This window comes from Arachis stenosperma, chromosome 10 (genome assembly GCF_014773155.1).
Source record: "Arachis stenosperma cultivar V10309 chromosome 10, arast.V10309.gnm1.PFL2, whole genome shotgun sequence".
Lineage (NCBI taxonomy): Eukaryota > Viridiplantae > Streptophyta > Magnoliopsida > Fabales > Fabaceae > Arachis > Arachis stenosperma.
This window is the reverse complement of record NC_080386.1, coordinates 105,758,481-105,830,569: the sequence shown is the minus strand read 5'-3', so window position 1 is coordinate 105,830,569 and position 72,089 is coordinate 105,758,481. Positions and strand designations below refer to the sequence as shown.

General features: G+C 38.6%; 1 protein-coding gene and 2 non-coding genes across 3 annotated transcripts in view; 2 read left to right on the top strand and 1 right to left on the bottom strand.

Moving 5' to 3' along the window:
• The window catches only part of LOC130955768 (nicotinate N-methyltransferase 1-like), a 6,389-nt gene extending 1,968 nt beyond the window's left edge, over positions 1 to 4,421 (top strand). Inside the window, exons 3-4 of the mRNA XM_057882724.1 lie at positions 2,707 to 2,771; positions 3,961 to 4,421. Of these exons, the coding sequence (XP_057738707.1) occupies positions 2,707 to 2,771; positions 3,961 to 4,260 (365 nt within the window). The 3' untranslated portion in view covers positions 4,261 to 4,421. The remainder of the gene's footprint in view (positions 1 to 2,706; positions 2,772 to 3,960) is intronic.
• Positions 4,422 to 14,241: 9,820 nt separating this feature from the next.
• On the bottom strand, positions 14,242 to 14,349 carry LOC130958674 (small nucleolar RNA R71). The gene has a single exon (XR_009077784.1). It is a non-coding gene; the product is annotated as a small nucleolar RNA R71 (small nucleolar RNA).
• Positions 14,350 to 45,905: 31,556 nt separating this feature from the next.
• LOC130959772 (small nucleolar RNA R71) lies at positions 45,906 to 46,013 on the top strand. Its single transcript, XR_009078839.1, has one exon. It is a non-coding gene; the product is annotated as a small nucleolar RNA R71 (small nucleolar RNA).
• The last annotated feature ends 26,076 nt before the right edge of the window (positions 46,014 to 72,089 follow it).

Sequence of the window (72,089 nt, the reverse complement as noted above, 5' to 3'; positions counted from 1 at the left end):
TTTGTCATTACTTAATCAATACAAATATTAAATTATTATTTTACTAATTTATGTGTACAAATTTAAAAAAATATAGATATAAATTATATTGATTTATGAGTACAAAATATATTAATTTATATATGTAAAACTCTAATAAATATAATTATAAATTATATATTTATTGTGTGCATAATATTTATAAATATAAGTGCAAATTGTTATTAATTAAATACTAACAAAAAATAATAATATTTGTTGGTCATGTAATATTATTCTTAATTTAATTACTATTATATATAAAATTAAAGTCATTCTTTTCTATGTTCTTTAGAATTTTTGAAAGTTTGTCTCTCGCATAAGATCAAGATTGTCATCGAAACATTTAAATTACTGATATACTGATATATTGGTCTAACTCATTCAATCGTTGGTTTAATCAAACAAATTGTTTCATAATAAAATAACAAAATAAAATATAAATAAACAAAAATTTGCTATCATCATAACCCAAAATATTCTAAAATTAAGTGAAAAGCTTACCAGCTTGCGAATAATAATATTTTGAACATTTTTGTGTTAACATTATTGCTAGATGACAAGAACATATTTGCTATCAGAACCCAAAAAAAATCCTCATAACCAAAATTCGAAATAAAAAAAAAGGCAATTTAAAATAATAAATTCTAAACAAAAAGCATAACAAAAAAATGAAATAATCATAACAAAAAAATTAGAATAAGGAATCCATTCAAAAACAAAATTTAAAATAGAACCCAAATCTAAAACAAAAAATTAGAATCGACAACAAATAATCATAACGAAAAATCATAATAAAAAATAATAACAAGACTAAAAACAAATAATCAAATAAAAAAAATTAGAACAAATAATTATGTTTAAAAAATAAAAAATAAAAATTCAACAGCTAACTGCAAATAAAAAAAAAATAAAACCAAATAATTTATCTGAGACATCTACATTCTAGAAGTAGAGTTTCAGAGAGTTGGGTGAAAGATGTGGAGAAATACAAGTATTTACTACGCTAATTGCATCACGGAGGACGACAGCGACTACGAGTTTTGCGGAAGACGATGGATGATGGCTTCGAAGTGCGACTACGAGCGATGGGAGAGTTTCGTAGAGGACGACGGGTGACGGCTTTGAAGTGCGATGACAGATGACGGACAATGAATAACGGCCGCTATGACTGCAAGGGAGGGAAAGGGTGAGCTAGAAACGACGACGGTGGAAGGGCTGAGTAGCACTGAGAAGGAGAGTGGAAAAAAGCTGAGTCTGAGTGAGGGTTAAGGGAGAGACTGAACTCTGAACTGGAGTGGAGAGAGCTAGGAGAAGTGGAGAGTGTACTTAATTATTAGGGTCAGGTTTAAATAAGGGATTAAGGTCAGGCTTTAACAATGACGTTTTATAATCGATTGAGTTCTGGTTCGGTTCGTCTGTCCAAAAATTGACTAATTCAGTAGTTTGCAAGCGATTTTAAGATTGACAATTTTTTACAATAAATCAAATTGTATTAGTGTTCGATTTGCAGTTAGAATGGTCTGATCAGTCAATTAAGTCCAATTAAGTTGTGAATAACAAATTAAATATGAAAAATTTTAGGTGCGGACATTTTAGTATAAAAAATACTACAACAATATAGATTATTTTTTAGGGTTATATGTGTCAAAAAAGAATTAAAATTCATCAAAAAATAAATTTTGACACTATTTTAACTATGAAAATATGTTAATAAAAATTTTATCAAAAATAGTATTTTTAACATTTAAGTAATTGTGAAAAAAGTTTAAATCTTATTTTTGATAAATATTGGCTGTCAAAAATAATTTGTTAGAAAAATTTGAGAATATATTTTCTGTGATATTTATTAACCGTCAAAAATACTATTTATTTTGACACTTATTGATCATAAAAAATTTTCAACAAAAATTTTTAACAAAGAATGAGATGAAATCTTGAAACTGAAGAATAAATTGAGATTTTGAAGATAAAAAATGAGTAGTATGATCTTAAACTGAGAGCAGTGTGATGCTAAAATTGACGGAGCTCAAAGAAGAAGAGGAATAGTAGAGTAAATTAAAAACAAATGAGTGTCAAAATTGAGGAGTAATTTTCTACGGTCAAATTATTTATCAAGAAAATATAGAAAATTTGACATTTGTGATATTTGTCAAAAGACAAATGCTATTTGTACACCAAAATCAACCACTAAAATCAGTCACCAATGTATTTATGTATAAATATATGTGTGGTTTAATTTATTTTCATAGTGTATTTGTATTCCAGAATGTATTTTATACTGATGGCTGATTTTAGTGCATACGTAGCATAATTCTTGTCAAAAATATATATTAATTTTTATATTTAATTATGACTGTTAAAAAAATAGTATTAAAATAGCCCTTTTTTGTAGTTGTAGTAAAATAAAAGTTGGTTAGTATTTAGTATTAATTTAAAAATAAGGTAAAAATAAAAAAAAAGTTGTTGGTCATTTATAATTTTTCTTTAAATATATTTTTTAGTTAATTAATTTTACCTATACATGCATTATGCACGTTTAAAGTGGAACATAAACTCTAAAGTGGTGGTAGAAAGTTTTAGTTTCACTTAATTATTACGTACCTGCTAATTATATTGGTTTATGTCACTTTGCTTTACTTTTTGGGATATTAATTTACTCTTAAAAATTTTCATACTATATTGTAGGTGTAACTCATGTGGGTGGCGACGCGTTTGAATCTGTTCCTAGTGGAGATGCCATCTTCATTAAGGTATCCCTCTTAATTTAGAAAATAGAAAATGAAATTTCCCGTTTATAATTAATACATATTACTTTTTGAAAGGTTAAAATAATTTATTTGACCAATATATATATACTTTAATAATTATTATAATTATATAAATAAATTATTGATAATTATTTGGTTGATTTAAATAATAGTTATAATAATATAGAATATATATTTATTGTTAATTTAAACAATTTTATATATTTTTAATATTATATCATTAATTATGAAATATATAAAAATTTAAATGTTTTGATAATGATGTTAAAATATTTTATATCATGTGATAAAATATTAAAAATAAATAAAATTTATTATAATCATAAGAAATATTTATTATTATTAGTATTATCATTTGAAAAAATAAAATAATCATTACTAATTTATATATATATATATATAATTATTATAATCATTATTGTAAAATATTTTGATCAAATGGACTAAAAATAGATGATTTTATTCTCATAAAAAAATATATTTTATAAATAGAAAAAAATATCATTAAGAGAAGAGGAGTATAATTTCCTTTTTAGATAATAAAGTATACGTAAGATCGAAACATTTTAATAATCAGCTTAAATAAAATTTGAAATTTGACAATTAGTTTTCATTTAAATATAGGGAAGAGATTATAAACGCACTTTTTTTTTTCAACCGACAATAAGCCACCAACGTTATTCTTTTCTTTTAAATTTTTATCTTTTTCTCCTTTTTAATATTTGCTTATTCATTATCTTGTTGGCTGTTTATTGATTAGAAAAGGTTAGTTTTCTAGCAAAATCATTTTTATAAAATGATTGGTTTCAAGTGCTAAACAATTATATTTTTTCCAGAAAATTCAAACTATTACTGTGTAAATGATTGATAATTTAAATTATACTTTATCTAGTTCATAAATATAGTTTTAGGTTAATTTATATTTAAATATACGAATATGTATAAAAAAAATAAATTTGTTATAAGAACTTATAGCAAATGATGAATACAGAGGCCAGTCACTAAACAAATAGTACTAAAGAATTAAGGGAGAAATTTTGTAACTAACTTCCATATCTATATAGTAAGGGGATCAAAGACCAAAATTTGCAATCTCTCTAATAAGTTTAACATAAGAAATTTATTTGAATACATCAACTGATGAATAAGTAATGCACGTATGAGCATGCAGTGGGTCCTGTTAGCATGGACAGATGAGGAATGCAAGAAAGTTTTCCAGAATTGCTATAAGGCGCTTCCGGCGAACGGAAAAGTGATCGCTTGCGAGCCGGTGGCGCCGGAGATAACGGATGAGAGCCAGAGAACAAGAGCATTGCTTGCTGGTGACATATTCATAATGACAATGTATAGAACCAAGGGGAAGCACAGGACGGAACAACAATTCAAAGAGCTTGCTACTTCTGCTGGATTTTCTCATTTTCGTGCTTTCTATATTGATCCTTACATGGCTGTGCTTGAATTTCACAAATGATCCAATCAAGTACCATATGTGATGCATGTTGTTAAGTCCCTACTTATGATGAATCATCAAAAATAATGGGCACAAATAATTATTATTAGGAACAGTAACTATGAGTAGTACACTTCTTGAGATTGTTCCTAATAAATTTTAGGATAAAGTATTTTAATTTAGTTCGTAACGTTTTAAATATTTTATTTTAAATGTTCTATTTCAATCTAAAAAAAGTTTTAAGCGAGTTCAATATTGTCTTACCATTAAATTTAACGCAAACAATTCGCATATTGAAAAATTAATAACATTTGATTTTAGTATATAAGTAAAATCAATTCATGAACGATCACTAATATAAAAGTTTTTTCTTTGATTTTAAAACAATAATTGATTGTTAGAATATGAAATTTTGTAAAAAAAAATTAAGGAGAAGAAGTGTTACAAAAAAATTTTAATTATATTTTTTTAACACATTATAGAAGAATATATGATTTAACTAGTGACTTTATTAATGTCCACGTTATTCATTTAGTTAATTATTAGTGTCAAATTTAATAATAAAACTACATTAAATCTGTTTAAATTTTTTTTAGAACAAAATAAAATATTAGAAACTAAATTAAAATTTAACCCAAATATTTATACAAAAATAATACTACTTTACCTTAAATTTTAAATTCTTCTCTTTAATCTCAATTTTTTTTGGCAGGGTCCTTTTTCTTGTTATATGAAAAATGCTTCAATTACGACACAACTTGTTATAATATTTTGTTTTATTTTTTAATTTCAACTTGTTATAAAGTATCTTAAGAATTTTTTTGAAATAAATAAAATAAATATTTTATTTACTGAAATAAGTAATTTGTAATATTTTTATTGATTTATATTATTTTAGTTATTTTATTTATAGATAAATAAAATAAGGTTGTATAAATTTTATTCACATTATAAATGAAATAAATATAAAATACATTTATTATTGCACGTATCACTATCATGTTTGTAAATGTATTATGTAAACGAGATAAACGGTTTGTTTGTTAGTGGCCAAGGGAACTTGATTACTTGAAGTGGGAAGAAGAAAACAACACTATTGGTGGTATTAATTTTAGAGCAATGCTAGGGGGCAGTAATATTTGTGATTGGTAGCCATCAGTTAGCCATCAATGATAATTTGATGGTGTGAGATTGGTGTGAGATTTCATCCAATGACTCACATTTCTCTGCTGGTTACATGCTGGCCAAAATACAATAAAATTGCTGGCCCCTAGACTTTTCCTTAATTTTATAATCTTTGGTGGGTTGAAGGAATGGAAGATGACACGGACACAATAATTGAGAAAAATTCGGTTCAATAAAATAACGAGTAAGTTAATTATTTTGCTGATTGAATATTGAAATAAATATGATTTTATATAAAAATGATAATTAACAATGGTTAAATAATTTATATATATTTTTTATCAAATAGATTAGACAGCCCCTAATCCCAAGTATTATTTATATATTACATATTTACATAATATATTCACACACTACATGAATTCATTTAAGAGGTTATTTTTTTTCTTATAAGACTTGAATCCGAATGCAACTTTTTGTGAGGTAGCAAAAATTGTCACTAACTCCAAGCCTCGGCTGCAACTATATCCAGCTTTTTTTTTTTTTCTGATCAGATAAATTGAATAACTCCCAATCTTAAGTTACACATTCACACACCCACTCACATACACTAACTTAGTCACTGCTAAAATTCGAACTTGTGTGACTTTAGATTGAGGCAAATACTTTTGTCACTAAACCACATGCCTCAGCCACTATCCAGCTTAAGTTGGGACTTAAATCCAACATTAAAGAGGCATAAAGACATGCCATATATGTTAGGCCTCTGCTGTAATGATTATTTTTTTCACTTTGCTGCATGGTCCTTTGGTTTGGGCTTTAACCATTGTTTCAAAAACAAAATTACTAAAAAAATTAATATATAATGGGCTTTAACCATTTAGTATTTAATGCAAGAAATTCTATTGACGAAAATGGTAAGTCTTATTTTAATGTTAACCATTTATTGATTTCAATGATTTTGGTTTGGTAAAGAAATCATAATCAGATACTATTTATTATTTGAAAATATATTTAGCATGAGTTTATTTTACATATATATTAATGTTAAATACATATAACGTTAGTTCATTTTTTATTGAAAATGAAACATTAATTTAATCATCAAAATTATTCCCTAAAACAAATACATGAATAACTTAATATTAGAAAAGAAAAAAAATTTAAACAAATATCATATATATTTTATTTTATTATAGTTAATATTCTAAAATATTTTATAATTTTTGCTTCTATATCTAACAAACAAATTAAACCTATATATCTTTTTATTAAAAATTATATTAATATAAAAAGATTAATCGATGATATGCATTGAAAAAAGATTTGGATTCTCTAAAGTTTGAATTTCACTTTATAGAGTAAAGTGTGATCTTCTACCCTTGAATAGTTTCTCTTTCATATTTATTCTTGGTCCCACCTATGAAATTAATGGTGAGAGCTCACATTTTACTTTCTAAAGTGAATTTCAAACTTTAGAAGATTCAAATTCTAAAAAAAGTGATTGGTTTGGGCATTTCATATTCATTTTTAATAAAAATAAAAATAAAACATAAAAATACTTTTTTAAAATATAGAATAAAATTGAAAACGTATTTTTCTTGTATTCAGAATTTTTAATTATCACTTTTAAAGATATTTTTAATCCAAAACACAGGATTTTGGATTTTGAGTTTAACATTAGAATCTCTCTAAGTCTTGGATTTTTTTTTTTCTCCTCTCCCTTCTACTATCAGTTTCTAACTTTTTATGCATGCTTTTTTTTTCTTCTACCATTAGTTATTTAATGTGCCAATTCGTCCGTTTTCTGCCACCAAATGTTACTGCGAGGTCTTCTATTTTCTAACAAGTTTATATAGACATTTTTTTAAAAAAGATAGAGATAAAATTTTTAATATAGTCAATTTTTTTAAAGATAAAATTTTATTAATTAATTTCAAAAAGAAATGACATAATTTCTTGATATAGATATTATTCAGCTAAATAAATCAAGTACAGTAAATAATGTTAGAAACAATGCAATGAGAGAAAAAAAACCATAAAAATATAGTCTGTTGTGATAAGATAGTTTTGGTAGATGTCCATTTTTTTACAAGGCTTAGAATTTTAAGGAAAATCTCATTTAATGTAATTTGAAAAACTACTTTTTTATACGCTTATAAATAGAGGCTTTTGTCTCTGAGTAAAACACACAACAATAAACACACAATAATAATTCTCTCTTTCTTTGAACAATATCTCTCTCTTATTATATATATATATATATATATATATATATATGAATTATTATTGAGCTAATTATATTAATATTAGAGTCTTCTATTTATACATATTTATTTTATATCTAGTATGTCTTTTATTTTACAACACGTTATCAGCATGGGACTCTGATCAAATTTTTAAGAAGACTCAGGTAACAAATTTTTATTATGTCGAAACTCTCTCATTTTAAATTCAATGCTCTTAATATATCTGAAAATAATTATTTATCATGGATACTAGATGCTGAAATTCATCTTGATTCAATGGATCTTGGAGATACCATTAATGCTGAAAATAATGTATCACATAAGGATAAAGGCAAAGCCATGATTTTTCTTCGTCGTCATCTTGACGAGAGATTGAAAAATGAATATCTCACATTAAAAGATCCTGCAGATCTTTGGAAAGACCTTGAAGAAAGGTACAATCATAAAAAAACGGTGATACTTCTTCAAGCTCGATATGAATAGACGCACTTACGTCTACAAGATTTTAAATCTATAAATGAATATAATTCTGCAATGTTTCGAATCACCTCACGAATGAAATTATGTGGGAAAAAAGATAACTGATCATGATATGTTGGAGAAAACTTTTTCAACCTTCCATGCCTCAAATGTGCTCCTGCAGCAGCAGTATCGAGAAAAAGGGTTTAAAAAATATTCTGAGTTAATTTCTTGCCTTCTTGTTGCTGAACGCAACAATGAGTTGCTCTTGAAAAATCATGAAGTGCGTCCAGCTGGCGCCGCCCCATTTCCTGAAGTAAATCCGACAAATCATTACCCCAGAAGAGGTAAATGGCAAGGTTTTAATAGCAAGAAAAATTATGGAAGGAAAATGAATTATATTCAAAAGAGAGGATCTCACTAGAAGTGGGATAAAGAAAGAAATATCGGGCAGAATAAATCAACAGAGGATAAGAGTTTCCGTTGTGGTGGAAAGGGCCATTGGTCACGTACCTGTCGTACCCCAAGGCACCTTGTCGATCTTTACCAGGCATATTTGAAAAAGGACGACAAGGAAAAAGAGTCGAATTTCGTTTCAAATGATGCTGAAAATTCCACCACTCATTATGATGTATTTGATTTCTTTGAGGATCCTAAAGAAAATATTGGTCATTTGATCAATGATGGAATATTTTAATGTGTGAGATTGTTAAGTATTCATGTAAATAAATAATGTAGAGAACTTATTGTTAAGTTTTATTTTCTATGTATTTAAGTTTCAAATATAATGTATATAAATAATGAAATATTAATGTTTATGAATTTTGAAATCATTAAATGTGTCATGTTTCAAAATAAAATTTTAGTATATGACATTATTTTTATGTACAGTATTTCTTAGAAAATTAATTCCAATCAAGTATTCAATTTAACTGTGCATACTACTCATTTTATTATTATTTGTCTTTGAAGAGAATGGCAAGGATATATAATGAAGATGTATGCCTTGCGGATAGTGCAAGTTCGCAAATTATTCTTAAAAGTGATATATATTTTACCCATCTTGTGCCAAAAGAAGAATGTGTTAATACTATAATTGGCTTAGGCAATGTGATTGAAGGCTCCGGAAGAGGTATAATTTTGTTTTCCAGAGGAACAAAATGCATAATAAATAATGCACTGTTGTCTACCAAGTCTCGAAGAAACTTGTTGAGCTTTAAAGATATTGCCGAAATGGATATCATATTGATACTATGAATGAGGGAAGCCATGAGTACTTATGTATCACAACTTATGATTCAAATAAAAAGGTTATGTTAGAAAAGTTGCACTCACTTTCATCCGGGTTATATTATACCAAAATTAGTGCAATTGAATCACATGCCACTGTAAACCAGAAGTTTACTAGTCCAAATGAATTCATAACTTGGCACGACCGATTGGGTCATCCGGGAACAACCATGATAAGGAGAATTATTGAAAACTCTCATGGACATTCACTAAAGAACCAGAAGATTCTTAAAACTAGTGAATTTTGTTGTGCTGCATGTTCTCAGGGAAAGTTAATTTTAAGGCCATCACCAGTAAATGTTGGATTTGAGTCCCCTGAATTCCTAAAAAGGATTCAAGGTGATATATGTGAACCTATTCATCCACCATGTAGATCTTTTAGATATTTTATGGTCCTAATAGACGCATCTTCGAGATGGTCACATGTGTGCTTATTATCTTCTCGCAACCTGGCGTTTGTGAGATTACTAGCTCAAATTATTCGATTAAAAGCACAAATTCTAGAAAATCCAATCAAAGCAATTCGTCTTGATAATGTTGGTGAATTTACTTTTCAAGCTTTTGATTCTTATTTTATGGCTAATGGAATAAGTGTTGAACATCCAGTAACTTATGTTCACACACAAAATGGGTTAGCAGAATCACTTATTAAACGCCTCCAATTAATTGCTAGACCTGATGATTGGATTTTTGACGGTTTAGAATTTCACTAATGAAATCTCGTTGTAAAGTATAGTTTCTATACCAACAATAATCCTTTCATACAAAAAGTTGTTTGTCACTAGTACAAACCCCTAAAATTTATAAACCGAAGTATTGGACCTCGGGTCGTTCTCCCTAGGATTTACAATAAAGTGTCTTGTTATTGGTTGTGAGTTATTTTGGGGTTTTTGGAATTATAGACAAGAATTATAAATGGCAAAGGAAATAAACTAACAACTAACAAAGCTCTTGGCAAGGTATGAAAACTAGAAGTCCTATCCTAGTTATCCTCTTCAATTGTGATAACAAATTGTCCATTGCTCCCACTTAGTTAACCTCTAACCATGGAGGAAAGTCAAGTGGATGAATCAATTTGATTCCTCAAGTCCTAATCAACTCCTAAATGAAAGACTAGCTTTAGAGATATTCAAATTAATTAGCAACTTCTAATTATCAATCAACAAGGAATTAGATAACTCAAGAGTCACTAATTACTCTACCTAGGCCAAGAGGAACAAAACCTACACCAAAATCTAACCAAGCATTTCATCAAACACTTGGAGTGTGATGAGCGGATAATTTGTACGCTTTTTGGCATTGTTTTTAGTATGTTTTTAGTATATTTGGTTTAGTTTTTAGTATATTTTTATTAGTTTTTAGTTAAAATTCACTTTTCTGGACTTTACTATGAGTTTGTGTGTTTTTCTGTGATTTCAGGTATTTTCTGGCTGAAATTGAGGGACCTGAGCAAAAATCTGATTCAGAGACTGAAAAGGACTGCAGATGCTGTTGGATTCTGACCTCCATGCATTCGAAGTGGATTTTCTGGAGCTACAGAAGCCCAATTGGCACGCTCTCAACGGCGTTGGAAAGTAGACATCCTGGGCTTTCCAGCAATATATGATAGTCCATACTTTGCCCAAGATTTGATGGCCCAAACCGGCGTTCAAAGTCACCTTCAGAAATTCCAGCGTTAAACGCCGGAACTGGTACCAAAATGGGAGTTAAACGCCCAAACTGGCACAAAAGCTGGCGTTTAACTCCAAGAAGAGTCTCTACACGAAAATGCTTCATTGCTCAGCCCAAGCACACACCAAGTGGGCCCGAAAGTGGATTTTTATGTCATTTACTCATTTCTGTAAACCTTAGGCTACTAGTTCTCTATAAGTAGGACCTTTTACTATTGTATTGAGATATCGGGGTATCTATCTTTGTTCTTATGCTATCTTAGATCATTGGGAGGCTGGCCTCACGGCTATGCCTAGACCTTGTTCTTATGTATTTTCAACGGTGGAGTTTCTACACACCATAGATTAAGGTGTGGAGCTCTGCTGTACCTCGAGTATTAATGCAATTACTATTGTTCTTCTATTCAATTCCGCTTGTTCTTGTTCTAAGATATCACTTGTTCTTCAACTTGATGAATGTGATGATCCGTGACACTCATCATCATTCTCACCTATGAACGTGTGCCTAACAACCACCTCCGTTCTACCTTAGATTGGGTGAATATCTCTTGGATTCCTGATACACGATGCATGGTTGATCGCCTGACAATCGAGCGCTCGCCTGACAACCGAGCCAGCCATTCTGTGAGATCAGAGTCTTCGTGGTATAGGCTAGAACTGATGGCGGCATTCAAGAGAATCCGGAAGGTCTAACCTTGTCTGTGGTATTCTGAGTAGGATTCAATGATTGGATGACTATGACGTGCTTCAAACTCCTGAAGGCGGTGCGTTAGTGACAGACGCAAAAGAATCACTGGATTCTATTCCAGCCTGATCGAGAACCGACAGATGGATAGCCGTGCCGTGACAGGGTGCGTTGAATATTTCCACTGAGAGGATGGGAGGTAGCCACTGACAACGGTGAAACCCTTGCATAAGCTTGCCATGGAAAGGAGTAAGAAGGATTGGATGAAGACAGTAGGAAAGCAGAGAGACGGAAGGGACACAGCATCTTCATGCGCTTATCTGAAATTCCCACCAATGAATTACATAAGTATCTTTATCTTTATCTTTATGTTTTATTCATATATCATTCATAACCATTTGAGTCTGCCTAACTAAGATTTACAAGGTGACCATAGCTTGCTTCATACCAACAATCTCCGTGGGATCGACCCTTACTCGCGTAAGGTTTATTACTTGGACGACCCAGTGCACTTGCTGGTTAGTTGTGCGGAGTTGTGATGAAGAGTTGAGATTGCAATGAGCGTACCATGTTGATGGCGCCATTGATGATCACAATTTCGTGCACCAAGTTTTTGGCGCCGTTGCCGGGGATTGTTTCGTGTATGGACAACTGACGGTTCATCTTGTTGCTTAGATTAGGTATTTTTCAGAATTCTTCAGAATGAGTTCTAGAGTTTCATGATGACCTGTTGAAATCTGGCTGGCTGAGAAGCCATGTCTAATCTTATTGGACCGAGGTTTCAACTGATCATCACAAGAGCTTGTTGATCTCTATCAATCTTGCTATTGGAGCAATGATCTGCTAAGGCTTGGCTAGCCATTGGCCATGTCTAGTGTTTTGGACCGAAGCTTTTTTTGAAAGCTTGGCTGGCTGTGAAGCCATGTCTAATTCCTGGACCGGAGTCTTAGACTAGCATTGCAATGATTCCTGGAATCCAAATTAAGAATTCTGAAACCTTTATTTTCTATTTCCATATAATTTTCGAAAAATCCAAAAAAATTTCAAAATCATAAAAACCAAAAATATTTTATGTTTCTTGTTTGAGTCTAGTGTCTAATTTTAAGTTTGGTGTCTTGCATGCATTGTTTATTTGATCTTGGTTCTATTTTCAAGTCAATAGTACAGGAAACTGAAGATTCAGAACATGCAGCAGAGGAATTACACAGAAAAAGCTGGGCGTTCAAAACGCCCAGTGAAGAAGGACAGACTGGCGTTTAAACGCCAGCCAGGGTGCCTGGTTGGGCGTTTAACGCCCAAAAAGGTAATGCATTGGGCGTTAAACGCCAGAATGTGCACCATTCTGGGCGTTTAACGCCAGGATGGCACAAGGGGGAGAATTTTGTTTTCAAATCAATTTTTTTTTCAAGTTTTAAAAGTTTTTCAAAATCAAATCTTTTTCAAATCATATCTTTTCAATCAAATGTTTTCAAAGTCAATTTCTTTCCTTTTTCAAAGATACTTGCTATCAATTAATGATTTGATTCAACATTTCAAGTATGTTGCCTTTTCTATTGAGAAAGGTTTAATGTTTGAATCATATCTTTTCTTGATAGCCAAGTTATTAATTTTTAAAATCAAATCTTTTTAAAATTGTTTTCAAATCATATCTTCTCAATCATATCTTTTTGATTTCTAATTTCAAAGTCTTTTTCAAAAATTACTTGATTTCTTTCCCACTCTTGATTTTCGAAAATCAATTAAAGTTTTTCAAATTTTTTTTTAAAAATATTTTTAACTTAATTTTCGAAAAAGCTCTTCCCCTCTTCTCACATCCTTCTATTTATGGAGTACCACTCCTCCTCAATGCACAATTCGAACTCTGTCTGACTAAGTTCGAATTCTTCTCCTTCTTCCTTCTATTTTTCTTCTTCTCTGACACCTCAAGGAATCTCTATACTGTGACATAGAGGATTCCACATTTTCTTGTTCTCTTCTCTTTCATATGAGCAGGAACAAAGACAAAAGCATTCTTGTTAAAGCTGATCCTGAACCTGAAAGGACCTTGAAGCGAAAGCTAAGAGAAGCTAAGGCACAACTCTCTATAGAGGACCTAACAGAAATCTTCAAAGAAGAAGACATGGCAGCCGAAAACAACAACAATGCAAATAATGCAAGGAAGGTGCTGGGTGACTTTATTGCACCTACTCCCGACTTCTATGGGAGAAGCATCTCTATCCCTGCCATTGGAGCAAACAACTTTGAGCTTAAGCCTCAATTAGTTTCTCTAATGTAACAGAATTGCAAGTTTCATGGACTTCCATTGGAAGATCCTCATCAGTTTTTGGCTGAGTTCTTGCAAATCTGTGACACTGTCAAGACTAATGGGGTTGACCCTGAGGTCCACAGACTTATGCTATTCCCTTTTGCTGTAAGAGACAGAGCTAGGACATGGTTGGACTCTCAACCTAAAGAAAGCCTGGACTCATGGGAAAAGCTAGTCAATGCCTTCTTGGCAAAGTTCTTTCCACCTCAAAAATTGAGTAAGCTTAGAGTGGAAGTCCAAACCTTCAGACAGAAGGAAGGAGAATCCCTCTATGAAGCTTGGGAAAGATACAAACAATTGATCAGAAAATGTCCTTCTGACATGCTTTCTGAATGGAGCATCATAGGTATTTTCTATGATGGTCTCTCTGAACTATCCAAGATGTCTTTGGATAGCTCTGCTGGAGGATCTCTTCATCTGAAGAAGACGCCTACAGAAGCTCAAGAACTAATTGAAATGGTTGCAAATAACCAATTCATGTACACTTCTGAAAGGAATCCTGTGAACAATGTGACTAATCAGAAGAAAGGAGTTCTTGAGATTGACACTCTGAATGCCATTCTGGCTCAGAACAAAATATTGACTCAACAAGTCAATTTGATTTCTCAAAGTCTGTTTGGAATGCAAAATGCACCAAGCAGTACTAAGGATGCTTCATCTGAAGAAGAAGCCTATGATCTTGAGAACCCTTCAATGGAAGAGGTGAATTACCTAGGAGAACCCTATGGAAACACCTATAATTCTTCATGGAGAAATCATCCAAATTTCTCATGGAAGGATCAACAGAGACCTCAACAAGGTTTCAACAACAATAATGGTGGAAGAAACAGGTTTAGTAATGGCAAGCCTTTTCCATCATCTTCTCAGCAACAGACAGAGAATTCTAAGCAGAACCACTCTGACTTAGCAACCATGGTCTCTGATCTAATCAAAACCACTCAAAGTTTCATGACTGAAATAAGGTCCTCCATTAGGAATTTGGAGGCACAAGTGGGACAGCTGAGCAAGAAAATTACTGAACTCCCTCCTAGTACTCTTCCAAGCAATACAAAAGAAAATCCAAAAGGAGAGTGCAAGGCCATCAACATGGCCAAATTTGGAGAGGAAGGAGAGGAAGTGAACGCCACTGAGGAAGACCTCAATGGGCGTGCACTAGCCTCCAATGAGTTCCCTAATGAGGAACCATGGGAATCTGAGGCTCAAAATGAGACCATAGAGATTCCATTGGACTTACTTCTGCCTTTCATGAGCTCTGATGAGTATTCCTCCTCTGAAAAGGATGAGTATGTCACTGAAGAGCAAGTTGCTAAATACCTTGGAGCAATCATGAAGCTAAATGACAAGTTATTTGGAAATGAGGCTTGGGAGAACGAACCTCCTTTGCTCACCAAAGAATTGGATGACTTGTCTAGGCAGAAATTACCTCAAAAGAGGCAAGACCATGGGAAGTTCTCCATACCTTGTACCATAGGCACATTGACCTTCAAGAAGGCTCTGTGTGACTTAGGGTCAAGTGTAAACCTCATGCCTCTCTCTGTAATGGAGAAGCTAGGGATCTTTGAGGTACAAGCTGCAAGAATCTCACTAGAGATGGCAGACAATTCAAGAAAACAAGCTTATGGACTTGTAGAGGATGTTCTGGTAAAGATTGAAGACCGTTACATCCCTGCTGATTTCATAGTCCTAGAGAATGGGAAGTGCATGGATGAATCTATCATCCTTGGCAGACCCTTCCTAGCCACAGCAAAGGCTGTGATTGATGTTGATGGAGGTGAACTGATCATTCAAGTGAATGAAGAATCCTTTGTGTTTAAGGCTCAAGGATATCCCTCTGTCACCATGGAAAGGAAGCATGAAGAGCTTCTCTCAAATCAGAGTCAAACAGAGCCCCCACAGTCAAACTCTAAGTTTGGTGTTGGGAGGCCACAACCAAACTCTAAGTTTGGTGTTGAACCCCCACATTCAAACTCTAAGTTTGGTGTTGGGAGGTTCCAACTTTGCTCTGAGCATCTGTGAGGCTCCATGAGAGCCCTCTGTCAAGCTACTGACATTAAAGAAGCGCTTGTTGGGAGGCAACCCAATGTTATATTTTATATATTTTCCTTTGTTATTTTATTTTATTTTGTAGGTTGATGATCATGAGAAGTCACAAAATCAATTGAAAAAGCAAAAACAGAATGAAAAGCAGAAAGAAAAAAGCACACCTTGGAGGAGAGCGTGCTGGCGTTTAAACGCCAGTAAGGCTAGCTGTTGGGCGTTTAACGCCCAGTCTGGCACCATTCTGGGCGTTTAACGCCAGAAAGGGGCACCAGACTGGCGTTAAACGCCAGAAAAGGGCAAGAACTTGGCGTTAAACGCCAGAAATGGGCACCAGCCCGGCGTTTAACGCCAGAATTGGCTAAAAACGCAATTTTGCATGCCATTTGGTGCAGGGATGACTTTTCCTTGACACCTTAGGATCTGTGGACCCCACAGGATCCCCACCTACCCCACCACTCTCTCTCTTCTTCACCAATCACCTCAACACCTCTTCCCCAAAAACCCTTCACCTATCAAATCCCATCTTTCTCTTCACCACTCACCTCCATCCTTCATAAAACCCCACCTACCTCACCTTCAAATTCAAACCACTTTCCCTCCCATAGCCGAACCATAACCCTTCCCCCACTCCTATATATACCCATCTTCACTCCTTCATTTTCCCACAACCTAAACACCACTTCTTCCCCTTTTTGGCCGAACAGTAAGCCATTCCCTTCTTTCTCATTTCTTCTTCTTCTACTCTCTTCTTTCTTCTTTTGCTCAAGGACGAGCAAACCTTTTAAGTTTGGTGTGGTAAAAGCATTGCTTTTTGTTTTTCCATAACCATTTATGGCATCCAAGGCCGGAGAAACCTCTAGAAAGAGGAAAGGGAAGGCAAAAGCTTCCACCTCCGAGTCATGGGAGATGGAGAGATTCATCTCAAGGGTGCATCAAGACCACTTCTATGAAGTTGTGGCCTTGAAGAAGGTGATCCCCGAGGTCCCTTTTTCACTCAAAAAGAGTGAATATCCGGAGATTCGACATGAGATCCGAAGAAGAGGTTGGGAAGTTCTTACCAACCCCATTCAACAAGTCGGAATCTTAATGGTTCAAGAGTTCTATGCCAATGCATGGATCACCAAGAATCATGATCAAAGTGTGAACCCGGATCCAAAGAATTGGCTTACTATGGTTCGGGGAAAATACTTGGATTTTAGTCCGGAAAATGTAAGGTTGGCATTCAACTTGCCTATGATGCAAGGAGATGAACATCCTTACACTAGAAGGGTCAACTTTGATCAAAGGTTGGACCAAGTCCTCATTGTCATTTGTGAAGAGGGCGCCCAATGGAAGAGAGATTCAAGAGGGAAGCCGGTTCAACTAAGAAGGCATGACCTCAAGCCCGTGGCTAGAGGATGGTTGGAGTTTATCCAACGCTCAATCATTCCCACTAGCAACCGGTCCGAAGTTACTCTAGACCGGGCCATCATGATTCATAGCATCATGATTGGAGAAGAAGTGGAAGTTCATGAGGTTATAGCCCAAGAACTCTATGAGGTGGCGGACAAGTCCTCCACCTTGGCAAGGTTAGCCTTTCCTCACCTCATTTGTCACCTCTGTTATTCAGTTGGAGTTGACATAGAAGGAGACACCCCCATTGATGAGGATAAGCCCATCACTAAGAAAAGGATGGAGCAAACAAGAGACCCCTCTCATCATGAGATCCCTGAGATGCCTCAAGGGATGCACTTTTCTCCACAAGACTATTGGGAGCAACTGAACACCTCCCTAGGAGAATTGAGTTCCAACATGGGACAACTAAGGGTGGAGCACCAAGAACACTCCATTCTCCTCCATGAAATTAGAGAAGATCAAAGAATCATGAGAGAGGAGCAACAAAGACAAGGAAGAGACATTGAGGAGCTCAAGCACTCCATAAAACCTTCAAGAGGAAGAACAAGCCGCCATCACTAAGGTGGACCCGTTCTTTAATCTCCTTGTTCTTTATTTTCCTATTTTTCGAAAATGTATGCTTTATGTTTATCCATGTTTGTGTCTTATGATCATTAGTGTCTTAATGTCTATGCCTTAAAGTTATGAATGTCCTATGAATCCATCACCTTTCTTAAATAAACAATGTTCTTAATTGAAAAAGAAAAAGAATTGCATGAATTTTGAATTTTATAACAGTTTAATTATTTTGATGTGGTGGCAACACTTTTGTTTTCTGAATGCATGCTTAAACAGTGCATATGTCTTTTGAATTTGTGATTCATGAATGTTGGCTCTTGAAAGAATGATGAAAAAGGAGATATGTTACTGAGGATCTGAAAAATCATAAAAATGATTCTTGAAGCAAGAAAAAGCAGTGAATACAAAGAAAAAAAAAACGAAAAAAAAAAGAGAGAAAAGAGACGAAAAAAGAAAAGAAAAAAAGAAAAAGAAAGAAATAAAGTTGTGATCCAAGGCAAAAAGAGTGTGCTTAAGAACCCTGGACACCTCTAATTGGGCACTTTAGCAAAGCTGAGTCACAATCTGAAAAGGTTCACCCAATTATGTGTCTGTGGCATGTATGTATCCGGTGGTAATACTGGAAGACAGAGTGCTTTGGGCCACAGCCAAGACTCAATAAGTAGCTGTGTTCAAGAATCATTATACTTAGCTAGGAGAATCAATAACACTATCTGGATTCCGAGTTCCTAAAGAAGCCAATCATTCTGAATTTCAAAGGATAAAGTGAGATGCCAAAACTATTCAGAGGCAAAAAGCTAAAAGCCCCGCTCATCTAATTAATACTGATCTTCATAGATATTTTTGGAGTTCATTGCATATTCTCTTCTTTTTATCTTATTTGATTTTCAGTTGCTTGAGGACAAGCAACAATTTAAGTTTGGTGTTGTGATGAGCGGATAATTTGTACGCTTTTTGGCATTGTTTTTAGTATGTTTTTAGTATATTTGGTTTAGTTTTTAGTATATTTTTATTAGTTTTTAGTTAAAATTCACTTTTCTGGACTTTACTATGAGTTTGTGTGTTTTTCTGTGATTTCAGGTATTTTCTGGCTGAAATTGAGGGACCTGCGCAAAAATCTGATTCAGAGACTGAAAAGGACTGCAGATTGTGTTGGATTCTGACCTCCATGCACTCGAAGTGGATTTTCTGGAGCTACAGAAGCCCAATTGGCGCGCTCTCAACGGCGTTGGAAAGTAGACATCCTGGGCTTTCCAGCAATATATGATAGTCCATACTTTGCCCAAGATTTGATGGCCCAAACCGGCGTTCAAAGTCACCTTTAGAAATTCCAGCGTTAAACGCCGGAACTGGCACCAAAATGGGAGTTAAACGCCCAAACTGGCACAAAAGCTGGCGTTTAACTCCAAGAAGAGTCTCTACACGAAAATGCTTCATTGCTCAGCCCAAGCACACACCAAGTGGGCCCGGAAGTGGATTTTTATGTCATTTACTCATTTCTGTAAACCTTAGGCTACTAGTTCTCTATAAGTAGGACCTTTTACTATTGTATTGAGATATCGGGGTAGCTATCTTTGTTCTTATGCTATCTTAGATCATTGGGAGGCTGGCCTCACGGCCATGCCTAGACCTTGTTCTTATGTATTTTCAACGGTGGAGTTTCTACACACCATATATTAAGGTGTGGAGCTCTGCTGTACCTCGAGTATTAATGCAATTACTATTGTTCTTCTATTCAATTTCGCTTGTTCTTGTTCTAAGATATCACTTGTTCTTCAACTTGATGAATGTGATGATCCGTGACACTCATCATCATTCTCACCTATGAACGTGTGCCTGACAACCACCTCCGTTCTACCTTAGATTGGGTGAATATCTCTTGGATTCCTAATACACGATGCATGGTTGATCGCCTGACAACCGAGCACTCGCCTGACAACCGAGCCAGCCATTCCGTGAGATCAGAGTCTTCGTGGTATAGGCTAGAACTGATGGCAGCATTCAAGAGAATCCGGAAGGTCTAACCTTGTCTGTGGTATTCTGAGTAGGATTCAATGATTGGATGACTGTGACGTGCTTCAAACTCCTGAAGGCGGGGCGTTAGTGACAGACGCAAAAGAACCACTGGATTCTATTCCGGCCTGATCGAGAACCGACAGATGGATAGCCGTGCCATGACAGGGTGCGTTGAACATTTCCACTGAGAGGATGGGAGGTAGCCACTGACAACGGTGAAACCCTTGCATAAGCTTGCCATGGAAAGGAGTAAGAAGGATTGGATGAAGACAGTAGGAAAGCAGAGAGACGGAAGGGACACAGCATCTTCATGCGCTTATCTGAAATTCCCACCAATGAATTACATAAGTATCTTTATCTTTATCTTTATGTTTTATTCATATATCATTCATAACCATTTGAGTCTGCCTAACTAAGATTTACAAGGTGACCATAGCTTGCTTCATACCAACAATCTCCGTGGGATCGACCCTTACTCGCGTAAGGTTTATTACTTGGACGACCCAGTGCACTTGCTGGTTAGTTGTGCGGAGTTGTGATGAAGAGTTGAGATTGCAATGAGCGTACCATGTTGATGGCGCCATTGATGATCACAATTTCGTGCACCAGAGTGCAATACAAGTAAACATTATTAAATGCAAGAATTAAAGGAATCTATAACTACAAAAACAAGAGAGCAACAATAGAAAAGCAAAGAAGAACAATTATTATGAATTACCTCTTATTGAATTGAAAGAATGTAGAGGGAACAATACTAGATCTACAATAAAATGTAAGAACAACATAAAGGAAAGTACAACAAAAGAGTAGAAGAAGATGAATCTAACAACAAAGAATTGAAATGTAGAAGTAGAAGTAGAAGAAAGCAAAGATTAAAACCTAGATCTAAGAACTAATCCTAATCCTAATCCTAATTCTAGATAGAAGTGAGAGCTTCTCTCTCTAGAAACTACTTCTAAACTAATCCTAATGTGTATTCTATATGCTTCCCTAATTGATTCCTAATTGACTATTGATACAAGTGATGCCTTCCCCTTAATCCTTCATCCTTTTATTCCTTTTCCTTAGCAATTGGTGCCAAAAATGGGTTCAGAAACCCTCTCAAATCGCCAGGCACGTGTTGCATTAGTGAGGTCATGTGCCGTCATCGACGCGTGCGCGCACGGTACGCGTGCGCGCACGGTACGCGTGCGCGTCCTTGGCTAATTCTGCGATGTACGCGCGAGCGCCTTGTGCGCGTGCGCATGCATGGCTGACTTTGCTTCTTTGACTTTTTATGCTTCTCTCTACTTGCATGCTTCCTTCCTTGCTTCCTTTGATCCATGCCTAGCCTATTCCAATCCTGGAATTACTAGCAAACATATCAAGGCATCTTATGGAATCAAAGAGAAACTAGAATTCATCAAAATAAGGCTTAAAAAGCATGTTTTTACACTTAAGCACAAATATGGGAGAGATAACAAAACCATGCTAATTCATAGGCTAAATGTGACAAAAGGTTATCAAAATACTCTAAATTCAATACAAAATAAACCGTCAAATTGGGGTTTGTCAACCTCCCCACACTTAAGCCTTAGCATGTCCTCATGCTAAAATAAGAAGGAACTAAGGGTTATGACATTTATTGAATGCAACTAAACTATATGAATCCTATCTAAATGCAATTATCTAAAGCAAATGCAAATGTTTAGTTCAAACAAATCAATTCCCAAGAGAGCATGTGTAAGCACAAGAGCTAGGCAATAGGAATTAAGTCCAAACCACAATTGTATTGAATTATCAAAAAGAGTCCAAACTTGCAAGAATATAGATAATATGGGTGAACACATGTGATTGAACTTTTGAACCCTCACCGGATGTGTATGCACTCTATTCACTCATGTGTTTAAGGGTTAATTCACTCAATTCTCTTCTATTCAAGCTTTCCAAAATTTGATTTTCTTCTAACAATCAACACTTATTCAATGCATGCATACATTCATCATGAGGTCTTTCATTTAGGTTGTAATGGGGTTAGGGTCAAGGTAGGATCATTTATGGTTGAGTGGACTAGAGTTTGGATCTTGGATTAGCATGGACTTTCCCACCTAACCTATGACATCCTATACAATTAAGTTCTAACCTAACTACCCATTTTTCTCATTTTTCACATACTCATGCATTTTCTTTTTCATTTCACAACACTTATGCATTGATCTTATTGAGCTTCACTTTAGGGCATTTTGTCCCCTTTTATTATTTTTTTTCTTCTTTTTCTTTCTTTTTCTATTTTTTTTCCTTTTCTTTTCCATATTGTTTTTCTTTTTCTTTTGTTTCTCTCATTTTTTTCTTTCTATATACAAGAGCATCAATGCATAAGGTTTTACATTTGATCAATACATGAGTATGTACCCAATTCCCAAACATGAAAGTGTACTACCCCTTTTATCCCATCCAATGTTCCCAAGCCTCACCAACTTTGAATAATAAACACTCTCACTAGCCTAGGCTAATCAAAGATCCAAACAAGGACTTTCATTGGTTTTCCGCCTTGGGCTTGTAATGTGCTAAAATGAGAATAAGTTGGTTAAGCATAGGCTCAAAATTGGCTAACAATGGAGAGTAAAAGGTAGGCTATTTGGGTAAGTGGGCTAATGAAATAATGGCCTCAATCATACAAATGCACAAATACAAGAGATAAATGGATATATAGAATTAAGCAAATCAAGGATCACAATCATAGAAAGAGAGCAATTTCACACAAGAATGGAAAATAAGTGATTATAAAATGTAACCACATCAATAGGCTCAAGTCTCACAAGCTTGTGTTCTTAATTCAATACATGCTTCACAAAGTATGAAATTCAAGCAAGTTCCACTAAAAATTTTCTTTCAATCAATTGGGTTGATGCTCTATATTCAAATTCCTTGGAAAATTTCAATATTTGACTAAGCATTGTTGTGATTGAAAAATTCAAAAATTTTCTTAGTTCACCCTTTTCTTTTCCACTTAAAACCAATTTCTTATGCAAAAAGGGTGACTAAGTATTTGCAATTTAATGTATGATTTCTAATCACAACCACAAACTAAAAAGAAAGATAAGCAAAAATGCATAAAGAAAAATCCAACTAAAACATCTAAAAATATCCATAAGCATCAAAAACATCAAAATATCTAAAATCCAAAATAAGCAATAAAAGTATCCAAAGTAAACTAAAAATGCATCAAAATATATACAAAAGATGTGCAAAATAAGATAACTAGGAGAGTAGCCGAAAAGTTCACCGGTCCCCAAATAATGCTACCGGTGCCCTCCCCACACTTAAGATCAAGCATCGTCCTCAATGCTAAACCGGAGGATCAGTGGGAGGTACAACGATAGGCTCTGGCTCTGGGACTGGCTGTGGGACTGGCTCTGCATGAGGCTGTGGTGTCTCTGTGGTGTCCGGGGCAACTGGAGGTGCATTCTGCTGAGTCTGTGCCTCCGCATCCTCCTACTGATGATCCTGCTCATCGGAGGCCGGAGAGTCGGAAAGCGGAGGTAACTCAGCACCCAGGGAAATAAGTGCATGGTCCATCCGATCTAAGCGGCGTCTGACATGGAGTCTCTCTCGCTCCAAAAACCGGAATAGATGCTGAACCAGTAGATAAGTAGGCTCAGGTGCCGCAGGAGGAACTGTAGATGAAGATGGAGCTGCGGCTGTAGAAGAGGATGGGGCTGCTGTAGGGGCTGATGGTGAGGGTGTCCCCACTACTGCTCTGGCCCTAGAATGGCGTCTAGCAGGGGGCCTCTCGTGCACCCAACCACCCCAGGGAATAGTAACCTCCCTGTCATCTACATCAGGGGGTGGTGGTCGCACATCATCATCTAACCATGGGACCTCAGCTAGGGCCGCCATACTCGTGACCAAAGTAGGAAATGGGAGTAGGCCACGAATATGCGCCCGCCACATGCACTGTCGGATAAGTCGAGGAAAAGAGACATCCTTCCCCTCCATGACACACCCAATCAGCAGAAGCATCTCCATAGGGATCACTACTAGAAATAGGACTTTTTCGGACGAAAATTTCAAACGAAATTTATTCCGTCTGAATGACTTTTTCATTTCGGACAAATTTGAGACAAATGTTGAACAACTTTTAGTGGAGACATTGGAATAATATATTCTGTCCTAAATTTATCTAAATTTTGTCCCAAATTTTGGCGCCAAAATTTTTTTGGATGGCGCCAAAATTTTCATACATATTAGCAACATATTTTAGACAAAAACTATAATTCGTCTGTATTCCATCTGAATATGCGCAATAATTTCATACGGATTTGGGACGTATTTTGAAAAATATTAATTCTATCCCAAATTTGTCTATAATTAGTCTTAAATGCTTTTACTATAGCTTACCCTTCGAAGTAGCTAAAATTTTTTCCCATAAATTTGGGATGAAAATAACATAATTTGTAAATTCTATTTGAAAGTGCATCAGTTTTCAAACGAATTTCAAATGTTTATTGAAAAATTTTAACATTTAGTATAAAAATATTCTTCATATCTTAAATTAGTCTATTATTTTTTAATTTATTATTTTAATTATTTACATTATAATAATTCAAAATTTGAGATAAAGTGTATCTAAAAGAATCACATATATAAAAACTTAAAAATAAATTATATCAAATCTCTTAAAAAAATAATAAATAAGAATAAAAAAATTATGTAAAATAAAAAAATCATACACCTTTTACATATAAGATTAAGATATATTAAAAATTAAAAAAAATACAAATGAATACATCAAAGGCTTTTCGGCACCCAACCCTTCATCTTCATCACAGCTATGAAAACCCTCGCACCCAGCCCTCTCTCCGAGCCCTTCATCTTCATCACTGTTGAGAACTTTTATTACTGTTGAGAACTCTTGCACCCAGCCCTCTCTCCGATCCCTATCTTGCAGGCCTCTGTCGCAACCCTCGCACCCTAACTGCAAGCCTCCTCCTTAGATTCGCAACCTCGCACCCTCTCTCGCATCTCTCCGTCGGCACTGCTCCGTCGGTACTGCTATGTCGTCACTGCTCCGTCGACGCACCCTGCACCGGCGTGCCCTTTCTTAATCGGTGCTGTCTGTCGTAAACCTTAAACACCAAAGACATTGTTGCTTATCCCTCAATCAGCGCTCAACCGTCACTACCTATCCCTCAATCGACGCTCAACCCATACCATGAATAGTACAAGGTAACTATTTCTTCCCTCTGTTTTTCTGTTCTTATGATAAGGGCATTTATTTTGGTTTCCTGGCTATGAATCCATAGTTGTAAGAACCGGACCGGATCGGCCGGTTCGACCAAAAAATTGGTGAACTGGTCAAGTAGCAGAGTGATCCGGTTGAAATGTCTGACTGAAGAAGGAAAAGAACCAATGATAACCGGTTTGGACCAAACGGTTTTGATAAAATTGGTCAACCGGTGGTTTTAAATAACCGTCCGGTTCGTTTTACTACTTTAGATATTAAAAAAAACTAAATCCCTAATCTCTCAAGCCTCACCATGGTTCTAAAAATCAGACCGAATTGGCCGGTTGAACCGGTCCGACTGGAAACCGGTGCTATAAACGGTTCGGTTCACCATTAAAAACCGTTCATAATAGAACCGGATAAAAATTGCTGAACCGACCGAGAACCGGTCGGTTGGACCGGACCGGTAACTGGCCGATTTGCTTAATACTACGTCGTTTGAGAGGAAAAAAATAAAAAATAAAATAGAAGAAAACGCGTTGTCTCTTCTCGTTCCTTTCTTACTTTCATTCGTTCCTGCACCAAAAAAAACAAAAAGGGAAAACCTACCTAGCCTCCACCACTGCCGAACTCAGTGACCCACTACCACCGTCCGCGGCCATTCGAGGAGTCTCTCTTTCTACTGTCGGCGTTATCCAAATCGAACCCCCGTTCTCTGTCTTCTTCCTTGCTTGGTGCCCATCCTCCATCAGATTCGTCCTGCTCGCAGTCGTCCTGTTGCCGTCGTCATCGCCTCGTCACCCTTTCGAAGGTCAGTGGCTTTGGTGTGCAGTTGTTCTTCGTTTTTCATTTTATTCTCTGACTCTCTGTTCAGAAATTAACAAATCATTGAATGATTATAGGGTTTTGTGTTTTTGTTCAAATTATTTATTTGCTCTGGCTTTGGTGTGCTGATGTGGGTTCTGGGTTCTGGGTTCTGGGTGTGCTGTTGTGTGTTTTGTGGCTCTGTTGTGCTGTCGTGGATTCTGAGTTCTGGGTGTGCTGTTGTGTGTTTTGTGACTCTGCTATGCTGCTGCTGCTTGGTGTTTTTGTTGAAATCATTGAATGATTATTTGTTAAATTTTTTTAGTATGTTGTTAATGTGCTTTGAACTAGCCAGTTGCTGGGCATTGGATACCCATTTCGCATTATGTTGCCATGTCACATGCTTGTAATTACTTTATATTCAGTTAGGTCTCACAGTTTTAGTTAAGCATTACTTGCTTGGTCCAATAAGTATGTTCTCTGGTTTCCTAGAGCAAACAGTTTGTGAAATCTGCAAGAGAAGCAACACTTGCAGGATCAGCAACATCAAGCTGGTGAAAGAGCACAAAATCTGAGAGATATTTGAGTTTTCCCCCTTTTTATTCTATTGGGGCTTGAGGCATGCTTCTGATTGCTGGAGAATAAATGATTTTAGGGCTTGATGGACCTGTTGTGCAGCTATCAAAAGATCCGACGATGAGCTTCCAATTTTCAGCACCTGGTTAGTGAAGGTTCTCTTGCTGGATCTGGGTACTCCTTGGCTTATCTGCTGTTGTAGGATTGGTCTTGTATGTTGTGCATCATAACCAAAATGAAGAAGCTGACAAATATCTTTCTAGAAAAATATTACTATGCATTTTCTCTGTTTGATAATTTGTTTGTTATGTTTTGTTGATGAGTTTTTAAAATTTTTAGAGTTTGATTATGACGAGGTTTGTGGTTGGTGCTTACATTCATTGTTAACTTGGTGGGTATTGTGTTATTGTTTCTTCATTTTGCATTCTAACGTCTGATAATTGAATTCATGATATTTTGGTTCCCTGGGTGAATATGTTCCTGTGTTGCAGATGTGAAAATGAAAGTTTAAATTTTGCCATATTAAATTTAGGAATATGTTAGGATCCAATATTTTTACCGAGAAAAAAAAACTCAGAGAATTGGCTTCTTGTGAATCTGTTCCTGTGTTGCAGATTGTGTCATGTGACAGAGCCTTGAGTAAATTGGTAACAGAGCAGAATGCCTTAGGATTAAATCAGATATATATTTATATTCAAGTACTGATATTGAGGTGGAAATCTAGATTTCTTCTGATTAGTTTTGCTGGTACCATTCTTATTGCTATATTATTTTTTGTTTTATACATGGATTTTCATTGAAGTTATTGTCTGGGTCCTATTAAGCGATTATTTCATGTAATAGCCTTAACTTGCGAGAACTTTATGGTGAAGTCTAGATATTTGTATGCTTTTTTATTTAATTTAGTTTTCAGGACATATTGAAGAAAGCTCAACTTCTTTCCCCTCGTGCTATGGTTGTTGATTCAATACAAACTCTTGATCCTATTAACACTGTTAGTAGTTTTCCTTCAACTCTATTAACACTTTTCTTTTTCTATCATTTGCCAATGTCTTTGAATTTAACATTTTATTTTGATTTATGTATTTTCTAGTGGTTAGAGTAAAATGTTAAGTTGAATGATGCTGAGCACAAGTTAAAAGATCAAGGACGTCAACTAAAGGTTCAACAGAAAAGAATTGGTTCTACTAAAAAGACAATTCATGTTTTGTATAAAAAGTTGAATCTCCCACTTCCTTCAACCTTGTCTGATCTTGCAGAAGATGAGCTTGGGACAAGCTTTAGTGATGATGAGGATGATAACATAAGTGATTGATGTCAGGAGTATATGTTTTTTTTATTTAGATTAAGGAATTTTTAGGTGAATTAGTTAATACATTTTATTTTATTCATGATATTTGACCTTTTTAAAGGCTTTTTTGTTTTAGTTTAAGAACTTTTTTTCTTATTTTAGTTTGATTACATTTATGGACAAAAGTATTTTAATAATAATTATTTTTTAACTCTTTTATGGTAATTACCTTTTTCATGACTTTATTATGTGTTTATAATTTCGATGATGTAATATAAAAAAATGATTATGATGGTCTTAATATAGAAAGCAAATCGAATACAATTTATTTTAATAAATATTTATATATTAAATAGCAAATTATTTTATATGAAAATTGTTTGAAATATTATATTAAATTTGTAGAAAATTTGAGCGAAAATAATTTTTTGTTTTGTATGAAATTTGTTTCAAATACGTAAATTCTTTTAAATTAAATTTGTCTAAAATTTGTTCGAAAAAAATTTGTTATATTTGACTAAATTCGTTAGAAATTTGTCTGAAATAAAATATATTTTTTGTTTGAAATTTGTCTAAATTGAAACATTTTTGCGTTTGAAATTTGTCTGAAATACATTGTCTTTATGTTGGCTAATCTGTCTGAAATTCGTCTAAAATACATCATAAAAGTTAGAAATCTAGTAGATAAATGCCTATTCGAAATCTGTCACAAAATCGTCTGAAAAAAATTTCGGACGAAATTTCAGACAAAATGTAAATTAGCAACAAGGCTTTTTGGGACAAAAAAATTTTGTCCCAATTTTGTTTGAAAGAAAAATTTTGTTTGTAATTTGTTCGAAATTTATTTCAATTTCGTCTCAAAATTCGTCCGAAAAAACCCTATTTCTAGTAGTGGATCTCATAGAAGTGGGTGGTAGGCAAGACATAGTGGACAAAAATCATCTGCCAAGTCTTGGCCTCTCTGGTCAAGTGAGCAAATAACATCCCCTTAGGCTTGGTGTTCGTCGCATCCATGACCCAACTAGCATCTGGTAACCCAATCACGCACCTAAGCACCTCATAATCAAAAGTCATGGTATGGATGGCTATCTCTGCCTGCTGATGGGCACATATGTCATCAGGAATGTGCCGACACTGTAATGCCTCCGCTATAGCCGTCTTAGTAATCATAATCTCTCTACCCCTCACCTGAACCGAATCCAAAGTCGGACGGAAGAAGTTGCAGTAGAATTCCTTCACCCAAGATATATTGATATCCCCCAAATCTCGTTCAACAAAGTCTATGCCCAACTCAAGGATCCGATCAGTAATCGACCGTCTCACATCATTAGGTAGGAGCAATTTCTTCTCAATATTTAGCTTTGTTGTTCGATATTTGGAAAATCGAAGCTCACAGTAAAGATTGGGGAATTTGGCTGGGTCAGTAGAAGGTAACTGCTGATTTTCTTTTTCTTCGTCGTTTAAAGGATTCTTAGCATAATGCTTGTAGATGGAGGGAATGGAGGGTGTAGAGAGTTTTCTTTTCTTGGAGGCAGTGGCTATGGCCTTTCCTTTATCCGACATCCTGAAAAATATGATAGTATATAAGCAATAAAACACTTAGCATGTAACAAAGAAGGCATGTTCAGAATATCAAGTGACTAATAAACAATCATGATGTGAACTGAATTTGAAAAGAGTTGGTAAACAAGTAAGCATAAGTGAACAAATAAACAAGAATGCAATGTTTCCTAAGGTCAACAACTCTTATTCAATAAGCAATAATATCATCATACTTTTGAAAGAATGGTTAGAGAGAGTTAAACGTGAGTAAAGGTTAATTGGTTAGAGAAATTAGTAATTAGTGGTATGATGATATTTAGGCTCAAATAAAAGAGAAGTTCTGGTTCATGTTCACCATGATTGGGGCGGATCCGGGAAGTCAAAAGGAAACGGAAATTAGCCCAAATTACAATAGAGATTAAGATGAAAATTGGGCAGCATTCCGGCTTAAAACTGGACGTTCCCGGATAGCAAAACAGCACAAATAGCATGTTTACAACGTCAATTGAGCACAGCAGTGGTTGTATGACATTCAGGCAACAAGAAGTGCATAAAAATAGTCCACAATCAGCATACAACATCCAAATAAACAGACAGCAAATATGCACATACGGAGCACTTATCAGGCCTAGAATCCTCTATCCAGTCCTAGCTACCTAACCGCAATTATTTCTATCTAACCTAACATGCAAAGTTCCAATTCTAACTAACTATAAACAACTAACAGTAAGTAACAGAAACGAAAAAATTAAAAACAAGCAGAGTTGGAGCAAGAACCTGGGAGCAGAGGGGAACTAAGAATGGAAAGGAAATTGGGGAGTAGGGCAACAGAATCAGAAATCGCGCCGCCGTGAACGGTGGCGGTTATGGCAGAAGAGTAGCGGCGGTGGTTGCTGCAGCGGCCGAGATGAAATGGATGGGTGAGAGGGAGAGAGAGGTTGGGTGGTGATGAAGGAGGAAGGGAGAGTCGCCGGCGGTGATGATGGCGTGGCGGCGGAGATGGTGGCGCGGTGGAGGGTTGGCCGGGAGGAGGAGGAGAGAGTGAGTGGATGAGAGAGAGAAGGAAGTGAATGAATAAGAGAAAGAAGGTTGATGGTGAACAATGGCGGCCGCGGTGGTGGTTGACGGCGGAGCAGAGGTGGTTATGGGGGAGAGGAAGAAGAAAACGAAAAGGGTGAGGGGGAGAGAAGGTGCGCGACTGCGTAGTGTGCGTCGCGCATTAGGGTTATCACATTTTGAATCGACGCGAGCGCGCACCCTGCACGTCCGCGTGCATTGAGGAGTCTAAGGACCTACGCATGCACGTACAACGCACTTAAGCGTGGATGAATCAAACTAGGCAAGGACGCGTGCGCGTACAGTGCGCGCACGCGTACATGAGGTTGGGCCTGAGGCTTAGAGTGGGCTTGAGGCACGCCCAACTCTCGGGTCAGAAGCCTAGAGTGGTGGCAGCACGTAAGGACGCGCGCGCGGCAAATGCGCGTCCGCGTGAATTGACGATTTGTGACAAGATGGGCGCGCACGCGGCAAGTGTGCGTCCGCGCGAATCGAGTTGGGCCAGGGGCTTAAGGATGGCCCAGAGCTGGCTCAACTCTCTGGGGGTTGGCTCAAAAAACTTGCAGCAGCGAATCGACGCGGACGCGGTAGGTGCGCGTTCGCGCGAACTTCCATGTTCTCATAAACGGCGCGCACACACGTAGTGCGCGTCCGCATGGGTCATGTTGGGCTCAGGGCATAGTGTTTGCCCAAGAGAGGCCCAACTCTCGGGTACGTGGGCGATGTTGCATCCGCACAGGGACGCGTGCGCGTACTTTGTGCGCGCGCGTCCACCCCCCCCTTTTTTTTTGAAAAATTTTGCTCCCCATATTGTTCACAACTCTTTATTCAATTAACCATCATACAATTCACAAAAAATGCAAATTGATATTATTCATCTACTACTAAACACAACATACATGTGACTAAGCCAACAATTAAGTTGTACAAACAAATTTGTATGAAACATCTACCTACAATGGCAACTCAAGTCACTTATTAACCAAATTTAAAAGAGAGTGGAAAGAGTTTACCATGGTGGGGTGTCTCCCACCTAGCACTTTTAGTTCAAGTCCTTAAGTTGGACATTTTGAGATGCTTGTTGTCATGGTGGTTTATGTTTGTGCTCATCCTTGAATTTCCAAGGATCCATGCTTCTCAATTGGTTGACAGAATTTTCAACCGTCTTCATCAAGCTTGGGCAAAGTTCTACCCAAGATATGAGTCCCCATAGTTGGTCTTCACATAGCGAACCGGGATCCCATATCTTATCTTCACACCCGTCTTCAATTTGATCTTCATACTTTTTCTTTCCGGGTGGTTGACATATGGAATTCTCTTTAGCATACCAAGCCTTCCTTCGATACCCTTGTAAAGTGGCATTCTTCCAATCGTCGCTCCTATACCTTAAAGCTTTGACCTTGATGAGCCTAATTCCTAACTTGCAACCACTACACAACTCATTCTTGCTTTTAGTTCCACAAAGAGCTCTAAGTTGACCATCATTTTCAATTAAACCATATTCAAGTGAGAAAGTAAAGCTTAGGGATGAGAGTTTTACCCACTTAAATGTTGTATTGGATGGTAACTTGGGAAGGGAGGCTTCCCCACACTTAGACAATGCAAGGTCCACCTCCTTGTGCTCTGCTTTGTGTATTTCCACCTCTTCACAACCTTCTTCAATTTCAACCTCTTCCCCTTTTTCTCTTGGCTTGGTGTTGTCTTCAAGAACTTCATCTTGCCCAATGGAAGGTGATTCAATTTTGGATTGGAATTCATTGATGAATGAATCCATCTCTTGATCAACCTCTTCATATTCTTCAATTTCGATATACACCATGCCATTTTCGTTTTCCTTGGGAGGTTGTGCACACTCTTTTATAGTTTCAACTTCATGTCCAATGGGAGATGATTCCATTATAGAGAGAAATTCATCCATGATTGAATCCATTTCTTGATAAGCCTCTTCCAAGTCTCCAACGATGATATGCCTTGGAGGTTGCGCACCCTCCTCAACATCAATTTCAAGCTTCTTGGGAGAGTGCTCCATGATGCTACATTCCCATGGACTTTCAACATCTCCTAAATCTTCAACCACTTCTTCCTTTTCTTCAATGATCATAGGCTCCTCCAATTGTTCTAACACAAAATTTGACTCCTCCTTTTCTACCGGATTATCCAATTTCTCCTTCATGCTTTGCTCTTCTTTTGCCTTTTCACATGGGGCTACGGAAGCACCTTGAGTGTTCAAGCATTGGTAGGCTAAGGTAGACACTACCTTGGTCAAGTTGGTCACCAACTCAAGTGTATCCCGTTTCATGGCCTCTTGTCCTTGAAGTAACAAAGTGAGAGAATCGTCTATTGGGGCTTGTGGTGGGTAGGAAGGTTCATCATTTTGGAGAGAGGGTTCATAATAGGAAGGTGGTTCTTCTTGGTAAGGTTGTGGAGATTGTGTGTATTGAGGTGGTTCTTGGTAGTAATCTTGATAGGGTTGTGGTGGTTCTAAGGGTTTTTGCTCATAATGGTCATAAAAATATGGTGTGGATGATTGGTCATATGATGGATATGGATCATAGGAAGGTGCTTGGTATGGAAAGGCTTGTGAGTATGGTTGAGGTTCATGTTGAGGATATGGTTCATAGGCATATGGTGGTGGTGCTTGGAGGTCACAAGGTGATTCACCATAGCCATTGGATTGATGTGCATCATAGAATGGCTCTTCTTCATAGTGCATTGGTGGAGGTTGTTGCCATGAAGATTGATCATATGCATATGGCTCCTTCCGCCTTTTATTGTCCCATCCTTGATACACTTCCTCATTGAAGCTCTCATCACCTACAACATAATTAAAACCAAACTCATAGCCAAAGTGAGAATTCATGGTGGAAAGAGAAAATAAAATTCTACAACTAGCAAATGAGGCAAAAAGCAAGATATTTACACTATTCACATATGTACAATAACCAATAACATAACACCATTGCAAATCCCCGGCAACGGCGCCATTTTGATGATTGGATTTTTGACGGTTTAGAATTTCACTAATGAAATCTCGTTGTAAAGTATAGTTTCTAAACCAAACAATAATCCTTTCATACAAAAAGTTGTTTGTCACTAGTACAAACCCCTAAAATTTATAAACCGAAGTATTGGACCTCGGGTCGTTCTCCCTAGGATTTACAATAAAGTGTCTTGTTATTGGTTGTGAGTTATTTTGGGGTTTTTGGAATTATAGACAAGAATTATAAATGGCAAAGGAAATAAACTAACAACTAACAAAGCTCTTGGCAAGGTATGAGAACTAGAAGTCCTATCCTAGTTATTCTCTTCAATTGTGATAACAAATTGTCCATTGCTCCCACTTAGTTAACCTCTAACCATGGAGGAAAGTCAAATGGATGAATCAATTTGATTCCTCAAGTCCTAATCAACTCCTAAAGGAAAGACTAGCTTTAGAGATATTCAAATTAATTAGCAACTTCTAATTATCAATCAACAAGGAATTAGATAACTCAAGAGTCACTAATTACTCTACCTAGGCCAAGAGGAACAAAACCTACACTAAAATCCAACCAAGCATTTCATCAAACACTTGGAGTGCAATACAAGTAAACATTATTAAATGCAAGAATTAAAGGAATCTATAACTACAAAAACAAGAGAGCAACAATAGAAAAGCAAAGAAGAACAATTATTATGAATTACCTCTTATTGAATTGAAAGAATGTAGAGGGAACAATACTAGATCTACAACAAAATGTAAGAACAACATAAAGGAAAGTACAACAAAAGAGTAGAAGAAGATGAATCTAACAACAAAGAATTGAAATGTAGAAGTAGAAGAAAGCAAAGATTAAAACCTAGATCTAAGAACTAATCCTAATCCTAATCCTAATTCTAGAGAGAAGTGAGAGCTTCTCTCTCTAGAAACTACTTCTAAACTAATCCTAATGTGTATTCTATATGCTTCCCTAATTGATTCCTAATTGACTATTGATACAAGTGATGCCTCCCCTTAATCCTTCATCCTTTTATTCCTTTCCCTTAGCAATTGGCGCCAAAAATGGGTTTAGAAACCCTCTCAAATCGCCAGGCACGTGTTGCATTAGTGAGGTCATGTGCCGTCATCGACGCGTGCGCGCACGGTACGCGTGCGCGTCCTTGGCTAATTCTGCGATGTACGCGCGAGCGCCTTGTGCGCGTGTGTGTGCATGGCTGACTTTGCTTCTTTGACTTTTTATGCTTCTCTCCACTTGCATGCTTCCTTCCTTGCTTCCTTTGATCCATGCCTAGCCTATTCCATACCTGGAATTACTAGCAAACATATCAAGGCATCTTATGGAATCAAAGAGAAACTAGAATTCATCAAAATAAGGCTTAAAAAGCATGTTTTTACACTTAAGCACAAATATGGGAGAGATAACAAAACCATGCTAATTCATAGGCTAAATGCGACAAAAGGTTATCAAAATACTCTAAATTCAATACAAAATAAACCATCAAATTGGGGTTTGTCAAGACCCTTACTTATGAGAACAAATCTCCCAACCTTGGTTTGGGGGCATGCTGTTTTACATGCCGCAGCACTTATTCGTTTGAGGTCAACGAGTTACCATCAGTTCTCTCCTATGCAATTAGCTTTTGGCCAACAGCCAAATGTCTCCCATTTGAGAATATTTGGATGTGCGATATATGTTCCCATTGCACCACCTAATCGCACAAAAAATGGGACCCCAAAGAAAATTAGGGATATATGTTGGATATGATTCTCCCTCTATAGTGAGGTATCTTGAGATACAAATTGGAGATGTATTTAAAGCCCGGTTTACGGATTGTCATTTTGATGAATCAAAATTTTTAACATTAGGGGGAGAGAATAAGCTTCCTGAAAAGAAACTTAATTGGAATGCATCATCCTTGATGCATTTAGATCCTCGATCAGGGCAATGTGAATTCGAAGTTCAAAAGATTATACATTTGCAAAGAATAGCAAATGAATTGCCTGATGCATTTTCCGATACAAAGAGGATAACCAAATCTTATATACCAGCGGAAAATGCCCCAATTCGAATTGATGTCCCAGTAGGACAAGTAGTCACTGAAGCAAATTCACGCCAGAAGCGTGGCAGGCTGATAAACCACTATTTTATGGTTTACAATGTGTTTAATTGTGTGGTTTTATCATGATCTTTACTCACTTATTCATGTATTTAGCATGTATTTATATTTCCTTCCTAAAATTATTACATGATTGAAAACATGCTTCTTTGGTCTTAATTTAGCTAATCTTAATTCTCTCTTATTACTATTCGATGCCTTGATATGTGTGTTAAGTGTTTCAGGCTTCATAGGGCAGGCATGGATTAGAGGATGAAGAGGAAGTGTGCAAAAATGGAAGGAACACAAGAAATCGAGGAGGTGACCAGCGAGAAGTCACGCGGTCGCATGGCTCACACGACCGCGTGAAATGGAAGAAATCGGAGTGACGCGATCGCGTGCCTGACGCGACCGCGCGGATTGGAAGCTGCATATACGACGGGAATGTGTGGACGACGCGGACGCGGGATACGAACAACGCTGAGTGACGCGGTCGCGTGGACGACGCGGACGCGTGACATGCGCGATCTGCAAAATTACAAAAGTCGCTGGCAGAGATTCTGGGCCGCATTTCAACCCAGTTTTCGGCCCAGAAACACAGATTAAAGTCAGAGAACTTGCAGAGACTCATCAGGCTTTCATAATTCACTTTTCCATGATTTAGTTTTAGTGAGAGAGGTTCTCTCCTCTCTCTTAGGATTAGGATTAGGATTCCTCTTAAAGGATTTAGGATTTATTATTATTCCAACTTACAATTTTCTTCTTCATTCCAGGTTTAATGTTCCTTTCTATTTAATTTCGTTCCTATTTTTATTCACCTTAGTACTTTAATTGATATTTATCTTTTGAATTTGGCTTATGACCTTTGGTGCACGAAATTGCAATCACACTTTTGCAATCCCGCACAACTAACCAGCAAGTGCACTGGGTCATCCAAGTAATACCTTGCGTGAGCAAGGGTCGATCCCACGGAGATTGTCGGCTTGAAGCAAGCTATGGTTATCTTGTAAATCTTAGTTAGGATATCAGAAATTATCAGGATTGATTGTAAAAAGCAAAAGAACATGAAATGATTACTTGTATTGCAGTAATGGAGAATAGGTTGGGGTTTGGAGATGCTCCATCCTCTGAATCTCTGCTTTCCTACTGACTCCTTCTTCAAGCACGCAAGGCTTCTTCCATGGCAAGCTGTATGTAGGGTTTCACCGTTGTCAATGGCTACCTCCCATCCTCTCAGTGAAAGCGATTGCATATGCTCTGTCACAGCATAGCGGAATTCAGCTGTCGGTTCTCGGTCAGGCCGGAATAATATCCATCGATACTTTTGCGTCTGTCACTAACGCCCCGCCTGCTAGGAGTTTGAAGCACGTCACAGTCATTCAGTCATTGAATCCTACTCAGAATACCACAGACAAGGTTTAGACCTTCCGGATTCTCTTGAATGCCGCCATCAGTTCTAGCTTATACCACGAAGATTCCGATTAAAGAATCCAAGAGATAACTACTCAATCTAAGGTAGAACGGAGGTGGTTGTCAGGCACACGTTCATAGTTGAGAATGATGATGATTGTCACGGATCATCACATTCATCCGGATTAAGAACAAGTATTATCTTAGAATGGAAGCAAGCATGATTGAATGAGAAACAGTAGTAATTGCATTAATCCATCAAGACACAGCAGAGCTCCTCACCCCCAACCATGGGGTTTAGAGACTCATGCTGTAGAAAGTACACAAAGAAACGTGTAAAGTATGATGAGGTACAGGAACAATGTCAAAAGGTCCTATTAATAGTAAACTAGTATCCTAAGGTTTACAGAAATGAGTAAATGACAGAAAAATCCACTTCCGGGCCCACTTGGTGTGTGCTTGGGCTGAGCAATGAAGCTTTCAAGTGTAGAGACCTTTTCTGGAGTTAAACGCCAGCTTTCATGCCAGTTTGGGCGTTTAACTCCAAGTTTTATGCCAGTTCCAGCGTTTAACGCTGGAATTTCTGAGGCCGAATTGCTACGCTGGTTTGGGCCATCAAATCTTGGGCAAAGTATGGACTATCATATATTGCTGGAAAGCCCAGGATGTCTACTTTCCAATGCCGTTGAGAGCGCGCCAATTGGGCTTCTGTAGCTCCAGAAAATCCACTTTGAGTGCAGGGAGGTCAGAATCCAACAGCATCTGCAATCCTTTTCAGTCTCTGAATCAGATTTTTGCTCAGAACCTTCAATTTCAGTCAGAAAATACCTGAAATCATAGAAAAACACACGAACTCATAGTAAAGTCCAGAAAAGTGAATTTTAACTAAAAACTAATAAAAATATACTAAAAATTAACTAAAAGATACTAAAAACATACTAAAAACAATGCCAAAAAGCGTATAAATTATCCGCTCATCAACCTTCATGTTAGGATTTTCTTAATTAATGTGATTTGAGGTATTTAAGTTTATGATTGTTTCTTTTTATTATTCCCAATCTGAAGACATTTTATTCCAGTAGATATAATTTTCTTTCCTTTTGGTCTTGGTTAAGAAATCAATAACTCAGGAGTTATCTTAGCTCAACATAATTGATAACTATTATCTTTGCTAATTGAACTGAACTTCAATAATCCCAACCATTTCTTAGGAAATAAATAGGATTCGAAGGTCAACTAATTAGTCCCTTGACAAGGTCAACTAATTAGGAAATAAATAGGATTTGAAGCTCGTCACAGTCATTCAATCCTTGAATCCTACTCAGAATACCACAGACAAGGTTTAGACCTTTCAGATTCTCTTGAATGCCGCCATCAATTCTAGCTTATACCATGAAGATTCCGATTAAGGAATCCAAGAGATAAACATTCAAGCCTTGTTTGCTTGTAGAACGGAAGTGGTTGTCAGGCACGCGTTCATAAGTGAGAATGATGATGAGCGTCACATAATCATCACATTCATCATGTTCTTGGGTACAAATGAATATCTTGGAATAAGAACAAGCTGAATTGAATAGAAGAACAATAGTAATTGCATTAATACTCGAGGTACAGCAGAGCTCCACACCTTAATCTATGGTGTGTAGAAACTCCACCGTTGAAAATACATAAGAATAAGGTCTAGGCATGGCCGAATGGCCAGCCTCCCAAAGAGGGTTCAATCATAAAAACATGATCAAAAGGTTTCTAAGATTGAAAGATCTCTCCCAAAATACAATAGCAAAAGGTCCTATTTGTAGAGAACTAGTAGCCTAGGGTTTACAGAAATGAGTAAATGACATAAAAAATCCACTTCTTGGCCCACTTGGTGTGTGCTTGGGCTGAGCATTGAAGTTTTCATGTGTAGAGACTTTTCTTGGAGTTAAACGCCAGCTTTTGTGCCAGTTTGGGCGTTTAACTCCCATTCTTGTGCCAGTTCCGGCGTTTAACGCCTGGCAGTTTTGAGCTGATTTGGAACGCCGGTTTGGGCCATCAAATCTCGAGCAAAGTATAAACTATTATACATTGCTGGAAAGCCCAGGATGTCTACTTTCCAACGCAATTAAGAGCGCACCAATTGGGCTTCTGTAGATCCAGAAAATCCACTTCGAGTGCAGGGAGGTCAGAATCCAACAGCATCTTCAGTCCTTTTCAGCCTCTGAATCAGATTTTTGCTCAGGTCCCTCAATTTCAGCCAGAAAATACCTGAAATCACAGAAAAACACACAAACTCATAGTAAAGTCCAGAAAAGTGAATTTTAACTAAAAACTAATAAAAATATAATAAAAACTAACTAAAACATACTAAAAACAATGCCAAAAAGCGTATAAATTATCCGCTCATCACAACACCAAACTTAAATTGTTGCTTGTCCCCAAGCAACTGAAAATCAAATAAGATAAAAAGAAGAGAATATGCAATGAATTCCAAAAACATCTATGAAGATCAGTATTAATTAGATGAGCGGGGCTTTTAGCTTTTTGCCTCTGAACAGTTTTGGCATCTCACTTTATCCTTTGAAATTCAGAATGATTGGCTTCTATAAGAACTCAAAATCCAGATAATGTTATTGATTCTCCTAGTTAAGTTTGATGATTCTTGAACACAGCTACTTTATGAGTCTTGGCCGTGGCCTAAAGCACTCTGTCTTCCAGTATTACCACTGGATACATACATGCCACAGACACATAATTGGGTGAACCTTTTCAGATTGTGACTCAGCTTTGCTAGAGTCCCCAATTAGAGGTGTCTAGAGTTCTTAAGCACACTCTTTTTGCCTTGGATCACAACTTTATTTCTTTCTCTTCCTTTTTTTTCTTTTTTTTAGTATTCACTGCTTTTTCTTGCTTCAAGAATCATTTTTATGATTTTTCAGATCCTCAGTAACATGTCTCCTTTTTCATCATTCTTTCAAGAGCCAACATTCATGAACAAAAAATTCAAAAGACATATGCACTGTTCAAGCATACATTCAGAAGTCAAAAGTATTGCCACCACATCAAAATAATTAATCTGTTATAAAATTCAAAATTCATGCAATTCTTCTCTTTTTCAATTAAGAACATTTTTCATTTAAGAAAGGTAATGGATTCATAGAACATTCATAACTTTAAGGCATAGACACTAAGACACTAATGATCATAAGACACAAACATAGATAAACATAAGCATGAAAATTCGAAAAACAGGAAAATAAAGAACAAGGAAATTAAAGAACGGGTCCACCTTAGTGATGGCGGCTTGGTGCACGAAATTGTGATCATCAATGGCGCCATCAACATGGTACGCTCATTGCAATCTCAACTCTTCATCACAACTCCGCACAACTAACCACCAAGTGCACTGGGTCGTCCAAGTAATAAACCTTACGCAAGTAAGGGTCGATCCCACGGAGATTGTTGGTATGAAGCAAGCTATAGTCACCTTGAAAATCTTAGTCAGGCAGACTCAAATGGTTATGAATGATATATGAATAAAACATAAAGATAAAGATAGAGATACTTATGTAATTCATTGGTGGAAATTTCAGATAAGCGCATGAAGATGCTGTGTCCTTTCCGTCTCTCTGCTTTCCTACTGTCTTCATCCAATCCTTCTTACTCCTTTCCATGGCAAGCTTATGCAAGGGTTTCACCGTTGTCAGTGGCTACCTCCCATCCTCTCAGTGGAAATGTTCAACGCACCCTGTCACGGCACGGCTATCCATCTGTCAGTTCTCGATCAGGCCGGAATAGAATCCAGTGATTCTTTTGCGTCTGTCACTAACGCCCCGCCCTCAGGAGTTTGAAGCACGTCACAGTCATTCAATCATTGAATCATACTCAGAATACCACAGACAAGGTTAGACCTTCCGGATTCTCTTGAATGCCGCCATCAGTTCTAGCCTATACCACGAAGACTCTGATCTCACGGAATGGCTGGCTCGGTTGTCAGGCGAGCACTCGGTTGTCAGGCGATCAACCATGCATCGTGTATCAGGAATCCAAGAGATATTCACCCAATCTAAGGTAGAACGGAGGTGGTTGTCAGGCACACGTTCATAGGTGAGAATGATGATGAGTGTCACGGATCATCACATTCATCAAGTTGAAGAACAAGTGATATCTTAGAACAAGAACAAGCGGAATTGAATAGAAGAACAATAGTAATTGCATTAATACTCGAGGTACAGCAGAGCTCCACACCTTAATCTATGGTGTGTAGAAACTCCACCGTTGAAAATACATAAGAACAAGGTCTAGGCATGGCCGTGAGGCCAGCCTCCCATGATCTAAGAACTAGATGTCTGAAGATGAAAATACAATAGTAAAAGGTCCTACTTATAGAAAACTAGTAGCCTAAGGTTTACAAAGATGAGTAAATGACATAAAAATCCACTTCCGGGCCCACTTGGTGTGTGCTTAGGCTGAGCAATGAAGCATTTTCATGTAGAGACTCTTCTTGGAGTTAAACGCCAGCTTTTGTGCCAGTTTGGGCGTTTAACTCCCGTTTTGGTGCCAGTTCCGGCGTTTAACGCTGGAAAATCTGAAGGTGACTTTGAACGCCGGTTTGGGCCATCAAATCTTGGGCAAAGTATAGACTATCATATATTGCTGGAAAGCCCAAGATGTCTACTTTCCAGCGCCGTTGAGAGCGCGCCAATTGGACTTCTGTAGCTCCAGAAAATCCACTTCGAGTGCAGGGAGGTCAGAATCCTGCAGTCCTTTTCAGTCTCTGAATCAGATTTTTGCTCAGGTCCCTCAATTTCAGCCAGAAAATACCTGAAATCACAGAAAAACACACAAACTCATAGTAAAGTCCAGAAAAGTGAATTTTAACTAAAAACTAATAAAAATATACTAAAAACTAAACCAAATATACTAAAAACATACTAAAAACAATGCCAAAAAGCGTATAAATTATCCGCTCATCACAACACCAAACTTAAATTGTTGCTTGTCCTCAAGAAACTGAAAATCAAATAAGATAAAAAGAAGAGAATATACTATAGACTCCAAATTATCAATGAGACTTAGCTCCAAATTAGATGAGCGGGACTAGTAGCTTTTTGCCTCCAAACAGTTTTGGCATCTCACTTTATCCTTTGAAATTCAGAATGATTGGCTTCTTTAGGAACTCGAAATCCAGATAGTGTTATTGATTCTCCTAGTTAAGTATGATGATTCTTGAACACAGCTACTTATTGAGTCTTGGCCGTGGCCCAAAGCACTCTGTCTTCCAGTATTACCACCGGATACATACATGCCACAGACACATAATTGGGTGAACCTTTTCAGATTGTGACTCAGCTTTGCTAGAGTCCCCAATTAGAGGTGTCCAGGGTTCTTAAGCACACTCTTTTTGCCTTGGATCACAACTTTATTTCTTTCTTTTTCTTTTTTTTCTCTTTCTTTTTTTTTTCGTTTTTTTTTCGTTTCCTCTTTTTTTTTTTGTATTCACTGCTTTTTCTTGCTTCAAGAATCATTTTTATGATTTTTCAGATCCTCAGTAACATGTCTCCTTTTTCATCATTCTTTCAGGAGCCAACAATTTTAACATTCATGAACAACAAATTCAAAAGACATATGCACTGTTCAAGCATACATTCAGAAAACAAAAATTATTGTCACCACATCAAACTAATTAAGCTAGTTTTAAAGATGAATTCGAAATCCTGTACTTCTTGTTCTTTTGTAATAAAAATAGTTTTCATTTAAGAAAGGTGATGGATTCATAGGACATTCATAACTTTAAGGCATAGACACTAAGACACTAATGATCATAAGACACAAACATGGACAAACATAAGCATAAATTTTCGAAAAATAGAAAAATAAAGAACAAGGAGATTAAAGAACGGGTCCACCTTAGTGATGGCAGCTTGTTCTTCCTCTTGAAGGTTTTATGGAGTACTTGAGCTCCTCAATGTCTCTTCCTTGTCTTTGTTGCTCCTATCTCATGATTCTTTGATCTTCTCTAATTTCATGGAGGAGAATGGAGTGTTCTTGGTGCTCCACCCTTAGTTGTCCCATGTTGGAACTCAATTCTCCTAGGGAGGTGTTCAGTTGCTCCCAATAGTCTTGTGAAGGAAAGTGCATCCCTTGAGGCATCTCAGGGATTTCATGATGAGAGGGATCTCTTGTTTGCTCCATCCTTTTCTTAGTGATGGGCTTGAGGTCATGCCTTCTCAGTTGAACTGGCTTCCCTCTTGAATCTCTCTTCCATTGAGCGCCCTCTTCACAAATGTCTATGAGGACTTGGTCCAACCTTTGATCAAAGTTGACCCTTTTTGAGTTTGAAAGGGACCTCAGGGATCACCTTCTTCAAGGCCACGACTTCATAGAAGTGGTCTTGATGCACCCTTGAGATGAATCTCTCCATCTCCCATGACTCGGAGGTGGAAGCTTTTGCCTTCCCTCTCCTCTTTCTAGAGGTTTCTCCGGCCTTGGATGCCATAAATGGTTATGGAAAAACAAAAAGCAATGCTTTTACCACACCAAACTTAAAAGGTTTGCTCGTCCTCGAGCAAAAGAAGAAAGAAGAGAGTAGAAGAAGAAGAAAATGGAGGAGATGAAGGAGGCTTATGTTTCGGCCAAAGGGGAAAGAAGTAGTGTTTAGGGTGTGTGAAAATGAAGGAGTGAAGATGATAGTGGGATTTGATAGGTGGGGGGTTTTTGGGAAAGAGGTGTTGAGGTGATTGGTGAATGGGTGAAGAAGAGAGAGGGTGGTGGGGTTGGTGGGGATCCTGTGGGGTCCACAGATCCTGAGGAGTCAAGGAAAAGTCATCCCTGCACCAAATGGCATGCAAAAATGCGTTTTGAGCCAATTCTGGCGTTAAACGCCGGGCTGGTGCCCATTTCTGGCGTTTAACGCCAGGTTCTTGCCCTTTCCTGGCGTTTAACGCCAGTCTGGTTCCCCTTTCTGGCGTTAAATGCCCAGAATGGTGCCAGACTGGGCGTTAAACGCCCATCTGCTAGCCTTACTGGCGTTTAAACGCCAGCAGGTTCTTCCTCCAGGGTGTGCTGTTTTTCTTCCTATTTTTCATTCTGTTTTTGCTTTTTCAATTGATTTTGTGACTTCTCATGATCATCAACCTACAGAAAACATAAAATAACAAAGAAAAATAGATAAAATATGACATTGGGTTGCCTCCCAACAAGCGCTTCTTTAATGTCAGTAGCTTGACAGAGGGCTCTCATGGAGCCTCACATTTTCTCAGAGCAATGTTGGAACCTCCCAACACCAAACTTAGAGTTTGAATGTGGGGGTTCAACACCAAACTTAGAGTTTGGTTGTGGCCTCCCAACACCAAACTTAGAGTTTGACTGTGGGGGCTCTGTTTGACTCTGATTTGAGAGAAGCTCTTCATGCTTCCTTTCCAAGGTGACAGAGGGATATCCTTGAGCCTTAAACACAAAGGATTCTTCATTCACTTGAATGATCAGTTCACCTCCATCAACATCAATCACAGCCTTTGCTGTGGCTAGGAAGGGTCTGCCAAGGATGATAGATTCATCCATGCACTTCCCAGTCTCTAGGACCATGAAATCAGCAGGGATGTAATGGTCTTCAATCTTTACCAGAACATTCTCTACAAGTCCATAAGCTTGTTTTCTTGAATTGTCTGCCATCTCTAGTGAGATTCTTGCAGCTTGTACCTCAAAAATCCCTAGCTTCTCCATTACAGAGAGAGGCATGAGGTTTACACTTGACCCTAAGTCACACAGAGCCTTCTTGAAGGTCAATGTGCCTATGGTACAAGGTATGGAGAACTTCCCAGGGTCCTGCCTCTTTTGAGGTAATTTCTGCCTAGACAAGTCATCCAATTCTTCGGTGAGCAAAGGAGGTTCGTTCTCCCAAGTCTCATTTCCAAATAACTTGTCATTTAGCTTCATGATTGCTCCAAGGTATTTAGCAACTTGCTCTTCAGTGACATACTCTTCCTCTTCAGAAGAAGAATACTCATCAAAGCTCATGAATGGCAGAAGTAAGTCCAATGGAATCTCTATGGTCTCATTTTGAGCCTCAGATTCCCATGGTTCCTCATTAGGGAACTCATTGGAGGCTAGTGCACGCCCATTGAGGTCTTCCTCAGTGGCGTTCACTTCCTCTCCTTCCTCTCCAAATTCGGCCATGTTGATGGCCTTGCACTCTCCTTTTGGATTTTCTTCTGTATTGCTTGGAAGAGTACTAGGAGGGAGTTCAGTAATTTTCTTGCTCAGCTGTCCCACTTGTGCCTCCAAATTCCTAATGGAGGACCTTGTTTCAGTCATGAAACTTTGAGTGGTTTTGATTAGATCAGAGACCATGGTTGCTAAGTCAGAGTGGTTCTGCTTAGAATTCTCTGTCTGTTGCTGAGAAGATGATGGAAAAGGCTTGCCATTGCTAAACCTGTTTCTTCCACCATTATTGTTGTTGAAACCTTGTTGAGGTCTCTGTTGATCCTTCCATGAGAGATTTGGGTGATTTCTCCATGAAGAATTATAGGTGTTTCCATAGGGTTCTCCCATGTAATTCACCTCTTCCATTGAAGGGTTCTCAGGATCATAAGCTTCTTTTTCAGATGAAGCATCCTTAGTACTGCTTGGTGCATTTTGCATTCCAGACAGACTTTGAGAAATCAAATTGACTTGTTGAGTCAATATCTTGTTCTGAGCCAGAATGGCATTCAGAGTATCAATCTCAAGAACTCCTTTCTTCTGATTAGTCCCATTGTTCACAGGATTCCTTTCAGAAGTGTACATGAATTGGTTATTTGCAACCATTTCAATTATTTCTTGAGCTTCTGTAGGCGTCTTCTTCAGATGAAGAGATCCTCCAGCAGAGCTATCCAAAGACATCTTGGATAGTTCAGAGAGACCATCATAGAAAATACCTATGATGCTCCATTCAGAAAGCATGTCAGAAGGACATTTTCTGATCAATTGTTTGTATCTTTCCCAAGCTTCATAGAGGGATTCTCCATCCTTCTGTCTGAAGGTTTGGACTTTCACTCTAAGCTTACTCAATTTTTGAGGTGGAAAGAACTTTGCCAAGAAGGCATTGACTAGCTTTTCCCAAGAGTTCAGGCTTTCTTTAGGTTGTGAATCCAACCATGTCCTAGCTCTGTCTCTTACAGCAAAAGGGAATAGCATCAGTCTGTAGACCTCAGGGTCAACCCCATTAGTCTTGACAGTGTCACAGATTTGCAAGAATTCAGCTAAGAACTGATGAGGATCTTCCAATGGAAGTCCATGGAACTTGCAATTCTGTTGCATTAGAGAAACTAATTGAGGCTTAAGCTCAAAGTTGTTTGCTCCAATGGCAGGGATAGAGATGCTTCTCCCATAGAAGTTGGGAGTAGGTGCAGTAAAGTCACCAAGCACCTTCCTTGCATTGTTGGCATTGTTGTTGTTTTCGGCTGCCATGGGTTCTTCTTCTTTGAAGATTTCTGTTAGGTCCTCTACAGAGAGTTGTGCCTTAGCTTCTCTTAGCTTTCGCTTCAAGGTCCTTTCAGGTTCAGGGTCAGCTTCAACAAGAATGCTTTTGTCTTTGTTCCTGCTCATATGAAAGAGAAGAGAACAAGAAAATGTAGAATCCTCTATGTCACAGTATAGAGATTCCTTGAGGTGTCAGAGGAAAAGAAAAATAGAAGAAAGAGGTAGAAGAATTCGAACTTAGTGAGATAGAGTTTGAATTGTGCATTGAGGAGGAGTGATACTCCATAAATAGAAGGATGTGAGAAGAGGGGGAGAGCTTTTTCGAAAATTAATTAAAAAGATTTTAAAAGCATTTTGAAAAACTTTAATTTGATTTTCGAAAATCAAGAGTGAGAAAGGGATCAAGTAATTTTTGAAAAAGATTAGAAATCAAAAAGATATGATTGAAAACTGTTTTGAAGAAGATGTGATTTGAAAACAATTTTAAAAAGATTTGATTTTAAAAATTAATAACTTGGCTATCAAGAAAAGATATGATTCAAACATTAAACCTTTCTTAACAGAAAAGGCAGCATACTTGAAATGTTGAATCAAATCATTAATTGATAGCAAGTATCTTTGAAAAAGGAAAGAAATTGATTTTGAAAACATTTGATTGAAAAGATATGATTTGAAAAAGATTTGATTTTGAAAAACTTTGAAAACTTGAAAAAAATTGATTTGAAAACAAAATCCTCCCCCTTGAGCCATCCTGGCGTTAAACGCCCAGAATGGTGCACATTCTGGCGTTTAACGCCTAACCAGGCACCCTGGCTGGCGTTTAAACGCCAGTCTGTCCTTCTTCACTGGGCGTTTTGAACGCCCAACTTTTTCTGTGTAATTCCTCTGCTGCATGTTCTGAGTCTTCAGTTCCTTGTACTATTGACTTGAAAATAGAACCAAGATCAAATAAACAATGCATGCAAGACACCAAACTTAAAATTAGACTCTAGACTCAAACAAGAAACATAAAATATTTTTGGTTTTTATGATTTTGAAATTTTTTTGGATTTTTCGAAAATTATATGGAAATGAAAATAAAGATATCAAAATTCTTAATGAGAATTCCAGGAATCATGCAATGTTAGTCTAAAGCTTTAGTCTAAAGAAATTAGACATGGCTAGCCAAGCTTCAGCAGAACATTGCATTCAAGAGCTAAATTGATGAAGATCAATCAGCCTTGGTGATGATAAGAACATCACCTTGAAACACTAGAATTCATTCTTAAGAACTCTGAAGAAAAATACCTAATCTAAGCAACAAGATGAACCGTCAATTGTCCATACTCGAAACAATCCCCGGCAACGGCGCCAAAAACTTGGTGCACAAAATTGTGATCATCAATGGCGCCATCAACATGGTACGCTCATTGCAATCTCAACTCTTCATCACAACTCCGCACAACTAACCAGCAAGTGCACTGGGTCGTCCAAGTAATAAACCTTACGCGAGTAAGGGTCGATCCCACGGAGATTGTTGGTATGAAGCAAGCTATGGTCACCTTGTAAATCTTAGTCAGGCAGACTCAAATGGTTATGAATGATATATGAATAAAACATAAAGATAAAGATAGAGATACTTATGTAATTCATTGGTGGGAATTTCAGATAAGCGCATGAAGATGCTGTGTCCTTTCCGTCTCTCTGCTTTCCTACTGTCTTCATCCAATCCTTCTTACTCCTTTCCATGGCAAGCTTATGCAAGGGTTTCACCGTTGTCAGTGGCTACCTCCCATCCTCTCAGTGGAAATGTTCAACGCACCCTGTCACGGCACGGCTATCCATCTGTCGGTTCTCGATCAGGCCGGAATAGAATCCAGTGATTCTTTTGCGTCTGTCACTAACGCCCCGCCCTCAGGAGTTTGAAGCACGTCACAGTCATTCAATCATTGAATCCTACTCAGAATACCACAGACAAGGTTAGACCTTCCGGATTCTCTTGAATGCCGCCATCAGTTCTAGCCTATACCACGAAGACTCTGATCTCACGGAATGGCTGGCTCGGTTGTCAGGCGAGCACTCGGTTGTCAGGCGATCAACCATGCATCGTGTATCAAGAATCCAAGAGATATTCACCCAATCTAAGGTAGAACGGAGGTGGTTGTCAGGCACACGTTCATAGGTGAGAATGATGATGAGTGTCATGGATCATCACATTCATCAAGTTGAAGAACAAGTGATATCTTAGAACAAGAACAAGCGGAATTGAATAGAAGAACAATAGTAATTGCATTAATACTCGAGGTACAGCAGAGCTCCACACCTTAATCTATGGTGTGTAGAAACTCCACCGTTGAAAATACATAAGAACAAGGTCTAGGCATGGCCGTGAGGCCAGCCTCCCATGATCTAAGAACTAGATGTCCGAAGATGAAAATACAATAGTAAAAGGTCCTACTTATAGAAAACTAGTAGCCTAAGGTTTACAAAGATGAGTAAATGACATAAAAATCCACTTCCGGGCCCACTTGGTGTGTGCTTAGGCTGAGCAATGAAGCATTTTCGTGTAGAGACTCTTCTTGGAGTTAAACGCCAGCTTTTGTGCCAGTTTGGGCGTTTAACTCCCGTTTTGGTGCCAGTTCCGGCGTTTAACGCTGGAAAATCTGAAGGTGACTTTGAACGCCGGTTTGGGCCATCAAATCTTGGGCAAAGTATGGACTATCATATATTGCTGGAAAGCCCAAGATGTCTACTTTCCAACGCCGTTGAGAGCGCGCCAATTGGGCTTCTGTAGCTCCAGAAAATCCACTTCGAGTACAGGGAGGTCAGAATCCAACAGCATCTGCAGTCCTTTTCAGTCTCTAAATCAGATTTTTGCTCAGGTCCCTCAATTTCTGCCAGAAAATACCTGAAATCACAGAAAAACACACAAACTCATAGTAAAGTCTAGAAAAGTGAATTTTAACTAAAAACTAATAAAAATATACTAAAAACTAAACCAAATATACTAAAAACATACTAAAAACAATGCCAAAAAGCGTACAAATTATCCGCTCATCACGGCTTGTTCTTCCTCTTGAAGATCTTATGGAGTGCTTGAGCTCCTCAATGTCTCTTCCTTGCCTTTGTTGCTCCTCTCTCATGATTCTTTGATCTTCTCTAATTTCATGGAGGAGGATGGAATGTTCTTGGTGTTCCACCCTTAGTTGTCCCATGTTGGAACTCAATTCTCCTAGGGAGGTGTTGATTTGTTCCCAATAGTTTTGTGGAGGAAAGTGCATCCCTTGAGGTATCTCAGGGATTTTATGATGAGTGGGATCTCTTGTTTGCTCCATCCTTTTCTTAGTGATGGGCTTGTCCTCATCAATGAGGATGTCTCCCTCTATGTCAACTCCAACTGAATAACAGAGGTGACAAATGAGATGAGGAAAGGCTAACCTTGCCAAGGTAGAGGACTTGTCTGCCACCTTATAAAGTTCTTGGGCTATAACCTCATGAACTTCTACTTCCTCTCCAATCATGATGCTATGAATCATGATGGCCCGGTCTATAGTAACTTCGGACCGGTTGCTAGTGGGAATGATTGAGCGTTGGATAAACTCCAACCATCCCCTAGCCACGGGATTGAGGTCATGCCTTCTCAGTTGAACCGGCTTCCCTCTTGAATCTCTCTTCCATTGAGCGCCCTCTTCACACATGTCTATGAGGACTTGGTACAACCTTTGATCAAAGTTGACCCTTCTAGTGTAAGGGTGTTCATCTCCTTGCATCATGGGCAAATTGAATGCCAACCTTACATTTTCCGGACTAAAATCTAAGCATTTCCCCCGAACCATTGTAAGCCAATTCTTTGGGTCCGGGTTCACACTTTGATCATGGTTCTTGGTGATCCATGCATTGGCATAGAACTCTTGAACCATTAAGATTCTGACTTGTTGAATGGGGTTGGTAAGAACTTCCAAACCTCTTCTTCGGATCTCATGTCGGATCTCCGGATATTCACTCTTTTTGAGTTTGAAAGGGACCTTAGGAATCACCTTCTTCATGGCCACAACTTCATAGAAGTGGTCTTGATGCACCCTTGAGATGAATCTCTCCATCTCTCATGACTCGGAGATGGAAGCTTTTGCCTTCCCTTTCCTCTTTCTAGAGGTTTCTCCGGCCTTAGGTGCCATAAATGGTTATGGAAAAACAAAAAGCAATGCTTTTACCATACCAAACTTAGAAGGTTTGCTCGTCCTCGAGCAAAAGAAGAAAGAAGAGAGTAGAAGAAGAAGAAATGGAGGTGGCTTTGTGGTTCGGCCAAAGGGAGAGAAGTAGTGTTTAGGTTGTGTGAAAATGAGGTGGTGAAGATGGGTTTATATAGGAGTGGAGAGAGGGGTAGGGTTCGGCCATTATGGGTGGGTTTGGGAGGGAAAGTGGTTTGAATTTGAATGGTGAGGTAGGTGGGGTTTTATGAAGGATGGATGTGAGTGGTTAAGAGAATAGTGGGATTTGATAGGTGAGGGATTTTTGGGGAAGAGGTGTTGAGGTGATTGGTGAATGGGTAAAGAAGAAAGAGAGTGGTGGGGTAGGTGGGGATCCTGTGGGGTCCACAGATCCTGAGGTATCAAGGATAATTCATCCCTGCACCAAGTGGCGAGCAAAAATGCTCTTTATGCCAATTCTAGCGTTAAACGCTGGGCTGGTGCCCATTTCTGGCGTTTAACGCCAGCTTCTTGCCCTTTCCTGGCGTTTAACGCCAATCTGGTTCCCCTTTCTGGCGTTAAACGCCCAGAATGGTGCCAGACTGGGCGTTAAACGCCCATTTGCTGCCCTTACTGGCGTTTAAATGCCAGCAAGGTTTTCCTCCAGGGTGTGCTATTTTTCTTTCTATTTTTTATTCTGTTTTTGCTTTTTCAATTGATTTTGTGACTTTCCATGATCATCAACCTACAGAAAACATAAAATAATAAAGGAAAATAGATATATATAACATTGGGTTGCCTCCCAACAAGTGCTTCTTTAATGTCAGTAGCTTGACAGTGGGCTCTCATTGAGCCTCACAGATATTCAGAGCAATGTTGGAATCTCCCAACACCAAACTTAGAGTTTGAATGTGGGGGTTCAACACCAAACTTAGAAGTTGGTTGTGGCCTCCCAACACCAAACTTAGAGTTTGACTGTGGGGGCTCTGTTTGACTCTGTTTTGAGAGAAGCTCTTCATGCTTCTTCTCCATGGTAACAGAGGGATATCCTTAAGCCTTAAACACAAAGGATTCTTCATTCACTTGAATGATCAATTCTCCTCTGTCCACATCAATCACAGCCTTTGCTGTGGCTAGGAAGGGTCTGCCAAGGATGATGGATTCATCCATGCACTTCCCAGTCTCTAGGACTATGAAATCAGCAGGGATGTAATGGTCTTCAACCTTTACCAAAACATCCTCTACAAGTCCATAAGCTTGTTTTCTTGAATTGTTTGCCATCTCTAGTGAGATTCTTGTAGCTTGCACCTCAAAGATCCCTAGCTTCTCCATTACAGAGAGAGGTATGTGGTTTATACTTGACCCTAAGTCACACAGAGCCTTCTCAAAGGTCATGGTGCCTATGGTACAAGGTATTGAGAACTTCCCAGGGTCTTGTCTCTTTTGAGGTAATTTCTGCCTAGTCAAGTCATCCAATTCTTTGGTGAGCAAAGGGGGTTCATCCTCCCAAGTCTCATTACCAAATAACTTGTCATTTAGCTTCATGATTGCTCCAAGGTACTTGGCAACTTGCTCTTCAGTGACATCTTCATCCTCTTCAGAGGAAGAATACTCATTAGAGCTCATGAATGGCAGACGTAAATCCAATGGAATCTCTATGGTCTCATTATGAGCCTGATAAACCCCAATTTTAGGGTTTATCTTGTATCGATTTCAGGGGTTTTATCGACGATTCCACGCGCTTTTCATATGAAAATATACGGCTTTGTGTTTCTTCCCTAGTTTTTGCCTCATGGATGAAAACATGCTTATTTTGCACTAAACTAGATATATTTCTATTCTTCTATTGGTGCCATTTGATGTCGTGACCTGTGTGTTAAGAGGTTTCAGAATATAGGGCATAGATGACCCGGAGGAGGGAAGGAAAGTGGGTGCAAAAGAGGGGAGCATGAGAAATTGAGCCTTAGGAACTTCAGCAAGGGCGCGTGCGCGTACTTGGCGCGCCCGTGTGGATTGCGCAGCCAGAAGCCAAAGTCAGAAGCCAAGCTACGAGCCGGCACGTGTAGCGGCTAAGCCATGACCCCCATGGGCGCACACGCGTACGTTACGCTTCCGCTCGCATTGCAAGGTGCCCTAGTGGCGCGCACGCGTGCGTTGCGCGAGCGCGCCGATGCTCGAACATGAATTTTTTTAGGAGTCACGTGACCTAGGTGTGGAGACAGTTGGAGATCCCATTTTGGGAAGTGCCTTAGCGGGAAAAGCTTAAAAAGACTAGGGGTTGAAGGGTTAAAGGACTTTTAGCTCATTTTTACATTTGTTCTAGATTTTTCTCCTTGTGGTAGTTACACTCTTGGGTAGGGAGAGAGACTCCAAGCTCTCATTAGGGTTCATCTTCTTCAATTTCTGAATTCTCAATCACTCTTTGGTGAGATCCATTGCAATTCTCAATTTACTTTGTTCATCTTATAGATCTTCTTCTCTAATCTCAATTAGTGCTTGTAATTGCTCAATCCTCATAGATCCTAGATTCAACTTTGTAGTTTTGGATTCTATCAATTTCTTGAGAAGTTCATTTCTATTGTTGTTCTTTGTTGATTGTTGTTAATTTCTTGTGTTGAAGCACTTTTAATTCTAATTTCTTCTCATTCTTATTATGTCTTTCATTCTTGCTCATCAATTGTTTGATAAAATGCCAACACTAGTTATGGAGTGGAAGTTTCTTACTTGGCATAGGGTTTGGATCATTACAAAGAGTTGAATAGTTTATGTCAATTGTTGATTGGGAATTAGGAATTGCTAATTGACTTGGAGTGCACTAAAGCTAGATTTCTCTAGGGTAAAACTAGGACTTGTGACTCAAGTTAGTTAATCTCATTTGACTTTCCTCTATACCTAGGGGTCAACTAAATGAAGCAAAGCCTAATTGTTATCATCATTGAGGAAACTATAATGATAGAATTTCTAATGCCAACCCTAGGCCAAGTCTTCTAATATCGATAGTTTGTCAACTATTCTTGCTAAACTCTAAAAGAACCATAACAAAGCTTCCTAATCAATAATATGCATTCTCTAGCAATTCCAAGGGAGGACGACTCGGGAGACTAGTACTCTCGGTTATAGATTGTAGGATTGTTTGATGCGGAGTTTAAATGTCGATTAGACTATACTCACGATCATATTCATTATTGAATTCTAAATCGGCATGCTAAATTTCGTTTATCAAAATGGCGCCGTTGCTGGGGAATTTGCTTAGTGTGCCATGTTATTGTTTAGAGTAAATATGTGTATATGTACATAGTTCCATTTTATTGTGATTCCTTGTTCAAGTGACTAACCCCTCATCGTTACCATGAGTTTTACCACTCCTTCATTGCATGACGCGTTCACAACCAAATCCGAGCTTAGTCCCCTTTGATCCGGAAATAGAACGAACTTTGCTTCATATTAGACAAGCTCGGAAGTGGTTAAGTTTTGGGGAAGGTGAAAAGGTTTTCACCACCTCACCCACCTTATTAAAAGTGAACATTGAACCGTCACTCAAAGAAGGCAATAACCATTCTCCTATCAATATCATTAATAACTCTTCTTTTGTTTTAGGTACTAACGCCATGGATGCTCCGAGGAGAGTTACTATCAAGGAAGCGGGTGCACCGGATTATGTCCTTCAACCCCTTCATGTTACTCACCCCAACTTGAATGCTAACTTTGAACTCAAGACCGCTTTGATCAACCTCCTACCTAAGTTCCATGGGCTTCCCGCACAAGACCCTATTCGACATCTCAAAGACTTTCATCGTATATGCTCAACAACTAGACGGGAAGGATCCGATGAGGTTGCTATATGATTGTTTGCTTTTCTTTTCTCTCTTGAGGACAAGGGTAAAGAATGGTTCTACACTCTATCTAGTGAGGTCACCTCCGACTGGGACTTGCTTAGAAGAGGATTCTTGGATAAATTCTTGCCCCCGGAGAAGATGGATAGGCTAAGGAAGGAAATGTCATGTATTGTACAAGGTGAAACGAAACCACTATACGAGTATTGGGAACGGTTTCGTAAGCTACTAGACGCATGCCCTAATCACATGATTGACACTCAAGTGTTGCTTGGATACATATGTCAAGGGATGCGAAAACAAGATAGAACTCTCTTGGACACCTCTAGCAATGGTTCTTTGTCTAAATATAAAACAGCGGAGGAGGCATGGCAACTTATCATTGACTTAGCCGAATCCAATCAACATATGTGACGAAGAGTCAACCGCCCAAAAACCGTGAATGAGGTATCAATTAGTAGCGAAACCACCACTCTAACCAAATCCTTGAGCGAAATGACATCCATCTTGAGGCAACTCCAATTGAGCCAACAACAACCACAACAACCTCAACCATATCAACAACACCCTCCACCCCCTCAATAATACAATCAACAATTGGTCCCTCAGAAAGTGTGTGGCATTTGTTCATGCTATTCCCACTACACGGATGAATGCCCAAGCCTTCAAGAAGACAACACTTTGGCGGCTACTCACAATTTCTATGACCGCCCAAATCAAGGGTACTACCAAGGCGGTAATCCTAACCAAGGGTACCCTTATCAAGGAAGAAGCTACAATCAAGGGAGTAGCAATCACAATCAAAATTGGAGGGACAATCATCAACAAGGAAATAGGGACAACAACAACAACGGAGGAGGTCAAAGATGGAACAACAATAACTCACAAAACCGGCCACCATACAACCAACAAAACCAACAAAGAAACTACCAAACATACCAACCACCACATCAAAGACCACCACCCAACCAATCACAAGCTCCTCAACTCACATATCCATCCGCCCCCTCTAACCAAGATGATACACTCCGGACCATCATCCAAGGCCAAAAGGAACTACAAAACACACTTGCTTCCGGTCTCACCGGCCTCACCTCTACACTACAAGCCCTTCTTGCACGCATGGACCCACCATCAAATCCCACTCCTCAACCCCCAATCCAAAGCATCATTCCTTCTCAACCTCAACCCAATCCTAAGGGAGGCATCAATACCATCACCCTAAGATCCGGAACACAATTAAAAGAGAAGGGAGCAAAGGATTCAAATCCCATCACAACTGCTCAAGAGGAGGAGAGAATAGATATAGAAGAGGTAGTGGAAGAGGAGACACCACAAGTCATAGTTGAGGATGAAGAAGCTCAACCAACAAAAGAGACCCCCAAGACTAAGAGAACCTTGGAATAAGAAATTGCTCAACCACTCCCATTTCCAACACTTGCAAAGAAAGCTAGGAAGCGCATAGTACTCGACCCCAAAATGATAGAAATGTTCAAGAAATCGAGGTAACCATCCCCCTCTTTGATGCTATCCATCAAGTTCCTAGATATGCAAAATTCCTTAAAGATCTATGCATGAACAAGGATAGAATTCTTGAATTGGAAACCATCCCATTAGGGAGTTCTATTTCCGCTTTAATGGGAACATTGCCCGAGAAGTGTGATGACCCGGGCCCTTGTATGGTCACTTGCACCGTCAATGGAGTTCAATCCCTAGATTGTATGTGTGATCTCGGTGCATGTGTTAGCATTATGCCGCTCTCCGTCTACCGGGTATTGAAGTTACCACCACTGAAAAGGTCGGCAGCAAGATTTGTCCTAGCGGATAAAAGCATAATAACCGTGGCGGGTGTTGCGGAAGATGTATTGGTGAATATCAAAGGGTTGGTGTTTCTGATTGACTTCTATGTCCTTGAGATGCCATCAAATGAACCTGAGAGAGCATCATCTATCTTACTTGGAAGACCATTTTTGAGAACTTCTAGATTTAAGCTAGATGCCTACTCGGGAACCTACTCATTTGAGATAGATGGGAGAGTCGTGAGTTTTAGCCTAGAAGAAGCAATGAAGCATCCACCGGAGAATCACTCTCTATTTCGGTGTGACCCAATTGACAACATAGTTACCGAAGTGCACCTTGCAAAGTTGGATGAGAAGTACATGATTGAAGAAGCAAATGAAGATCCAAGCAAATTAAACACCACACACCATACAAACCATCCGGAAATCCAAACTTCAAATCATGACAAAAAGATGGAATTGAAACCACTACCACCCCACCTAAAGTACTCATATCTTGATGAAGCCCACAAGCTCCCCGTGATAATTGCAAAAGAGCTAACCCCTCAACAAGAAGAAAAGTTGCTAGATGTCTTGAGGAAAAATAAAAGGGCAATCGGGTGGAGTTTGGCGGATCTAGTGGGAATAAGCCCCCAAGTATGTGAGCACCGCATATTTCTTGAAGAAGGAGCAAGACCGGTCCGACAACCTCAAAGGAGACTTAATCCAACCATTCTTGAGGTTGTGAAAAAGGAGGTCACTCGGCTACTTGAAGCGGACATCATCTATCCCATCTCGGATAGCGAGTGGGTAAGCCCGGTCCAAGTGGTGCCAAAGAAATCCGGGGTGACCACAATAAAAAATGAAAGCGGTGAACTTATAGAAACAAAGGTGCAAAATTCTTGGAGGGTATGCATAGACTACCGAAGATTGAATGCGGCCACAAGAAAAGATCACTTTTCACTACCGTTCATTGATCAAATGCTTGATCGACTAACCGGTAAATCATATTATTGCTTTCTTGATGGTTACTCCGGATACTTCTAAATAACATTGCTCTAGAGGACCAAGAAAAAACCACATTTACTTGCCCCTTTGGAACGTATGCTTACAAGCGTATGCCATTTGGCCTATGCAACGCACCGGCAACGTTTCAAAGATGCATGATGAGCTTATTTGCAGACTTCCTAGAGCAATGTATGGAAGTTTTCATGGACGATTTTAGCGTGTATGGTGACTCATTTGATCATTGCTTGGGCAACCTTGAAAAAGTCTTAGAGAGATGCACCAAAATAAACCTTGTCTTAAATTTTGAAAAATGTCATTTCATGGTTAAACAAGGCATTGTTTTGGGACACATTGTTTCAAAAGAAGGCATCTCCGTAGATCCGGCAAAAATAAATGTCATATCTAGTTTGCCTTACCCCTCTTCCGAGAGGGAAGTCCGCTCCTTTCTTGGACATGCAGGATTCTACCGGAGGTTCATCAAAGACTTTAGCAAGGTAGCCTTACCTCTCTCTCGACTACTACAAAAGGACACTGAATTTGAGCTGAGCAAAGAATGTATGGAAGCGTATGACAAGCTTAAAGTGGCATTGACACAAGCTCCTATTGTGCGAGGACCGAATTGGACTCAACCATTGGAAATCATGTGCGATGCTTCGAATTATGCAATAGGAGCCGCGTTAGCACAACGCGAGGGTAAGATTCCCTATGTTATAGCTTATGCTTCCAAAACACTAGATGGAGCCCAATCCAACTACACTACTACCGAAAAGGAACTCCTAGCTATCGTTTTTGCTTTGGACAAGTTCCGATCCTATCTTCTTGGTTCCAAGGTAGTAGTGTACTCGGATCACGCGGCATTAAAGTACTTGTTGGCCAAAAAGGAATTAAAACTGAGATTAATTCGATGGGTGCTTTTGTTACAAGAATTTGACTTGGAGATCAAGGATAGGAGTGGTTCCCAAAACTTAGTCGCGGACCATTTAAGTCGCATCGAACACACAAAAGGCGACACCACTCCTATCAATGACTCCTTTCCTTTAGATGGTTTGCACTCAATCTCGGAAGTAGTTCCTTGGTATGCTCCAATAGCAAATTACTTGGTTTCACGCACCTTCCCTCCCAACCTCAACAAACATCAAAAGGATAAGCTGAAAAGCGAATCCAAATACTATGTTTGGGACGATCCTTATTTGTGGAGGTGTGGAGCGGACCAAATAGTGCGACGGTGCATACCTCAAACCGAATTCCAAGCAATCTTGGACGCCTGCCATTCTTCCGAAGGCGGTGGCCACTACGGCCCCCAAAGAATGGCAAGAAAGGTCCTTGATTGTGGATTTTGGTGGCCAACCCTTCTCAAAGACTCTTCCCTCTATTGCAAATCTTGTCCCCAATGTATTCGGTTTGGAAATATTTCTAAGAAGGACGAAATCCCCCAACAAAATATGCTTTTTTGTGAAATTTTTGATGTATGGAGAATCGACTTCATGGGACCATTTTCAAATTCCAATGGCTTTCTCTACATTTTGTTAGCCGTCGATTATGTGTCAAAATGGGTGGAGGCAATCCCCACCCGGACGGATGATGCTCATGTTGTTTATTCTTTTGTGAGGAACAATATCATTTGTTGTTTTGGCTCCCCAAGAGCAATCATAAGTGACCAAGGATCCCATTTTTGCAACAAAAAAATGGACGGCCTCATGAGAAAGTATGGCATCACACACAAAGTTACCACGGCCTACCACCCTCAGACAAATGGCCAAGCTGAGGTTTCTAACCGGGAAATTAAACATGTGTTGGAAAGGATTGTGAAGCCGAATAGGAAAGATTGGAGCGCTAAGCTCTCCGATGCACTTTGGGCATATCGAACGGCTTACAAAACACCCATTGGCATGAGCCCTTTTAGGCTTGTATATGGTAAAGCATGCCATTTACCGGTAGAAATCGAACACAAAGCTTATTGGGCCATAAAGGAATGCAATCTGAGTTTGGGTGGAGCCGGAGTAGAGAGAAAGCTTCAATTGGCGGAATTGGAATGCTTGAGATTAGAAGCCTATGACAATTCTAGACTCTACAAGGAAAAGATGAAAGCCATTCATGACAAGAACATTAGGAGGAGGGAATTTAGACCCAGTGAGCTAGTCCTCCTTTACAACTCAAGGTTGAGATTGCTACCCGGAAAGCTTAGATCAAGATGGGATGGACCTTACCATGTAGAGAAAGTAGAACCTTACGGGGTCTACCACTTGCGCCACCCATCAAGTCCGGACATTTTCAAGGTAAATGGGCACCATCTCAAATTGTACCATGGTGAGCAAAGAAAGAACTCCAAGGAATTTGAAGTGTTCCTCTTGAGGGATGCACCTCTTGAACAAGAACTTTGAGCTAGTGGAAGTCCAACTTAAGGACGGTGGTGCACGAAATTGCAATAACACTTTTGCAATCCCGCACAACTAACCAGCAAGTGCACTGGGTCGTCCAAGTAATACCTTGCGTGAGCAAGGGTCGATCCCACGGAGATTGTCGGCTTGAAGCAAGCTATGGTTATCTTGTAAATCTTAGTCAGGATATCAGAAATTATCAGGATTGATTGTGAAAAGCAAAAGAACATGTAATGGTTACTTGTATTGCAGTAATGGAGAATGGGTTGGGGTTTTGGAGATGCTCCATCTTCTGAATCTCTGCTTTTCTACTGTCTTCTTCATCAAACACGCAAGTCTCCTTCCATGGCAAGCTCGTGTAGGGCTTCACTGTTGTCAGCAGCTACCTCCCATCCGCGCAGTGAAAGCTAATGCACGCACTCTGTCACAGTACTGCCAATCACCGGTTTGGTTCCCTCCCCTACCGGAATAGAATCACTCTTTTGCGTCTGTCACTAACGCCCAGTAGGTTACAGGTTTGAAGCACGTCACAGTCATTCAATCATTGAATCCTACTCAGAATACCACAGACAAGGTTTAGACCTTCCGGATTCTCTTGAATGCTGCCATCAGGTCCTGCCTATACCACGAAGATTCCGATTAAAGAACCCAAGAGATAACTACTCAATCTAAGATAGAACAGAGGTGGTTGTCAGGCACGTGTTCATAGTTGAGAATGATGATGATTGTCACGGATCATCACATTCATCCGGATTAAGAACAAGTGTTATCTTAGAATGGAAGCAAGCATGATTGAATAAGAAACAGTAGTAGTTGCATTAATCCATCAAGACACAGCAGAGCTCCTCACCCCCAACCATGGGGTTTAGAGGCTCATACTGTGGAAAGAAACGTGTACAAAATGTTATGAGGTCATAAGGTACGGATACAATGTCAAAAGATCCTATAAGTAGTAAACTAGTGTCCTAAGGTTTACAGAAATGAGTAAATGACAGAAAAATCCACTTCCGGGCCCACTTGGTGTGTGCTTGGGCTGAGCAATGAAGGAATTTCGTGTAGAGACCTTTTCTGGAGTTAAACGCCAGCTTTCATGCCAGTTTGGGCGTTTAACTCCAAATTTTATGCCAGTTCCGGCGTTTAACGTTGGAATTTCTGTAGGTGACTTTGAGCGCCGGTTTGGGCCATCAAATCTTGGGCAAAGTATGGACTATTATATATTGCTGGAAAGCCCAGGATGTCTACTTTCCAATGCCGTTGAGAGCGCGCCAATTGGGCTTCTGTAGCTCCAGAAAATCCACTTCGAGTGCAGGGAGGTCAGAATCCAACAGCATCTGCAGTCCTTTTCAGTCTCTGGATCAGATTTTTGCTCAGGACCCTCAATTTCAGTCAGAAAATACCTGAAATCACAGAAAAACACACAAACTCATAGTAAAGTCCAGAAAAGTGAATTTTAATTAAAAACTACTAAAAATATACTAAAAACTAACTAAAAGATACTAAAAACATACTAAAAACAATGCCAAAAAGCATACAAATTATCCGCTCATCACAACACCAAACTTAAATTGTTGCTTGTCCCCAAGCAACTGAAAATCAAAATAGGATAAAAAGAAGAGAATATACTAAAGACTCCAAAATATCAGAGAAACATAGCTCCAATTAGATGAGCGGGACTAGTAGCTTTTTGCCTCCGAACAGTTTTGGCATCTCACTCTATCCTTTGAAGTTCAGAATGATTAGCATCTATAAGAACTCAGAACTCAGATATTGTTATTGATTCTCCTAGTTAAGTATATTGATTCTTGAACATAGCCAGTGTATGAGTCTTGGCTGTGGCCCAAAGCACTCTGTCTTCCAGTATTACCACCGGATACATACATGCCACAGACACATAATTGGGTGAACCTCTTTAGATTGTGACTCAGCTTTGCTAAAGTCCCCAATTAGAGGTGTCCAGGGTTCTTAAGCACACTCTTTTGCCTTGGATCACAACTTTATTCCTTTCTTTTTCTCTTTTTTTTTTCGAAATTTTTTTTTTTGCTTTTTCTTGCTTCAAGAATCAATTTGATGATTTTTCAGATCCTCAATAACAGTTCTCTTTCTCCTCATTCTTTCAAGAGCCAACAATTTTAACATTCTCAAAGCAACAAATTCAAAAGACATATGCACTGTTCAAGCATTCATTCAGAAAACAAAAAGTATTGTCACCACATCAAGCTAATTCAACTAGTTTCAGAGATAAATTTCGAAACCCTGTACTTCTTGTTCTTTTGTGATTAAAGCATTTTTCTTTTAAGAGAGGTGATGGATTCATAGGACATTCATAGCTTTAAGGCATAAACTTAAATTTTACTAATTATGAACTAAGAACAAGACTTAAATATAGATATAAGATGAGACTAAAAGAAAAAATAAAAATAGAAAATAAGACAAGAAAAACGAAAAAAAATAGGCTTCTAATGATAGAGGTTTTCACAGAGTTAGAACTCAACAACCTTGATTTTGAGAAGTGGATGCTCCCTCAGCTTGAGAGGAGAGCTTTTGGCGTTTCATCTCTTGGATTTCACGCCCCTGCTTCTCTTGTTCCTTCAGCAATTTGCAGAGCATGCAGTTTTGATTCTGCTGTTCTTCCTTCAGTTGCTCCATAGTCTCTTGCAACTTGTTAATAGATGCTTCCAGGTTGGACCAGTAGTCAATTCTTGGGAATTCAGGGAGGAATTCCTGCGCCCTCCTCTTGATGGAGTTGTCTTGCACTTGTCCTTCCATTGACTTCTTGGTGATTGGGTGTTCAATGGGTATGAACTCATCTACTCCCATCTTCACCCCAGCCTCTTTACAGAGCAAGGAAATCAAGCTTGGATAAGCCAATTTGGCTTCAGTGGAATTCTTATTTGCAATTGTGTAGATCTCACAAGCAATCACATGATGCACCTCCACTTCTCTTCCAAGCATAATGCAATGAATCATCACTGCTCTCTTGATGGTGACCTCAGAACGGTTGCTAGTGGGCAATATGGAACGCCCAATGAAGTCTAGCCAACCTCTTGCAATTGGTTTGAGGTCTCCCCTCTTGAGTTGGTTTGGGACACCCTTAGAATTGGTTATCCACTTAGTTCCAGGGAGGCATATGTCCTCTAGAACTTGATCCAACCCCTTATCTACTCTCACCATCCTCCTATTAAAGGAATCAGGATCATCTTGCAGTTGAGGCAACTTGAAGATTTCTCTTATTTTGTCCAGATGGAAGTATATAACTTTCCCTCTGACCATGGTTCTATAGGTATGGTAAGCAGTTCCAGTCATTCTCTGCTTATCTGTTAGCCACAGATTTGAGTAGAATTCCTGAACCATGTTCCTTCCAACCTTTGTTTCAGGATTGGTTAGAACTTCCCATCCTCTGTTTCGAATTTGCTCTTGGATCCCCGGATATTCATCTTCTTTCAGATCAAATTTAACTTCCGGGATCACTGACCTCAGACCCATTATTTATGATAATGGTCTTCATGTTCTTTGGTTAAGAACTTCTCTTCATTCCAAAGATTCTTTGGATTATTCTCTTTCTTGCCTCTTAAATTGGTTTGTTTTCCCTTAGGAGCCATGATATTGATAAATCTTGGCTTAGTGATCACGGAAAAGCACACCAAACTTAGAGGTTTGCTTGTCCTCAAGCAAAAGAGAAGAGAGAAGAGAGGGGGAGGAAGAGAAAATTCGAATGGTGTGGTTGGAAGAGGGGAACAAACGTGTATTTATAAGGTGGGGAGGGGAGTTTTCGAAAAAAAGAGGAATTTGAAAGGAGATTTGAGAAGATATGAGAAGAAATTGAGAAAAGGGTGAAATTTTTGAACAATGTTTGTAATTGATTTGAAATAAATTTGAAAAAAAAGTTTTGATTTTTGAAGATTTGAAAGTGAATGATGAATGATTGAAGTGTGATTTTGTAGAAAAGTATGGGTGAGAAAAGGAAAGTTTGAAAAAAAATCTGATTTGAAAACAGAATTGTGGTCCCCCCACCAAGCTGGCGTTAAACGCCCAGAATGGCACTCATTCTGGCGTTTAACGCCCATTTGTTGCCCCATTTGGGCGTTTAACGCCCAGCCAGGTACCCTGGCTGGCGTTAAACGCCAGAAATTCTTCCTCACTGGGCGTTTTTCTAAAACGCCCAGGATGCTGCACACCTGGCGTTAAACGCCCAGAATGGTGCCCATTCTGGCGTTTAACGCCCAAAATGGCACCATTCCTGGCGTTAAACGCCCAGAATGGTACCCATTCTGGCGTTTAACGCCCAAAATGCCCCTTACTGGCGTTTTTTCACCAGTAAGCTCATTTTCTCTGCTTTTGAGCTGAATCCTTCTGTAACTCTGTGAATTCCTTCATTTTTGATACTTGCCTCTGTAAGAACTAATCATACAACTTTCTAATGACTGGGTTGCCTCCCAGCAAGCGCTTCTTTACTGTCTTTAGCTGGACTTTCACTGAGAATCACTCAAGTCTCAGTTTGAGCATTCCTGCTCAAAATTTCCTTCAAGATAGTGCTTGATTCTCTGTCCATTAACAATGAACTTCTTGTCAGAATCAATATCTGAAGCTCAACATATCCATATGGTGATACTCCTGTAATCACATACGGACCCTCCACCGGGATTTGAGTTTTCCTGGAAACAATTTGAGCCTGGAGTTGAAGAGCAAAACTTTTGTCCTGGCTCAAAGACTCTGGTTGACAATCTCTTGTCATGCCACTTCTTTGCCTTTTCCTTATAAATTTTTGCATTTTCAAAGGCATTGAGTCTGAACTCCTCTAGCTCATTTAGCTGGAGCAGTCTTTTCTCACCAGCTAACTGTGCATCCATGTTTAGGAATCTGGTTGCCCAGTAGGCTTTGTGTTCCAGTTCCACAGGCAAATGACAGGCCTTCCCATACACCAATTGGTATGGAGAGGTTCCTATAGGAGTCTTGAATGCTGTTCTGTATGCCCACAGAGCATCATCCAAGCTCTTTGCCCAATCCTTTCTTCGGGCTATCACAGTCCGTTCTAGGATTCTTTTTAGCTCTCTGTTAGAGACTTCAGCTTGCCCATTTGTCTGTGGATGATACGGAGTTGCCACTTTATGGCTGATTCCATATCTAACCATAGCAGAGTATAGCTGTTTATTGCAGAACTGAGTGCCCCCATCACTGATTAGCACTCTGGGGACGCCAAACCTGCTGAAAATGTTTTTCTGGAGGAATTTCAACACGGTCTTGGTATCATTAGTGGGTGTAGCAATTGCTTCTACCCACTTAGATACATAGTCTACTGCCACCAGAATGTAAGTGTTTGAGTATGATGGTGGGAATGGCCCCATGAAGTCAATTCCCCATACATCAAACAATTCTATCTCTAATATCCCTTGTTGAGGCATGGCATATCCGTGAGGCAGATTACCAGCTCTTTGGCAACTGTCACAGTTACGCACAAACTCTCGGGAGTCTTTATAGAGAGTAGGCCAGTAGAATCCACACTGGAGAACTTTAGTGGCTGTTCGCTCACTTCCAAAATGTCCTCCATAATGTGATCCATGGCAGTGCCATAGGATCTTTTGTGCTTCTTCTCTGGGTACACACCTGCGGATCACTCCGTCAGCACATCTCTTAAAGAGATATGGTTCATCCCAAAGGTAGTACTTGGCATCTGAAATTAGTTTCTTTCTCTGCACACTACTGTACTCCTTGGGTATGAACCTTACAGCTTTATAATTTGCAATGTCTGCAAACCATGGGGCTTCCTGAATGGCAAAGAGTTGCTCATCTGGGAAAGTCTCAGAGATCTCAGTAGAAGGGAGGGACGCCCCAGCTACTGGTTCTATCCGGGACAGATGATCAGCTACTTGATTCTCTGTCCCTTTTCTGTCTCTTATTTCTATATCAAACTCTTGCAGAAGCAACACCCATCTTATAAGCCTGGGTTTTGAATCCTGCTTTGTGAGTAAGTATTTAAGAGCAGCATGGTCAGTGTACACAATCACCTTTGATCCCACTAAGTAGGATCTAAACTTGTCAATGGCATAGACCACTGCAAGCAACTCTTTTTCTGTGGTTGTGTAATTATTCTGTGCGTCATTTAGAACACGGCTAGCATAATAAATGACATGCAGAAGTTTGTTATGCCTCTATCCCAACACTGCACCAATGGCATGATCACTGGCATCACACATTAATTCAAATGGTAATGCCCAATCTGGTGCAGAGATGACTGGTGCTGTGACCAGCTTAGCTTTCAGGGTCTCAAATGCCTGCAAACACTGTGTGTCAAACACAAATGGCGTGTCAGCAGCTAGCAGGTTACTCAAAGGTTTAGCAATTTTCGAAAAATCCTTGATAAACCTTCTATAGAATCCTGCATGCCCAAGAAAGCTTCTGATTGCCTTAACATTGGCAGGTGGTGGTAATTTTTCAATTACCTCTACCTTTGCCTTATCCACCTCTATCCCCCTGCTTGAAATTTTGTGCCCAAGGACAATTCCTTCAGTCACCATAAAGTGACATTTCTCCCAGTTTAAAACCAGGTTAGTCTCTTGGCATCTTTTCAGGACAAGTGATAGGTGGTTAAGACAGGAGCTAAATGAGTCTCCATATACTGAAAAGTCATCCATGAAGACTTCCAGAAATTTCTCTACCATATCTGAGAAGATAGAGAGCATGCACCTCTGAAAGGTTGCAGGTGCATTGCACAGACCAAAGGCATTCTCCTATAGGCAAACACGCCAGAAGGGCAGGTGAATGCTGTTTTCTTGGTCTTGGGGATCTACTGCAATTTGGTTATAGCCTGAGTAGCCATCCAAAAAGCAGTAGTAATCATGACCAGCTAGTCTTTCTAGCATTTGGTCTATGAATGGTAAAGGAAAATGATCCTTTCTGGTGGCTGTATTAAGCCTTCTGTAGTCAATACACATGCGCCACCCTGTGACTGTCCTTGTAGGGACCAGTTCATTTTTTTCATTATGAACCACTGTCATGCCTCCCTTTTTGGGAACAACTTGGACAGGGCTCACCCAGGGGCTATCAGAAATAGGATAAATAATCCCAGCCTCTAGTAATTTAGTGACCTCTTTCTGCACCACCTCCTTCATGGCAGGATTTAGCCTCCTCTGTGGTTGAACCACTGGTTTGGCATTATCCTCCAACAGGATCTTGTGCATGCATCTAGTTGGGCTAATGCCCTTAAGATCACTTATGGACCACCCAAGAGCTGTCTTGTGTCCTTAGCACTTTAATCAGTGCTTCCTCTTCCTGTGAATTTAAAGCAGAGCTTATAATCACTGGAAAAGTGTCACCCTCTCCCAGAAATCCATATTTCAGGGATGATGGTAGTGGTTTGAGTTCAGGCTTAGGAGGCTTATCTTCCTCCTGAGGAATTTTCGAAAATTCCTTTGCCTCCTCTGGCTCTTCCTGATCAGTTTGAGCATCTTTGAAGATGTCCTCAAGCTCTGATTCTAGGCTTTCAGCCATATTGATCTCTTCTACCAGAGAATCAATAATGTCAGCGTCCATGCAGTCCTCTGGTGTGTCTGGATGCTGCATAGCTTTTACAGCATTCAACTTGAACTCATCCTCATTGACTCTCAAGGTTACTTCCCCTTTTGTACATCAATGAGAGTTCGTCCAGTTGCTAGGAAAGGTCTTCCTAGAATGAGAGTTGCACTTTTGTGCTCCTCCATTTCCAGCACCACAAAGTCAGTTGGAAAGGCAAATGGTCCAACCTTGACAATCATGTCCTCTATTATGCCTGATGGGTGTTTAATGGAGCCATCAGCAAGTTGGAGGCATATCCTGGTTGGTTTGACTTCTCCAATCAACCCAAGCTTTCTGATAGTGGATGCAGGTATTAAATTGATACTTGCTCCAAGATCACATAAGGCTATCTTGGTGTAAGTACCTTCCAATGTGCATGGTATCAGAAAGCTTCCAGGATCTTGAAGCTTTTCTGGTAAGCTTTTAGAATGACTGCACTGCATTCTTCAGTGAGAAACACTTTTTCAGTTTCTCTCCAGTCCTTCTTATGACTTAAGATCTCTTTCATGAACTTAGCATAAGAGGGTATTTGCTCAAGTGCCTCTGCAAAAGGAATCTTATTTCAAGAGTCCTTAAATAGTCTGCAAAGCGGGCAAATTGCTTATCCTGTTCCGCTTTGCGGAGTTTCTGAGGATAAGGCATCTTGGCTTGATATTCTTCAACCTTAGATGCTGCAGGTTTATTCCGTACAGAAGTGGTTGAAGAAGCCTTATTAGGGGGATTACTGTCAGCACTCTCAGGTGTCTGATCCTCCCTTGGCGTTTGGACGCCAGAATTGGGTGGAAAATGGGCGTTTAACGCCAACTTTTCCCCCTTTTCTGGCGTTTGAACGCCAGAACTGGCAAGGAATGGGCGTTTAACGCCAGTTTTCCTTCCCTCTCTGGCGTTTGAACGCCAATATTCTCTGGGCTCTTATTGTCCTCAGAGGGATTTTGAACAGTGGTTTGGTTGTCCTCTGTCAATTGTTCCTTGTTTGCTTTTGCTCTTTTGAGCAGTGTTATTCAAGGTCTTTCCACTCCTCAATTGAACTGCTTGACACTCCTCAGTTATCTGTTTAGATATTTGCTGTTTTGCTTGATTCAACTGTAGTTCTATGCTTTTATTAGCAACTTTAGTTTCATGGAGCATCTCTTTGAATTCTGCTAACTGTTCAGTCATCAGGAGTAGTTGTTGATTAAGCTCCATCATCTGTTCTTGAGGATTAGAGTCAGTGACTATTGTCATGACTTCCTCTTCTGAAGAGAACTCATTGCTAGAGTACAATATTGGTTTCTAGCAACAGTGTCTATAAGCTCTTGAGCTTCTTCAATTGTCTTCCTCATGTGTATAGATCCACCAGCTGAGTGGTCTAAAGACATCTGAGCTTTTCTGTAAGCCCATAGTAGAAAATGTCTAACTGTACCCACTCTGAAAACATCTCAGAGGGACATTTTCTTAGCATACCTCTATACCTCTCCCAGGCATTGTAAAGGGACTCATTATCCTCTTGTTTAAAGCCTTGGATATCCAGCCTTAGCTGTGTCATCCTTTTTGGAGGGTAAAAATGATTCAGGAATTTGTCTGATAACTGTTTCCATGTCTTTATGCTTGCTGTAGGTTGGTTATTTAACCACCTTTTAGCTTGATCTTTTACAGCAAATGGAAACAGTAATAGTCTGTAGACATCCTGATCCACCTCTTATCATGTACTGTGTCAGCAATTTGTAAGAACTGTGCCAGAAACTCAGTAGGTTCTTCCTGTGGAAGACCGGAATACTGGCAATTTTGCTGCACTATGATAATGAGTTGAGGATTTAGCTCAAAGCTGCTTGCTTTGATGGGAGGTATACAGATGCTACTCCCATATGCACTGTAATGGGGTTGGCATAAGACCCCAGAGTCCTCTGGACTGATTAATTCCACTTAAGTCCATAATGGACAAAAGGGAAATGAGAATGATTGCAAAGAGATAAATTTTGTTATTTTTTTTTTTGAAATAACCGAAAAAAAAAAATAAAAGAAAAAAGAAAAAAAAAAAAAATTCGAAAATCAAAAGGGAAAATGAGATCAAAGCAATTTGAGAACTGAATCAATTAGTAAAAAAAAGATTTTGAAAACAGCAATTAAGAAGATATGATTGAAAAAATTTTTTTTTTGAAAAAGATTTGATTCTTAAAAAGAGGAAAGAGAAAAACAGCAAAAAGACACCAAACTTAAAATTTTTAGAAATCAAACACTAATTTTTTCGAAAATTTTAAGAGAAAAACACAAAGAGGACACCAAACTTAGAATTTTTATGAATCAAAAAGGGACTAAGATTATAAAAAAAAAAACGAAAATTTTAAAAGAAAAACAAAAGCATGCAATTGACACCAAACTTAGAATATAAAACTAGACTCAACTAAAAGACTCTAAACCAACAAAAAGAAAACAGTCCTAATCTAAGCAACAAGATAAGCCGTCAGTTGTCCAAACTCGAACAATCCCCGGCAACGGCGCCAAAAACTTGGTGCACGAAATTGCAATAACACTTTTGCAATCCCGCACAACTAACCAGCAAGTGCACTGGGTCGTCCAAGTAATACCTTGCGTGAGCAAGGGTCGATCCCACGGAGATTGTCGGCTTGAAGCAAGCTATGGTTATCTTGTAAATCTTAGTCAGGATATCAGAAATTATCAGGATTGATTGTGAAAAGCAAAAGAACATGTAATGGTTACTTGTATTGCAGTAATGGAGAATGGGTTGGGGTTTTGGAGATGCTCCATCTTCTGAATCTCTGCTTTTCTACTGTCTTCTTCATCAAACACGCAAGTCTCCTTCCATGGCAAGCTCGTGTAGGGCTTCACTGTTGTCAGCAGCTACCTCCCATCCGCGCAGTGAAAGCTAATGCACGCACTCTGTCACAGTACTGCCAATCACCGGTTTGGTTCCCTCCCCTACCGGAATAGAATCACTCTTTTGCGTCTGTCACTAACGCCCAGTAGGTTACAGGTTTGAAGCACGTCACAGTCATTCAATCATTGAATCCTACTCAGAATACCACAGACAAGGTTTAGACCTTCCGGATTCTCTTGAATGCTGCCATCAGGTCCTGCCTATACCACGAAGATTCCGATTAAAGAACCAAGAGATAACTACTCAATCTAAGATAGAACAGAGGTGGTTGTCAGGCACGTGTTCATAGTTGAGAATGATGATGATTGTCACGGATCATCACATTCATCCGGATTAAGAACAAGTGTTATCTTAGAATGGAAGCAAGCATGATTGAATAAGAAACAGTAGTAGTTGCATTAATCCATCAAGACACAGCAGAGCTCCTCACCCCCAACCATGGGGTTTAGAGGCTCATACTGTGGAAAGAAACGTGTACAAAATGTTATGAGGTCATAAGGTACGGATACAATGTCAAAAGATCCTATAAGTAGTAAACTAGTGTCCTAAGGTTTACAGAAATGAGTAAATGACAGAAAAATCCACTTCCGGGCCCACTTGGTGTGTGCTTGGACTGAGCAATGAAGGAATTTCGTGTAGAGACCTTTCTGGAGTTAAACGCCAGCTTTCATGCCAGTTTGGGCGTTTAACTCCAAATTTTATGCCAGTTCCGGCGTTTAACGCTGGAATTTCTGTAGGTGACTTTGAGCGCCGGTTTGGGCCATCAAATCTTGGGCAAAGTATGGACTATTATATATTTCTGGAAAGCCCAGGATGTCTACTTTCCAATGCCGTTGAGAGCGCGCCAATTGGGCTTCTGTAGCTCCAGAAAATCCACTTCGAGTGCAGGGAGGTCAGAATCCAACAGCATCTGCAGTCCTTTTCAGTCTCTGGATCAGATTTTTGCTCAGGACCCTCAATTTCAGTCAGAAAATACCTGAAATCACAGAAAAACACACAAACTCATAGTAAAGTCCAGAAAAGTGAATTTTAATTAAAAACTACTAAAAATATACTAAAAACTAACTAAAAGATACTAAAAACATACTAAAAACAATGCCAAAAAGCATACAAATTATCCGCTCATCACAACACCAAACTTAAATTGTTGCTTGTCCCCAAGCAACTGAAAATCAAAATAGGATAAAAAGAAGAGAATATACTAAAGACTCCAAAATATCAGAGAAACATAGCTCCAATTAGATGAGCGGGACTAGTAGCTTTTTGCCTCCGAACAGTTTTGGCATCTCACTCTATCCTTTGAAGTTCAGAATGATTAGCATCTATAAGAACTCAGAACTCAGATATTGTTATTGATTCTCCTAGTTAAGTATATTGATCTTGAACATAGCCAGTGTATGAGTCTTGGCTGTGCCCAAAGCACTCTGTCTTCCAGTATTACCACCGGATACATACATGCCACAGACACATAATTGGGTGAACCTCTTTAGATTGTGACTCAGCTTGCTAAAGTCCCCAATTAGAGGTGTCCAGGGTTCTTAAGCACACTCTTTTGCCTTGGATCACAACTTTATTCCTTTCTTTTCTCTTTTTTTTCGAAATTTTTTTTTTTTTTTGCTTTTTCTTGCTTCAAGAATCAATTTGATGATTTTTCAGATCCTCAATAACAGTTCTCTTTCTCCTCATTCTTTCAAGAGCCAACAATTTTAACATTCTCAAAGCAACAAATTCAAAAGACATATGCACTGTTCAAGCATTCATTCAGAAAACAAAAAGTATTGTCACCACATCAAGCTAATTCACTAGTTTCAGAGATAAATTTCGAACCCTGTACTTCTTGTTCTTTTGTGATTAAAGCATTTTTCTTTTAAGAGAGGTGATGGATTCATAGGACATTCATAGCTTTAAGGCATAACTTAAATTTTACTAATTATGAACTAAGAACAAGACTTAAATATAGATATAAGATGAGACTAAAAATAAAAATAAAATAGAAATAAGAAAAACGAAAAAAATAGGCTCCTAATGATAGAGGTTTTCACAGAGTTAGAACTCAACAACCTTGATTTTGAG